The following is a 71,268-nucleotide window of genomic DNA, read 5'->3' on the forward strand; positions in this document are numbered from 1 at the left end:
AGGCAGAGTGCAACTTCTTCCAGACTGGGGAGGAGCTGGTATGCACTGAAGGAGGAAGGGACACACTGCTGTCCTTTCTGAGGGCACCTGCCACTTCTACATCCTCACCCCAGGCCTCCAGTCTCTCCCACCTCTGTTCCTTTCATCCTGGCCTGTCACCACCACATCTGGAGTGGTGCTCCACTCTGAGCTACTGTACCACATCTGGAGTGGTGTTCCACTCTGAGCTACTGTACCACATCTGGAGTGGTACTCCACTCTGAGCTACTGTACCACATCTGGAGTGGTGTTCCATCCTGAGCTACTGTACCACATCTGGAGTGGTGTTCCACCCTGAGCTACTGCACCACATCTGGAGTGGTGCTCCACCCTGAGCTACTGCACCACATCTGGAGTGGTGCTCCACTCTGAGCTACTGCATCACATCTGGAGTGGTGTTCCGCTCTGAGCTACTGAGACCTCAGCTCATACTGGCTGAGTTGCAAGATTTCTGTTGCCATGAAAATATCAGGGCACGCCAGGAAGGAAGAGGGGGCTGGGAGAGAAGTGCAGCTACCTCGACATTTGAAAGGTGGTTGCTCCATGTTCCTCTCCTGCCGTGTGATGGACTCCTGCATCTATGCCAAAGCCTCTCGCAAAGACTGGCTTGGCCTCCCAGACAAAACCAACCATTCCCTCAACAGACTATCTCCTCAAGGGATCATAAAGTGGTCACTGTTACCCCATCCCAACTGTACCCATTCGCCAATTATCTTCCTGGTTAGAGTGTAATTACTCTCAATCAAGCCCAGGGCGCCTCACTGGGTGCCAGGACTCAAAACCCATGCCTCCCTACTCTGCTACCCTCTTGCAGCTCAGCTATTGGCACCCCAGAAGCTCTTGCCTGTAGCCCCTAGCCTCTCTGGAGTCTTTAGAGCGCACCATCCAACTAAGAATGGCTTTAACTATTATATGAGGGGCCTAGATGGGTTCTGGAGCCAGGACTAGGAAGGAAGGGCTAGGAAGCAGGCTTCTAGACCTGGGTGCTGGGGCAGGTGGAAGGGAAGGGGTGAGGGAGCCAGTGGGATAAGAAAGAGCAAGTCTGACTTCCAGCCCGGCTAGCCAGTCCACCGCACAGAGGACTTTTAAGGAGCTTTCATGGAGACCTTTCACTCAGCAGGCGTTCATCTGAAAGAAGAGCCTGAGGGGTGGGCGTGCCTCCTTCCAAGGAGGGTGAATCCAGCCACCCTGAAGATGTCCCACGTGGAGAAAGTGTGGGGTGCAGTGTACAGAGAGGGGCCTCTTGGCTGCCAGTGTGCAGGGTTCTTTGGGGACAGGGGTGGAGGCCCGTGGAGGCCCCAGGAGGCAAATAGAGGTCAGAAGCCTGCGTGGGTTGACCCAGCTCTCCGTCAAGGATGGGTGCAGGCATCAGCCACTAGGTTCCGGTCCTATTGGATGCACGCGTCTTCACGCAGCCTTATTCTTATTCCCAGGTTGCTTTCCTTCTGAGCTCTTCTTGGTCAGCACTTCTCGGCTCTCCCAAGCTAGTCAGTCTGTGCGCTCTTCTTGCTGACCTCACCAATTACTTTTCAGTGTTAGGTCAATGAAGAGGCCCACTGGGGGTATGCTGGGGCCTCCATAGCTCATTCTGACTAGATGACTCTTTGTGGCTCGAAACATAGTCCCTAGAAAGTCAGGGCCAAAGCTAAGACTTTGGGAGTGGCCTGGAATCCTGGAAACCTTGGCAACCTGCCACCATTGAGAGCTGAAACTAGGTCCGAGGCCCTGCCTTCTTCGTACTCCTTCGAAGCACACATGAGTTTCTTGACATGCAATTAGCAAGTGTCTTGCCAAGTTATTTTTGTGAATGTGCCAGGCTACTAACAGATAGTATCAAGTACAAACGAATGGAACATCTCACAGCGTTATGAGAGATGACCCGGCAGTATCTCCCACCTCTTCACAAGAGGCCCCAGGGAGGAGAGGCAGCAGGTGTGAGGGCTGGCTGCCCAGCAGGTATTTAGAGGTAGGGCAACCAGAAAAAGAATTGTTTCAAGGGAACCAAGACAAGGCAGAGCAATGGGCTTCTGCCGCCCACTCTCAGGTTGTTTGGGCCTCAACATAGATGAAGAGCAAGGCAAAACAGGTCACCTATGTAGGTTCACTCAGTCCCGGGTCCCAGTCAAGGGGAGGGTACTCCAGGCCCCATGGGGGTCACAACCCCTGGGGACAGCCATGGAAGGGTCCCCTGGCGCTCTTCTCTAGGAGTCTGCTCTGCCCAGTTTGGTCCCCAGGGGTAGTCATTCCAAGACTCTCCAACATCAGCACCCTCCTCTCCTTGGCACCCTAGACCTGAGGCTGCCATCTTGGCTCCCTCTGCTCCTGGTCCACTGGGTTTAGAGAGCAGAGTGCAACCTTCACAGATGGGCTCCTCAGCCAGCAGAAATCAACATACCAGGAAACGTCAGCGCACTCACACCAGTGCATGCACATCAGCCAGCAGAAATCAACATACCAGGAAACGTCAGCGCACTCACACCAGTGCATGCACATCAGCCAGGAGATCAACGTGCCAGGAAACGTCAGCACACTTGCAGCAGTGCATGAATAAACCAAAGATCTTGATGGTCAAGAGGGGGCTGGGAGGAAAAGGAAGCAGACAGCTCTGTCTGGGATAGCTCTGCACTGCCACTGGCCTCGTCAACATGGGGAGAAAGACTCATGACCCGGGTCAGCTACTTTAAAACCCATGGACACATTTATCCTTGGCTGACTGGCCTTATTCTCTGGTGGTGAGAGGCCTTTACAGAGGCCCACTAAGCAGAGCCACTGAAGGCAGGCTTATTGTTCATCTGCCTTTGGCCTCCCTGGAGTGCAAGACTGCAGGCCACTCCCTTCATGAGGTGTCCAGTCTGTCATCCTGCCTTACCAGTTTGCAAACTCTGAGGACAGGAGCTGGAAGCGGGTGCCTGAGCCAAACACGGAGTGCCTCAGCGCTAAAGCACACAGCCAGGACCAGAGGAACTTGCTTCCTTGCTCAGCTCCCAGCAGTCCAGATCCACAGCAGTCAACCAGCAGCGAAACAGTAGAGGGGAATGAACAGCTTCAAGAGAGGCCGGTGGCCCAGTGTTCCCTCAACTCGAGTGACCATAACTCGGGCTTGAATAACCATGTGTCCACCTGGGGACCATCACCCACTTGACCCCCACTGCCGAAGGGAAGCACTTGGTGGTGTCTTGTTTGCAGAACTTGGCAAGGACATGGTAACTTGGTAGGATACCCAACAGCCAGGCTGACAGGGTCTCCAAACAGCTCGTTTCTGTACTTTGGCCACTAAAAGCTCCATCCTGGCCTTTGAAGAGCATGGGGGAACCCCAGCTAAGCCAGTGTTGTAACACAAATCTTAAAAGGTCTTATTAATAAAAAAAATGGAGCCAGATATTGGGGTGAAAGCTGAAAGATCAGAGAAACAGAACAAGCCCTCCTCGCGTTCTCACCTCTACTAAACCCTCAGCTTTAAGAGACTTCCTGTTGACTCACGCCTTATATACCTTCTGCGTCCAGCCATCTTCCTTCCTTCCTAGTGCTGGGATTAAAGGCGTGTACCACCACGCCTGGCTCTGTTCCCAGTGTGGCCTTGAAGTCACAGAGATCTGGATGGATCTCTGTCTCCTGAATGCTAGGATTAAAGGCGTGCGCCACCACTGCCTGACCTCTATGTTTAATTCAGTGGCTGGCTTTGTCCTCTGAGCCCCAGGCAAGCTTTATTGAGGTGCACAATGTATCACCACACAGTGCCGTGACGGTGAAGGTTTCTTAGGGCAGGGGCTCTCTGCGAGGTGTGGGTAACAGGACTGGGGCTTGGTCCCTCTGAAGTATCCCCAGCAGGGAGGGACAGGCTGGTGGCCATTCTCAAGGAGTACTGGACATGAGCAGGGCTTTTCCAAAGGGGCCAACTCACTTCGATTCCTATTGCTATGGGAAGTTCCCTGAATCCTTAAATTCTTGGGTAAATCACTTCAAAACTTGATTCCTTTAGAGCTGATACCCAGCTTAAGTCGGCCCATTCAAGAAGGGGAAGGGCATCACAGGATGAGAGGCAGGAAGAAGAAGCAATTGCTAGAAACTGGCCCAGTGGGCTGGGACAAGTTATATCCCGCAAAGTTACTTTGCAGATGTGGAAGCTAACACAGACTTCTAGCTTGGTGACCAGAGATCTTCAAAGCTCCAGGATAGTCCTGACAGCAGCCTTGGGAGACCACAGCTCTTTACTGCAGATCTGTGGCTATCCTTTCTCAGAATGAGTGGAGGACAGAGCAGTTTGGACTTGGGGCCCATGAGAAGGGAGCAGAATGGAGCTCTGAGCTGAGAGTTTCCTCCTCTGGGAGATTGCTGGGGGACAGAGGAGTTAAAACTAAGGATGCCTGTGGTGACTGGGGAACCTCTGTGACCCTACATGGTCTGCTGTAGTCCTCAACTCTCTAATCTGTGGAGTTGGCAGTTTTCTCCAAGTTTTAGGCTTGCTTTGCATATAGGCCCTTGACCTAGAGAGGTGGGTATCAGGAAGCCATAGACCTCAGGACTCATGGTAGCTGGGATTATTGGTTATATGGTTAGGGTTATTGGTGACGGCCCTGCTCAGAGTAGCGGTCATAGCTCTACAAGTCAAGGGCATGTGGAAATTTATTAAGTAGTGTCATGCCCACCATTCTTATTGGTGCTTGCCAAGGGTAAGCTTTGAGGTGGGCAAGAAACAGCAGCTGGGTCTCGGAGAGGTGACTTGTTCAAGGGCATATCATCACTGGAAGACCCAGCAATGGGGTCTGTGCTCAAAGCTCTCATCTCTCCCTGCACCAAGCTGCAAAGGGGTAGTCCCCAAGGAAATCCCTCAGATCAACAAAGAAAGAGTCACAGGACTGAGGATGCCTGGGAACATTCATTTCCAGGCACCTGCCTCTGTGTTCAAACACATTACAAAGAGCCTGGAAGGACATGACAGGCCCTCTCCACCTGCCACTTGCCTTCACCTTTGAACTTTGTAGATGGGAGACAGGGCACTGGATGTGCCTCAGGCTACTGGGAGCAATTCAAATCCATCACTAGTAAGGAAGGGGATGTGGTGGCCAGGCCCTCTGGCTCCCTTGGAGGCCTGTAGGACAGCTGTTTTTCAGGACTATGGATGGCGGCCTGCCTGATGAGCCAGGCAGAGTGGAAAGCTCCTGCAAACCCATAGATTCTGAAATCATGGGTCTACTAGCCTGCCTCTAGAATTTCATCTCTCCATGTCACAGCCTTGGGTCAGTTCAAGTAGGCACCTTTGGCCTGCAAGTCTTCACCCTTCTGGGATCTCCTGGGTGGGGAGGACCTTGGAAGTGTGGGTACCAACAGACTGAATTTCCAAGTTCTAAATCCTAGCAAGAATAATGAGATGGGTTTGAGAAAGACTTTGATCTTGAAACAGGTAGTCCTAGATCTAGGTCTTGGATTTGCCACTGACTAGCTGTGTGACCTTGAGCCAGTCCCCTAGCAACCCTCAGATCCCCTTACCCCAGAGTCTCTGTAAGGATCAAATGAGATAAAGGGTTGGCAGGCCCTTTGCCGCTGTAAGGCATTTGACAGTGGACTTGAACTTGATTCTAGGGCTTGAGGTCCCGAGGTATGAAGGGGCCAGGTGCTTTCCCAGAGAACAGATGCAAAGAAGGTAGGAAGACACGTTTCCCTTACTGTCCCACCTTGATATGGGGACAGGGAACTTTCCAAAATTCTAGAGTTGCCAGCCTTGTTGATTGCTGCTCAGTGTGGTGCGGCACCACTTTCCCATAAATTACTATCCTGTTTTATTTTCCTTTTATAGCCTCTTCCAGGCCATTTCTGGCAATTTACTCTGCTCTGGGCCAACGATGTTAGAAACGGTTTCCTGGTCTTTATCTTTCTCTGTCAACACTTGGATCTTGTCAACTGACCCAGCAGCTGGAGGGCAGCTTCCACAGCTACCTGTTGTTGGAGAAAGCATCAGAGCCAGGCATGCAGAGAGATACCAAGGAATTAGAACATCTGGTACCAATCCGATCCTCGAGTGGCTCTCAGACCCCATTTCTACAGCAGGGCCTCTTCTGGGGGGCTAGCCAGTGCTTCCGTGTAGCCAGCCCCCTCAGTGGGAGGGAGTGTCAGGAGAGAGACTGCTTAGGTGTGTCACTGTCGGCAACCTGTGGTACTACCTCAGTGACAAGAGGATGTGGGGGCCAGCCTGGGGTTCTGGACCGATGTTTCTATTTTAGTTCTGGTTTGGCCCAATGCAAATCCCTTCCTCCAGCTGGGTTCCAGTTTCCTCATTTGTAAAGAGAAGGGGACGGTCCTAGCTGTGCACGCCAACTACTACCTCAGCTTGTCTGCCATGGGCACCTGTGACCCCTGAATGTGGTGTCAACAGTCGAGTACAACCTTCTCATTTCAAACAAAGCTTTGCCTTTTCCTAGGGGCAATGGCTTAGGGAAGATCTGGGTGATGCTCCACGGCTGGGAGACAACATCTGATGGAGTTTCTGTGCCCTGATTAAGGCCAAAGCAAAGCAAGCTCTCCTGCCACTATTCGACTAGCAGAGGAGCTCTGGTCAGTATAAGTGGTCCTCCATGTAAGCCAGCCCACAGCTGTGCTTTCAGATCTACTTCGAGAAATGGTCTAAAAGAGAGAGCCCTACACATCAATCGGGTGATGCAAGAAGGGCCAGATGGGGGTGGGCCTGAGGAGTGGAGTGGAGCTAGAGGAGCAAGAAGAGGTCCACCTTTGCCACGCCAAACAGAAGGCAGGAGCTGGCTGCCTACACGAAACATCCCAAGAGCTACACAGGACAGGAGAAGCGGACGGTTGGGTCTTGGGTGAAAGCAGAGAGAACGATGTTGAAGCTGAAGGATCGGAGGAAGGCCGTTCCTCTCTGGGCTCCAGTCTCCTCATCTCTAGAATAAGGAGGTTGGGCTAGACACATTCTACCCCCCACCTGCCGTGCAGCTGTCTCAGAGTGCCCACGACAGTCAACTCTGTTAAAAGAGGGGACAGAGGACATGAGGGGAAGAGGGATTCCTGACGTCACAGTACCTCAGAGAACATCCCCAACTACAGAGGACAGAGTAGAACCTACACTCAGTCTTACCAACAAAACAGATTTTGTTGCTATTCTCTGGGTTTTGTTTATATTAAAAAAGAAAACTTTAAAAATTAAGAGAGACCATTCCCAGGGCGAGTCACTGGGTTAGTGATGGTCCTCTACTTGATACTCTGGAGCGTGTGAGAGCCATTTACTGCCTTGGCATGCTCAACTCAAGGGAACCACTGAGATGCAGCACACTTTTGATTTTCTTTTAAATTTTTCATTCTCTCCATGGCTTTTGTGCCAGAGGTTGCAAAGGACTGAGGGGCAGATATGGGCTTGGGAGATGATGGCCGAGGCATTTTACAATTTATCAAGATTCGAGTACAGGCCCATCTTTTTTTTCAGACAGGAATCCCTTCCCTTGAGTTTCTTAAATTTATTTAAGAAGTTTATTAATCTCTTAGTGGCCACCCTGGGGCAAGGCCATCTCTAGGACAGTAATTTGAACAGTCAATGTAAGACCAGCTCAGGGCTTCAGATATGACGGAGAGCTTCAGAAGACCCCAAATGTGCCTGTTACTGATCACTCCTTTGGGTGGAGCAGAGGCTTGGAGAGAGCTCGTGGACGTCTGTCTCCAGAGACATCAGGCCCTAAGGAATGAGTGAGTTTTCAATCAGTGAAGCTTGGGAGGTGGCTGGATTCTCCTCACCCCCCAAATATCCTTCCACCCCTAGCTGAAGCTTCTAACAAAACCCCCAATTCCTCTCTTTGGGCTTCTCCGATTTTAGCAACCAGCCTTGATTTAGCTGTTCCAGCTTCTTTTGCCTGAGAATAACCTGTTAAAAAACTAACAAAGGAGAAACTCACCCATCATTTGTATAGCACTCCACCCATGCCCAAACATCACACACACACACACACACACACACACACACACACACACACACACATCTTGTGAGGTGAAGTTAATCTGGAATATATTTCAATAGCTCACTGAGTCAGCCAAGTCCCATCTCCTGACAATTCTGGAAGGGGGTGGGGTGTGTTCAAGGGCATGAAGATCCTTAGCAGGTAGAGCTTCTGGGAGATTTCCTCTAATGTGACCTGAAAAAAGAGTGAACTGAGATCTGCAAGAATGAACTTATGTACTTTTCAGTGTAGTGTACATGACGTGAAGCTGGATGCTCTTGGGGGAAAGACAGAGGCGCAGCTCTTGAGTCCTATACAGTTTGGCTGGGGTGGTCAGGCTGCCCCCAAATTCACTGAAGGGCTCTGAGAGATGTGACCAGCCATGTTCCATTGCTCCATCTTGATCAAATCCTCCATTCCCTCCCTGACTTTACTACAGTGGCCACCAGGCCCCTCTGGTCCTGAGACATGCCTACAACCACAAGACAGTTCTGAATCCACTTTATAAGGGAACACATCCCTCCCTTCTTTAACCTACTCTCTAGCCCATTTCACTGGTTGTTCCCATGTATTGCAGAGGCCCAAGACCTCATTGGAGCTCTTTCTGCTTCCTACTTCCTTGTGGCCAAAATAGAAATATCACAAATAACAAGACACAGACCCTCCAGGGGTCTGGCCTCTCATGGTTTCTGACTTCCATCTGGAAAAATTATTGGAGTTCAGTCCTCTACTTTTAATGCCCAGAGGCAAGATGACCAAGATTGCCCTTGTCTTTTCTGTGCAGGAGGCTAGGTGGACCAGTAAGGTGCAAGGCCCCCCCTGCATTCCAGGGTTATCTGGACTGCACCCTGACAAGAACTGCTTAGCTATGCATACCTCTTGCCCTCTATTTAAACCCACACTTCATGTCAGGACCCCAAAGATGGACGTAAAGGTCATTGGACTTCTTTGTTCCTCTCCCCAGCATAGCCACACTAAATAAATATCTTCTGCTTTTTTTGTTATGCCTTTTTGGACCTCTTCAGGACAGGTCGATGAGCCTAAGCTTAGCTTGTGATGGACAGTCAGGGGCCCAAGTTCTGACCTGACGCAAACATGACCACAAACGTTCTGCATCTATGGCAGTGGAAAAATGATCATTTCAGAGTCTCTAAATCTGCTCATTTACCGTGTCTTCCTTAAAACATCTTATTTAATAGGAATACTTTGGGGATGGGGGAGGCAGGAGTGTGGCAGAGATGGGTGGCAGACTGAGTGACAACACTTCCAGCAAGTTCCATGAGAGCACACCTGTTTGCCTCTTCTCCCACCATCTCTCCCTCCTGGACTGCACTGGAACCTTGGTGGGTAAGAACGGCGGAGCAGGCAGGAGTGGAGCAGACCAGACCCTAGGACAGACAGATGACCCTGTGCAGGAGAGGGCTGACTGGACCAGGAACATTAAAAGTCAGGCAGCCCATCCATATCTTCCGTCCAGACGCTGCTGGTGGAGGAAGCAAAGTCCCGTGACTTCAAGGTGGATGGGAACAGGGCCCAAAAGTAGTCAAAACTTCTGGCCAGGGCTCTCAGGCTAATTGTTTGAAATGACAACAGCTCCTGGGACCACCCCATCCCTATCTCTCTCTTCTTCACTCAGTGCCGTAGAACAGGCAATTAATTGTCAATTCCAGTTCAACACTTTGGAAGGTAACCACTATAGCCCACTCCCTAAGAGGTTTTTGGGCCTCAGGGACAATCTGGTGTGTCAAGATATCCGATTTAGCTGAGACTTCCACTAGAGTTCTCGGTAACTTCCACCGCAGTTTAATTCATGCTCTCTCAAAGTGCATCAGGCCACGTTCTCCAAAGCTCAGGGGGAGTTGTTCAGTCTGACAAAACAGGACAGAATATTTGAAATCAGGCATGTCTCGGGAAACTCTCTAAACTGGTTCTTGTCCCTGGCCTGGTTGTCCAGGGTAGCGGAGGGCTGCATGCCGCGCACACACACTGCTTGGGACTTCAGAGCCCTGTGACATACAGGTTGGTGGAGCTGGATGGGAGAGGGCGGGGCTCTGAAGGCTTGGTCGGCCCCACCCCCAGGCTCTCCCAACTATGGCGGTTGGAGGCAGTTATGGGTGTGGCTAGAGGCTAATTGACATTCCCTAACCCCCACCTCCGCTTTCGCAACGGTGATTGGAGGCAGCGAGAGGCGTGGTGTGGGCGGCTTGACCTTACACCCCGAACTGGGAGGCAGTGAGGGGCGTGGCGCAGCAGGTTTGACCACACCCCCAGGCCCACGGCGATCAGCAGTTGGTGGCTGTGAGGGGCGGGGACAAAGGTGGCCACACCCACAACTGTTTTTTCTAGGGCGGTTGGTGCTAGGGAGCTTTCACTTCTCTCTGCAGCGGAGATCTGTCTCCGCGCTATTCCCTAACAACGGCCTGCATCCCTCCACACGGCCTTTTAGGGTTTCCTTCCTGAGAGTAGAAACTGTCTTTGATCCCCAGGAGAGTCCGTACAGGGGCTCAGGAGAAAGCAGGGATCCGAGAATCTTTGTCTGTAGGCCCAGCGTTTGCTGCTGCGCCTCCCTCTTAGTACCAGAGAGAGAGATTGAAATGCCTTTTGCTCAAACCTGCTGCTGTCCAGAGCCTCTTTTTGTTTAGTGGGTGCTGGTCGCAAAAATAAGATCCAGGATAGACGCCAGAAAGACAAGATTTGCAGACATGGAAACACTTAAGTGCAGGGCAGACATTGCAGGACCGTCACGATAGATGTAGTATGTTGGGGTGGAGGCCTTTCACCCAGGGATGGAGGATCTGGGTCCCGTCCCGGGCAAGCAGTCATTCCCCTTGCCCAAAGGTGTTAATACTGTGAGATACTCTGGGGATAGGGGTCTTACAGTTTCAAGGCTTGGCACCTCTGGGCATAGGGATCTTATAGTTTCAAGGCTTGGCACCTCTGGGCATATGTGTACTGGAGCTGCCTCTGAATTCCGGCGCACCTGTGAGCCTTTTGAAGAAATGCTAGCATGAGGGGTTGGGACAAGGTGCCTAAGGAAGAATACAGGGTACCCAGAATAGACTGAGGTCAGCTCTCAGTCAGCAGAAGTTAGTGACAGGTCCGGGAGGGGACATGGAGAGAGAGAGGGAAAAATCAAGGGACTTGGATCAGCCAACGAACAACGCACGTGCCACGGGAAGGGGCACATGCCAGTCAGGGCTCTAAAGTGGAACTGGGGTGTCTTAGGATAATAGAATGGAGGGGGCAGTGATCCACTATATTTAGGGACTATTTCCTGACCATGTGATCGGTGTGTCAGTGGAGTAGGGAGAAGATCTGGGGCTTTACCTGGTCGAGGCTAAGTAACTCAGAAATGTCTTTACAGATTAGAGGAAAATCTTTGGGACCCTGAGTTCCAAAAGTATGGGTCTAGAGCAGTCCCAGTTTTTTGGTGGAGAATATCTGGAAAGAGGTTCCTTCCATTCCAATATTCTCTGCTCAGAACCCAGAGGCAATAAGACACTGTGCCAGTCTCCCCTTCCAGAGAAGAAAGAGCCAGTGGGAGAGGCCCCCGAGCAGCCACTTGGTAGGGCCACCCCTTCTTCCTTGGGTGTGCTGAGAGGGCTTGCCAGGTGTCAGGCCAGTGGTGACCTTAGCTGCATTTTTAAGACTTTGCTCGGATGATATATGTGGATACGTGCAAGGTTGCCAAGGACTTTCTTTCTCCTTAACATTCACCCATTTCTTGACCTTGAGGGGGTAGACTCCCCAGGGAAGTTCACCTGTGTACCCCTCCCCCCATCTGGTTTTGAACTGACAAAATGGTTGGTGGTGGTGATTTACATACTGGATCTTGAAGGCCAAAACCATACGTATAAGATCCACAACAGCAGTGGGATGCTGAAGGGGGAGGTGGCATGCATCCGAGAAAGGTGGGATGATTTGAACTCTTAACTACTGGGGAAAGCAGCCTGGGCAGGTGCCGTTTGCTCTCCCTTTAGATAAATGCATATTTTCTAGAGAAAAAGAACCAAGGAGGTTCACTTCCTCACAAACCATGAAGGACTTCTGTATGGGCACTGTACCTTCCTGCTCCCCAAAATGTACCGTGTGGAGTCTGTTATTTTGCCTAATCAGCCTAAACCAAAGGACTAAGATTCTAAAGAAAAGGAACCATGGAAACCTGCCTGCTCAGCCCCAAGAGACTGAGTCAAAAGGGACTACCTTTAAGGTGGGATGACCAGTGTAAAGGCCCCCAGCAGCGCTTGGGGGCCTAGCTTTTGGAGGGAACAGATGATCCTGCCTCTTTGTTGAGACTTCCTGGGTTTTCATGCTCTGGACCTGTCCATGTGTCCCCCTACCCTGACTCTTCCATTGTCCCAAGATGATTATGGTAGTCTTCATTTGAGCTTGTTTCATTGGCTGTGGCAGAAACTTTGGTTCCAACAAAACCGCAGAATTAGAGCTTCCACAGACCAGCAAGGACCGTGAACAATGTGATGCCATAGGAACCACAGGGCCATCACGAGCACTCAGTTGTGAGGTCTCAAGGCTCCGATGTAGATTAGTCATAGCGGCCGGCCGATGTGAAGGTTGTATTCATGAGGAAAGCTTCTGACCCGCCTCTGTGGTGGACTCATCTTCCCTGAGGAGGCATTATGGAGACTGAGGCGGCCTCTCGGGCCCAAGCACACAGCAGCACCAGGTGCACTTGGCTTTGCTCACCCTAAGAAAAGAGCCCTCTCAACAGAGTATCAGACAAGACAGCAGAAGTAGGCCTCCAAAACTAAGAGACTCAAGGACTGCAGAGTTCTGGACAGTGGTCACTGTCAACATCTGTGTTGAGGATTGGGCGACTGGCAAAAGTTCAGGAGGCACTGGTATCCAGGGTGGCATACAGCCTCTGCTAGAACTGTTGCTAGAGGGACCAAACCACACTGGTTGGAGAGACAAAGTGGCTTGATGGGTCCCCATTTGTATGTTGGGGAAAACAGAACTTGAGATGTAGGACTCTTTGTGGACTTTGATGAACCCAGACCACCCATCCCTGCTAAGTTCACATCACCCCACACATACACAGCCTCTGTCACCAGCTAGTGAGTCCGGTGGTGGGCACAAAAACAGGACAGGAATTGGCCTAAGGAGGCTGAGGTACAAATGATATCACCAGTGGTCTAGGCAAGAGCAAACCTCCTCTTGGCTGCCTTCCCCCACATAAAGATGGACTCCAGAAGAGAATCTTGGCCCAGCACACCACAGGGCCTTAGCCACCAGAGAGAGTCATGGGTGGGCCATGGCTGTGGTAGGACTGAGGTCAGAGAGTTAGGGAATGGGACAAGCCGCCTTCCGGAGCAGTTTGGCTCCTCCTAACCCTGGTCTTTTCTGGCCCATCTGAGTCACTTGTGCTATAACATACTCTGAGGCACACAGTGACTTTGCGGCTATAAAATTGGCTATGGTGTCAGTAGGAATCTGTACTTGGAAACACCCTTAGCTTGTCCTTCCTCTGCCATGGACAACTCCAGAGACCAGGAGACCAGGGTCTAGAAGGGGTTAGGAAGAATAGAGCCTTGGAGGCAAAGCTTGCCTTTCTTTAGCCAGCTCTGGCTTTGCAAGTACGTGTCCAGAGTAAGGCCTCTGACTGTGTGAGTCCCTCACAGCTCTCTCCACCCAGCGTTTCCTAAGCTGCCTGGCACTCAGAACACTCTCAGGTGTGCTAAAGACTTGGGATCGTGCTGGCAAGTAGTCCCAAGTGTCCCCTTCCCAGCCCAGTTCCAGAAAAGCACTGGGGAGGATCAGAAATGAGATCCATTGGCCTGAATGAACCTTTTCTTCATTTAGGATGTCAGGAAGTCTTTTTGGTCCAGGAATATTTCAATAGCACCACCTGAGCAAAGGTAACCCACATCTCACTGTGGGCAGGGAGCAGAGCCTACTTGAGGGCTGGTCTTTTCTGTTTGGACAGGAAGTCTAATTCCAATTAGACTTTTCCAGATCCATTGGAATAACAGCAGCAGAGGGCATCTTGGCAGGACAGGGCAGAGCTAAAATGCAGGCTGCAGCAAGCTTGCGGGTGAGCCAGAAACGCCTACAATACAGGCTTGGGAGAAAGAGGATCCCCCTGGCAGGCAAATCAATAAGTAAACCTGATTGAATGAGCTGATGAGCAGAGGATCCCTGCCCAGCGATCCTTGAACTCTGTTGCCAGTAAATACATTGTATAGTAAATATTTGGAGGCTTGGGAGGAGACAGCCACTTAGAACATGCATACCCATGCCTAAGCACAGAGAGAGCCATATTGCTTCCCTTGTTCTGTCCCTTTGTCACAGCCTGTACCTCTCTACCCTACTCTTGTCCCCAGTAGGTAATCTAGAAGTCAAGGAGCCCTCCACCCCTGGCCATAGCAGAGTACACACACACCTAAAAAAGGTGGTGTCAGAAACTGGGCCATGTTAGACCACCTTTTAGGAGATGTCCATTTTCCTGCCTTTCAAACATGCTCTCCTGGCTTCATTCCCAGGAGCTTCCAAGCCTCTTGCCTCCTCGGCGTTTCCCATTGGCGTGTGGCTTCTTTTGCAGATCGTCCTTGCTTTCAACTTTAGAAGGACTAGGACTCCCACCAGCCGGTCTTTTATGTACATTCCTGGACAGAGAGAGTGGCTTGCTTCCCAGAGAGCCTTCCACAGCCTCTACTCCCCTGGAGAGTGGCTTTCTATCTTCTCTAGATCAATACCTTGCATCTCAGTCTGACTAACTGGGCCTGGAGAAGATGTCATGGGCCAGTTCTGTACCCTATCAGCTCACCGGAAGAGGAATAGGGGAGGTCCTGGGCAAGGCCGGCTCCCTCGGCCCACCCTCAGCAGGTACTGCCATTGAGGCTGTACCTTCAGACTAAGAGAAAACACAGATGTTGGAGCAGATTCAGCTGGCACATTAGCTGGGGACTTCAGCCAGAAAAAGATCAAGCTGAGCTGAGATAAAATTTCCTGGCCAGGTGGCTGGAGGTGGGGGCAGGGGATCAGGTGTGCTCAGCCTGCTCTGGCCAGATGCAAGGAGACTGGCACTCATTCGCATCATCCCTTCCATGAATTAACTGGAAGCATTTAATTCCTCAAAGCTGTGATCTCCCAAGGGCCTTCCTCGGAGAATCTCTCACTGTTATTGCAGCGAGCAGTCTTTTTGCCTCTGAACCAGAGGGCTTTGAAATGGAGCAGAACCACATGGAAGCCCACCTCGCTTAACGCCCAAATTGAGAGGTGATAACTGCTGGGTTCTTCACACATTCAGAGCCCCAAATCCCCAAAGAAGGAGTTGTACCCAGACAGGAACTACCTTCTAGGGGATCCCTCCCTTTTTTCCAAGGTTAATGCCAGGGACCTGGTCCTGGCCCCAATGAGTTGGGGGTCCATGGCTTAGTGGTTGGTAATCAGTGTGGATGGATGGATACCAGGAGGCCCCGAGTGCCAGCCACAGGAAGCTTGCTAAAGGCCTGCAGAGCTTCCATGGCCTGTGGGTGGAAGCTTCGGAGAACTCTCAGATCTCCATAGCACAGGCCCCTTGGGGCTGGAAACAAGGGGTGAGATGCTTAGGGGAAGAGTTCTGGGTCTTGGAACTTCCTATGGGAGTCTGTAGAAAGGGTCAGGCTGGAGGGGTCTTGTAGATGTAATTCAGTGTAGATGTAGCCAACGGTTTTATCAGACAGAAAACACAGCTCTGACCCCAGGCAACTTTATTAACATAAAATACCACCACAGGGTCTAAATGGGGCTGCTGGGTTCTTTGACAAGAGCCAGCAAATGACTTGTCTCAACCATGATGAGGCTACGGTGTTGCATCTCTTCAGCCACCTTCCCAGCGGATAAGAGTGTCCTCAGGATGGCTTCTCTGGGCTTCAGTGGTAGTAGCTGGAAGCCAAGGGTGACTGGCATGTGGGGCTCCAGAGCTGGTATCACTTCCCTGCCCCAGCATGTTGGTAATGCCCATGGAAGCTTTTGGGTAGCCAGATGGGGCAGCCAGCAGATGAACCACCACCCTCTGGAGAAACTTAAGTTACACAGATGAAGAGGCCGGAGGCCACGGTCATGTTTGGGGGTGGTTTCTGAGGAGTTTTGGCAGCACCTCTGATAAACAGGGATTAGTGTTTGGGGGGCTCTACTGAGAGACGCCTAGACTCCAAGAGCAGAAATGACCAGTGGGTAGCAAAATACACACCGGGCAAGCCCAGTCCGGAGGTGGGACCTGGTTCTCGTGCCTCAGGAATCAAGGGAAGATTTGGCAAAGCCAGGAAGGAGTCAAACTTCCAAGTCAACCGTGTCTTCCTGAGCATCTGCCTTTGCGGAACCCAGAGGCTTCCTCGCCAATGGCTTGTGTAGGGAAAAGGGGCTGGCTAAATAAACCCACCCTGACCCTGGAGCCCAGAACCAGGGAAAGAAACACAGCCTGGATCTGGGACCTGAGCCAGAGAAAGGAACACTTTATCCCTAAACCCAGAACCAAGGAAACATGCCCTGACTCTGAAACCAGTACCAAAGAAACACTCTTGGTCCCTAGAAGCAGAACCCCTGAAAGAAATGTGCCCTGGCCTTAGAATTAGAGTCAAACAGCTAAGAAAGCCCAGTGAGAGAAACACAGTTTAGCTCAGATCAGAGCCATCTCTGCCCCTGGGCAACTGACCAGTGAAACCAACCAATCACAGAGTGGGAAAGTAGCACTCTGGCCCTGGAGCCCAGAACAGAGGGAAAGAAACACAGCCTGGATCTGAGACCTGAGCCAGAGAAAGGAACACTTTATCCTCAAACCCAGAACCAAGGAAACATGCCCTGACTCTGAAACCAATACCAAAGAAACATTCTTGGTCCCCAGAGAGTCAGTGAAAGAAACATGCCCTGGCCTTAGAATTAGTGTCAAAAATCCAAGAAAGGCCATTGAAAGAAACACAATTTGGCTGTGAAATCAGGGCCATCTCTGGCCCTAACCCACAAAACTAACCAATCCCTGGTTGACTCTGCCCCTAAGACATCCTATATAAACTGCCCTGCCTAGTCAGTTGTGGGCTGTTCTCTCCACCCTGGCAGATGCAGCCACTTTCCTGGACTCCTCCTTCCAAAATAAATCTCTTTCTCAAAAGAGTTCTGAGTGTGAAGATCTTCATTCACCGGCACAGAGAAGAACCTTGCTGAGATGTCCCTCAGGGAACTGAGCAAGGGGGAGCTGAAAAAGTAACACTTTTCTCTGGAGCGGGAGGAGATTGCTACATTTCTGCAGAGGTTTTCCCTTTGCAGAGTGAAGCAAAAGAAGCAACATCTTAGGCCAGAGAAGAGGTAGAGCTCTGCTAGGAAGTCCTCTAAAGTGGGGGCTGAGCAAAGCTGTGCGGCTCTCCGGGAGAGGAGCAGGATTGCTATATCCTGCAGGGAGATGGCCATCCCTCACCACACCAGGTACAGCCTGACTCCCGAGCGGTCAGGATACCCTTCCCTGCTGAGCTGTTCTTGCAGCTCCAGGCCTGACTCTCCAGAGCAGTCAGAATACCTTCCCTTCCAAGGCTGAGCTGTCTCATTGCAGCTCCAGCCTTCAGAGCTGTCCTAGCAGCTCAAGATGTCGCCTGACTCCCCAGGTAGTCAAGATACCTTTCCCCAGAGTTGCAAAATTCATTTTGGTGCCAAAACCCAGGACCAGACCCACAGAGTGGCAACAGTTACTTACAACTTGTAGGAAGATTTTTGAGGTCTGGCCAAGAGAGACCCCACCTCACACCTGCAAAGGGTATGTAGAGACTTAACTGAGGTGCCAGAAGGAGGCAGGGGGAGGGGAACACTTGCGTTCCACTTCTTCCTGTCAGTGTATGACAAGCCCAAGGACCTGGGAGATGGAGCAAGTGTTTTTACTTTTATTATTTCCCACGGCTAGGCATGCAGACAAAGTCAAGAGCGGGAATTACATAAGACACACATCTATTCCACTTGCTTGGCTATCCAAAGGCCTCATCCAAGGCCTCAGCTGAGCAGCAAACTTTATTCTCAATTTTGGATGTCCCTCACTCCCTCCTGGCTCAGTCTTCTGTTCCACTGTGGAGTGCAATCCCCACCTGCTTCATCACAACCTGGCCATCATTCAGACCACTGTTCCAATGACATTCCCTGGGGGTAGGTATTCTCTGACCCTCCAGGTCAGGCAGCTGGGGTCAAGGGACATGCAAGGGACACTGGGGTTTTTTGTTTGTTTTTAATATGTTAACATGCGTTCTCAATGTGTCTGAGTTTGAAGAAGGCTTGCCCTGGGGGATGGTGCCTCTGGAACAGCTTGAAGGTCCTGGATCAGTGGCGGCAAATACTTCCTTGATTCCAACAGCATCTAGCCCTGACAGATCTTTCTTCTTTATCCACAGTTGCCAAGGCACATCCTCAGCGTCCCTACCTATAATTCATAACGTCTCGTCAGTTCTTCACTTCCTCATATTTGCAACTTTGTGAAGATTAGGAAAGTTTCCGGGTGCAATCCCATGGTGGCCCCTCAAGCCTGAGTGCTTTGAGATCAGGAAAGTCTGACCCATGCTTCTCCCTTAACTCCAAGGTCACAAGCTGGAAGGCAGCAGCCTTGCACCACTGTTGGAGGTCATTGTAGCTCACATAGCTGCAGAGAAGAGTTGACTGATGCACGTTTTTCCTGTTGGTCTGACATTGCTGTCACCACCTGAGTTCTAAAGCACTGACAGCATTCTGATGTCCAAACTGTGGAGGGCGAGCTGCCGAGCTGCATGACAAAACCCTTCTGTTAAAACTGAGCCCAGGTCAGTTGGAGGTGGTTGATTTCCTGGTTTAGCAGTTGAGTATAACACATTAAATCTTCCTTTTGTGGTCTTCCAACCACATAGTCCATAACTGCAAGAGCCACCTTTATAACAAGATTTGTGTGTCAAGAGCTGAGTTGAGCATCGGCAGGTGGCTGTGGTGCTGGCTTTCCTGTGGCTAGAACTACAGCCCCACAGTTAGCAGTATGAAAGGGTCCAATACGGCTTTGAGCTTCATGTAGAGTTGAGAAAAGTCCACAAAAAGGATATTGTTCATGTTGATACAACACCTCCCTTAGTCATGGGAATGACTCTTGCAAGTTGTTCAAGGATGGTCAAGCAAGGAGCCAGCAGCCTTAGCTAGAGAAGGGATGTGATGACGCTGTCTTCAAGATTATCAGTATCTAGTGTTAATGACTGTGTTAGAAGGCACTGGGTTATGAAGACCAGCGTAGCCTGAAGCCAGGCATCTCCCTGAAGCCAGGGAGACCTCATCAGTGCTGGCCTCTCCCTTCCAAGGCTGACTCAACCTGGTTGGGAGCAGCAGCCTTGATGGCACTCACTAGGTACTCAATAAATATTTGTAGAATGCATGAATGAAAAGGCTCTTTCTTGTCTTCCGCACCCTTGGCCTGGGCAGCCTCTGTCACTGGGTAGCTTTAAGTTGTGTGGCTGTTTTCTCTTGCCAGGCTGAGCTGCAGAGGTCAGAGACCCAGAAGGGACCTTGAGCTCTTGGGGAAACTGGAGTCAGAGCAGGCAGGTTTTAGGAAACAGCCTTCAGAGTGGGACAGAAGGAGACAGATCAGCGGGGCTACAGAGGCGGGGTGGGGGGTGGGCTTGAGAAAGAGATGAGACATCTGTGTGCAGTGGTAGTGTGGAAGCAGAGTTTGAAGGTCACCATAAAGGACCCATTATCAGGTCCCCATATGCAGAGGCACATTTACGCCCCCCAGTGTTGGGGTGCATAGGACCCAGAGCGCTTTTGTTGTGTTTGGGTGGGATATTTAAACAGAATCAAAAATTTTGAAGAGCCATTCCACTTCAGAGACTTTATTCCACAGAAATGCTGCTCTTAACTGCGCAGCTCCAGGGGCAAGGAAGCCATAGCAGCCTTAAGGAACTGAGCTGCAGTGGTGGGAATGGCTGGGCATGGGTGTATCTATACGGTGGAGTGCAATGCAGTCTTGATGGAGTGATAAGGCGGGTATCAACCTACACGGAACTTTTCGGACAAAGAGATTGAAACAAACAGACCACAGAACAAGACACACAGCAGCGCCCATCTCCTCACCCCGGTGTCTGTCCATAGGGACAATGACACCCCTGCCTGGGTGCTTCTCCCTCCCAGAGAATGGAATTTAGGGTAGCAGAAGAGGGACTCACACTCTGGACTCCCCTTAAACACTGGGATGAGCACATGCCGCCTTGGTGATAAAAAGGAAAAGGGAAAGTTGTAGGATGGAGCACTGGAGAGGAGAACTGAGCTCAGAGGCTGGGGCTCAGACTCACCAGATGAGCCCACTGCCCGCTGCGAAGACAGGACCAGTGAGCAGGCCTTCTCCCGACTGCAAAGCCCTTTCAGAAGTTTCCCAGTAGAAGGTGTTTTGAAAGAAGTGTTAGCTGAAGGAAGAGGTCTGGTGGAGAGGTTTGAATCTAATGGAAGACAGGCTAGGCCCAGGAAGGCTTGGACACAGACAACATGGAAGCGTACAGAGTAGAGGCTGCTTGGCTGGAGGGTCATGGGACCCAAGAGCCGAGGGCAGAGGAATTATCCATGAAAAAGAATGAGTAGAGCGTGTGGTGGGGAGGGGTGCGGGCAGATGAGGGGGAGCATTCACAGGGACGGCCTGGATATTTGGGACCGAGTAGCTGTGGCCAATTGGAAGGGAAAGGAGTTCAAGGAAGGAGTGAATGAAGGGTTTTCAGTGATTGATACCTGAGACGGGGAAAAGAGGCGTCAAGCGGTCAACTGACCGCTACAGGAGCACTCGGTGTGGCCTACAGAGGAGTCCACGGTGGAATAGTCCAGAAGTGCCGCATCTTTTAGCAGGACTGGAAACAGTTGAGGTCAGTCTGCTCCCAGGCCGTAGATGGGACAGGCAAGGCCGGCAGGCAGGTTGATCATGGTTGAAACCTGATATACAGCTCTCGGGAAATTTTCTTATGCAGATGCTGGAGTCCAGATTTGTCTGTTGGGATGGGGCTGCAAAAGTAAGGGAAAGGTCAAATGTCTGGGTTGTGCCTAGGTAGGGTGCGATGGGTATTAAACAGTGGGTCTAAAGCCAGGGCTCTCCGTCCATTCATTCCACAAATATTTATTGAGTACCTACGATGTGCCAGGCTTCCTGTGCCTTTGCGTGGTGGCGCCTACGGAAGTCCACCGGCTTGCTGATGGACGGAGATGGGGGAAGAGGGTTCTGCAGCAAGTGGGGAGGGGTTCTGAAGGGAGGGGCCTAGAATGGTTGGGGAGATAAAGGCTGTCCAGCCTAGAGCATGCTTTCTGGCCTCAGGGCCTTGCCTGAGGTCTGGGGAGTCTGGGATGACAGGACAAAGAAGAGCTCTCTCTGGGAAGAAGAACCAACATGGAGGCAAGGCAGGGTTTGAACAAGATGGGAAGCCCAGGGCCACTTCCTTCTTCAATCCAACCTGCCCTCTCAAACACCGTGGTTCTCACAGAGGGCCACAGGGGTGCCTGCTGCCTGGCAGGAGGGTGAGGAGAAGGACAAGCATACCACCTTCAGACACCACGTGGCTCAGCCCTCACCTACTCTATGAAAGTGGAGAGATGGAAGAGCATCCAGAGCAAAAGTAAGAAGCTGGCTGGGCAAGGGGAGGGGGGTAACCCTGGGAAGAGGGCTGGAGGCGGGCAGACACCCGGGAGAAACGGGACCCCAAAGAAGACAGGCTCTGCTTTAGCCACCCAGTCAAGGTCCTGGTGGCTTTCTGGGAGCTTGAGGGGAGGCCTCTGGTAGCAGTGGTGGCACCAGGGGCCTGGAGTGAGGACCCTAGTGACAACTCAGTGACCCCAGGTGACCCGTGGTCCTCTAGGAATGATGCTTCCCTTCCACATGAGCACCCCGGCTCTCTTCTGCATTCCCCTTTCCAGATTGAATTCCACTTTTAACAGTGGCCATCTTTCCTTACTCTGTTCCACCACAAGACAGCCTTGTGCACACATGACCTGCCCATTGTCGTGACAGCAACAACCAAATTATACTCTTGATTTCTAGCCTTTTGTGAGGTCTGCCTCGTTGAACCTGAGAAGGTTCCTGCACGTACAGGAGGGAGGGAGGCTCTGAATCTGGAATGGTCTTTCTGGAATGGCTGCTGGGGGAGGGGAGTGTTTGCAGAGTGGTGTGAGCAAGAATCCCTACTGGATGTCTTTTTCCTCCTTTTGCCCTCAAAGGTCTTTGGGAGGCTCACGGAGGGACTGATCAGTGACCTCAGCAGCTCACCAGCAGGTGGCCAAGGGTTGCTCTCTCTTCAGCCCCTGACCCCTCTTCCAGAAAACACACACACACACACACACACACACACACACACACACACACACACACTCACACACACAGCCAGTTGAAGAGTGAGAGGACTGGGCAGTCTGGGAAGGAGATCTGTCTTGCTCTTCACTCTGAACAGTAGCGAGGTTGGGAAGATATGCTGCTGAGAGGAAGGCCCCAGGGGCCAGTGTGGGAAACAAAAATCCTGGCATGATCTGCTTCCGGGGTTAGTGGTTGGGACACCTGCCTTTAACCTCCATGGTGGCTCCCTGAAGAAGGGGAGGAAGAGCCCCCCCTCCTCCCTCTTTCTGCATTCCTGGGGGCATGCTGTGCCAGTGTTCTGAGGCCCTGGAGCCAACCACTTCCTGCCTGAACCCTTGCCGCACCTCAGGCTTGGCCTTGGTCAAGGCCCTTCCTGAGCCTCAGCTCTTCAGTGCACTGGCTTTCTGCTGAGCCCATCGGGTGCAGGTTGCTTGGAAACGGCCATGGCTCTGGTTTCTTCTGGACCCTCCTTTATTTGCCGCATGAAGATCTCCTTACACAACAGTGTGTTGTCCACAGCGGTCTGAAATGCAAGTGCTTTTCGGCCCCTGGGCCTCACACGGAGGGCGGAAGCTGTGACAAGGCGCAAGACTTGGTGCAGGGCCAGGCTACCCGGCGGGGGAGGGGGAGATCTGTCATCCCTTCAGCACTTATCACCTGGGGCCTGAGACCCCAGACTCAAGAGAGACAGAACTTCCTGATTTCTTGCGGGGCGGTGGGGGGATAGAAATATTGCAGCCCCTGGAGCACAGGTCCTGGCCCCGGGGCGGGGGTGGTGGTGGGCAGCCAGATGCCACACAGGCCAGCTCAGCCCTCTTCTTTCTAAAGACACCCCACCCCGCCCCACCATGGCCTCAGCTGCCAAGTTTCTTGGGGTTAGAGAAACCGACAGGGGACCTTGCTGGGGACAGAACAGGCAGAGCAAGCATGTTCACAACAGCAACATCCTGCTGATTCTCCTGGTGACCTTTCACTTCTCCCTGCCCCATGTGCTCAGGGTCTACACAGGCCCCTCTGTCTCTACCATAGACCACACTGGGAGTCAGGCTCTGCCACTTGCCCATTGTGATGTATCTCTCTGGTCTACCAATTCCTCATTTAAATAAGTGGTGTGAAATATGACAGCTCCATCATAGCGCCTCAGGTCACCATCTAGTGACAGTTCTCCACTGTGTGGCCTCTACAATCAGCCCTGCTTTCGAGTGTCCTTTCGGTGACCCATTTCTCTGTCCATTTGTGACTTTGACACATATTTCTGTCTCAGATTTCTTCCTCCTTAAAACCTGGTCCTGCAGGACCTGCCCATTTCTTCTTTACTCCATCCCTGCCTGGCTGGGGGCAGGGGTAGGGAGGGTCTCAAGAGGTGGGAGGAAGGAAGGATGACTTCATCCTGCCCCTCTCCCCTGCCACAAACGTTCCCTGCACTGGGACAGGCATGATGGCTTTCTGTACTGAGGCCTGGAGTAGCAGGTCCCAGCGGACAGTACAGGAGGAATTCGGGGAGGGACTCCAGAGAGGCTTCCTCTTCCCCCTTGAAGTGTCACCCACAAAACTCAGCCTCTTAGGTCCCAGGCGGAGCTGGCCCTTCTCTTCATTTCTGCTCCTTCTCACATTCTTCTCCAGGGTGTGTCTCCAGAGGGGCGGGCCCCCTGCCTGGGTTTTCCCACCTCCTCTGACCTGCTTGGTTGGGTGCTAGCTAGCATGCAGGCCTGGGTTGCCCCTGTGGGGGCCTGGCTGTCCTCTTCGGGTCCAGGAACAGGCCACTACCCTGCTCTCAGGTCTTCTGTTTCTTACTGAAGCACGAGCAGCCTTTGGTGGTGGAGAGCATGGTAGTTCAGCTACTTCAGACTGCCCAGGATGGGGCTCCCATCCCTTGCCAGGCTCTTGTACCGACACAGCTCTTGTCTCCAGTGTGGTTTCTGGACTTTGTAAATGCATATTTCCTTCTTCTGAAAGACCTTGGGTCTGTGGGAATTTTGCCTCATCTCTTGGGGAACAGGGGACACTCCACTCCAGTGCCCATGGTGGTGGCCATGTCCCTCTGCATCCCCTTTTAAGAGTCTGCTGAGTTCTTCAGCGTGATCGAGTTAGGAAGAGCAAACACTTTTGGTTTATTTTCATGTTCTAAACATGAAATATAAAGATGGCCTTACTCAAAAGACATCTGAGATTTCAAAGTTGGTCCGGGATGTCCGGAGGGAGTGGCCACATAGGAGCCTGAAATCGAAGGGCAAGTGCAATGGGCTTGGGAAAGATGGTGTCCCCAACATTGTCACACCCAGAAGAGGCCCCAAAGGAGATGAACCCAGGACTTCAGGAGAGCTGTCATTTCAGGGGTGGACTTGAAGAACCAGCCTGCCTCCCCAAAAGCTATGTTATGGTCAGGACAAACTAGGTTCACTCCTGTCTATGATCAAACCTCTGTTTCCCAAGGGCCCGCCTGTAACCTTGACTACACATGGTTCTGCACTTCTGTTCCAAGGATGGCAATCGTGTCTTTGTTTCAAAAAGTTGTTTATAATCATACTGCAACCCTGCCTTTGTGTCAAAAGGTTACATAGCCACCTATGACTACTTTGTTACACCCATTTTGCAACCATGTCTGTTTCAGGAGGGACTAACTTGTTAGGTTTATGGTCTGCTCCTGTAACCCACCCACTTTGCCCACCAAATCCCCCATTTGCAAACCCCCTACCCCTGAGCTATAAAAGCCTTGTCTTCCTCACATCCAATGCTGACCTCTCGAACGCTGCCTTAGGGGGAGGCAACCCATGCACGTGAATAAAAAAGCCATGGTGATTTGGGCAGGTAGTCTTTCTCCTCTCATCTTTGGGGTTAACAGGCTCTGGGCTCTGAGAGTCAATAAAGGGGATGGAGAAAACGGTAGGGTGGAGGTAGAAAGTGGTTAGGGAAAGTTTCCCAAACCCAGAGGAGGGGCCTGAGCGGTTCCTATCACCCCTAAAGGCTGAGCTGCCACTGTAGTGAGGGGTCATCCCTAGGGGAGTGCTCTGGAGAGGGAGAGCCTGAGGACTCTGGATGGGGGAGAAGCCTTAGGGGACAAGCCTTGAAGCAGTGAGGACCCATCTGTGGCCTGTGGGAGAGGAGGGAGCAGACCAAAGCCATAGAACTTTCGGCCTCACATTTCCTCCGAGGAACTGGCACAGGGGGCATTTTCTAAGTCTTCTCTTGTGGCTGCAAGAAATCTGGAGAAGGTGAACGGAGGGCCGAGAGCTTGGGTGTTGCCTCTGTGTGGGGAACTGTGGCAAATAGGGTGAGTGTGGCGAGAGGGCCAAGGCGTTCAAGGTCAGTGAAGCTGAGGTGTCACGTCTGCAGACTGAAGCACTCTTTTAACAACAACTTTTTGTAATAATAAGGGAGGAAAGAACAGCTAAGGCCGAATGCCCATTAACAAAACAATGGATTGATAATTGTAGCTTGAGTTTTCTTGCCTGGCCCACGGTCAGGGCAAATCTCTCTCACCTGCCAGTCCCACAGCCTCAGACTCAACCAAGTAAACACAGAGACTTATATTGGTTACAATTGTATGGCCGTGGCAGGCTTCTTGCTAACTTAAATTCATCCATTTCTATAAATCTGTACCTTGCCACGTGGCTTGTGGCTTACCGGCATCTTCATATGCTGTTTGTCATCGTGGCGGCTGGCAGTGTCTCTCTGACTCAGCCTTCCACTTCCCAGTTTTATTCTCCTCCTTGTCCTGCCTATACTTCCTGCCTAGCCAATGGCCAATCAGTGTTTTATTTATCGACTAATTAGCAACACATTTGCCATACAGAACTTCCCACAGCAGATAATCTGAGGAATGTTTCTAAAACGGAAATGCAAGGGGACAGTTCAAATGTATATATAACCACTGAGCAAGAGAGATTAGAGGTAAAAAGGCTACAGAGTATTGGCCATCATTGTCAAGTCCAAAATGGAGGCACAGCCAACTGGTGGGGATGAGTTCAGGAGAGTGACCACCCTTGGGCTGGTGGGAGATCCCTGGGAAGGATCCCAGGGGCCCCCGAGGTGGGACAGGTAGTGTTCTGTTTGCTGGTCTAGGTGCCAGTCCCATGGTTGTAACGCTCTGGCCTAGACACGTGTGACTCGGGCAATTTTGTTTGTTTACTTCCATCAAAGGTTAACTTTAAAAACATGTGAACACGGAGCAATGCCATTGGGCTTCAAAGCCAGTTACTTCTGATGTCACCTCCAACAAATATTGTCACATGCTCTGGCCAGCCAGACACAGCAAACACCAGAGGGCCAGCAATGTTTCCTGCCCATTGCTTGTCCTTGGCCACACTGCCCTCACATGCAAGTGACCAACCCCAAGGGAACTACTGAAGGCCCTCCTGGAGCTGACTCTTTTTCAGGCTCTCCGCCTCGGCCCTGTACACAGAGGGCCGCCCTGGGGCAGGCTGTGTCTCATCTGCTGGGATCCACCCAAAGGGGGTGCCTTTTCCCAGTAATCCCCAAGGTGCCCAGTGGGTTTGCAGTTGTCCTGCTGGGAGTATTAAGCAAACCTTCTAGCAATCTAACAAGCAGGATCAGAAACAGACATTTGAAGGTTTGACAGACTCAATGGAGCTTGCTTGGCATGGCTCAGGAGCCATCCATTGTGACTAGGGCAGAGTCAGTTCTGGCACAAAGGGCAGATGCAGCTTGTCTGGTCTGAGTTTGTCTCCTCAGATCTAAAGTGGGTTTGCCTTTTGGGGTTTAGGCCAGCATGATCTGCCCTCACCTGTGTCAGCAGCATACTGGACGGTCAGTTTTCGGCCATTTAGGTATAAAATACATGTGCCTGGAATCTGAACGTCCTGAGCCCAGTGGAGTCCTGGGACCCTTCTGGAGCCTGTACACAGACAGCATCTACTTGGTGCTCTTAATGCTTGCAGAGAGCAGGTCACTTTCCCAGCAGCCTCTGCACTAATGCATGGTGGCCAGCATGGCTTTTCACTCAGCTGCCTATCAAGCCTCGTCATGGGCCTGGCCTTTTTGTTCCATGGGATCTGTTTCCCCCTCGCCTGTCTTAGTCAGAGTTTCTATTGTTGCAACGAAACACCATGACCAAAAAGCAAGTTGGGGAGGAAAATATTCAGCTCATACTTCCTCCACACTGCTGTTCATCACCAAAGGAAGTCAGGAAAAAGATCTCAAACAGGAGGCAGAAGCTATTACAGAAGCCATGGAGGGGTGCTGCTTACTGGCTTGCTCCCCATGGTTTTTTCAACCTGCTTTCTTACAGAACCTAGGACTACCAGCCCAGGATGGCACCACCCACAGTGGGCTGGGCCCTCCCACATCGATCACTACTTGAGAAAATGCCTTACAGCTGGATCTCATGGAGGCGTTTCCTCAACTGAGACTCCTTCCTCTCTAATGACTCTAGCTTGTGTCGAGTTGACACAAAACCAGCCAGTAGACCCACTTTCAAATATTCTCTGGGGCTTTCTGTTGGTTCTTTAGCTCTTTAAACAGTCTTTTGATAGTTCCTGGCACTGGGGACCCCATTTCATCATGGGTCCCCTTGCCTGAGATCAGGAACCTGGGAAGGGTTGTGTTTGGGGTCTTTTCTCTCCCACCAGATTTATTACCATTAATCAACAATCGTTTAGCCTGCTGGAGTTAACATTCCAAGTGCCACCTAAGGCCCCACCTACCCTAGATGACTCTCTGGAGAAAGTGCCCAGTTGACTTTCTCTGTGTAGACTTGAGGAAGTAGTCATTTACCTAAAAGCTGCACCTCAACTTCCCTTGTTGAGGAAAGGGTAAGGGAGTGAGTGGACTGTCTCTCATCCCTCCCAGGGGTGAAAAATGTCAACAGTTTGGACGACATATTGAGTTCATTATCCGGAAAAGTGCAACTGGAGAAGATAAAGTTCTAAAAAGCCCTGGGGACATTTGAGGACAATGAGTAAAAATAAGACATTGCTACTGAAAAAGGAGTGACTTGTGGTCCCATTACAGAAGTGTTCGCTGTGGGTGACAGCATTGGTTGTTGCCTGCGGGGTGGGGGGCTGGGGGGCTGGGAGGATGGGGTGAGGAGGGGGCTGGGGGACGGGGCTGTAGAAGTTCTCAGTCCTGCCATCGATCAGTCACCATCTACAGATTCTTTTCTACCACTTCCACTGAAATGATGGTGCATGCCACAGCTCTTGTGCGCACGGAAGACCCTGCGTGCTTTCGGGTCGGCTTTCTGCCACTTCTAAGCCTGTCTGTTGTCAGATTCAGTGGCCGACAGCCGCTGTTAGCCCCGGTTTTCCCAGTTCCTTTTCTTACTGACCGCTGGCTGGCTGGTGCCAGTCCGACCTATAGTTTGATGCTGAGTGGCCTTTTTTCCAGTATTGGTGGGAAAACTGCCCTGCCTCCACCAGTGTCCCCTCCCAGCGGCTGAGAGCCATTCACTCTGCTTGCCCATTCGCTCTTAGAGGCCCTGGAGCTCACGTACCTTGATGGGCACTGGGATTTTGGATGTGCAGGACAGCAGTAAGATGAAAATACTGATGCTGGGAAAACACTCGCTGGCATAGAGGGGAGGCCCCGCCTGAAAGCAGCCTGCGCCAGGCTGAGGAGCGGGCAGCCAGTGGGGCGGGCCTTTGCCCTGTGTGGATGGATCTGGAGGCTGGAGCAGCTACAGTGGGACTGAGAGCTGGAGAGAATGGACAGAGTAGGCGGGGCATGGGAGACCTGGGATGGGCCAGGCAACTCAGGGTGGCATGGAGGAGGCAGGTATTGAGTCTTGGTAGCAGGGAGATGAGGCTGGGGGATGAGAGTCATCCTTTGGACCACTGTAGCTCACCCCAGGCAATCTGATGGAAAATGTGCCTCCGCTTTTCCTTCCAGCTCTTGTGTAGGATGGGACCTGCTGGGGCCGTGTCTCCTGCTGTGCCTCAGCTCCTGCCTTCAGTACGCCTATCAGCTTCCAATCACCTACCTGGGCCAGCCAAAGCCTCTGCCCCGTCAGCCTCTGGACATGCACTGCCCCCCACTCCTTCCAGATTACCCAGGCCCTTCCCTATCAGGGAATTTCCCTACTTGCCTCTTCACCCTGGTAGACTGTCTCCAGATGTGCGCAGTCCTCAAGTGGTGTGGCGTCACAAGCCAGAGGGAGCTTGGGGCTGCCCAAGCCTCTGTGTAGCATCTTTCGATACACTTTCTGGAAAACTGCAGGAGAGGTGGAGTACATAAAGTCTTCATTTGCCCTGAGTCCCGGGAAGCCCTATGGTATCCTTAATGGGTGCTGTGGCACTTTGGAACTGGTTCTTTCAGGATCTGCCGCTTCCCACTTGCCCCTCTTCAGCATTCTCCCACTCACCAAGTCCTTCCGTCGCAAGAAGTCCTCTTGGTTTGGTCCCTACCTCATCTCCCAAGCCTAAGGCTGCACCTGGAACTCTGTAGTCCATATTTTAGGTACCACTTTTTTTGTACTCTTTAGGGCACCAACTGCTCTGATCTCTTAAGAGCTCCTCAGGCAGTCTTTTCTCTTTCTAGCAAGACGATACACCTTTTGAGAAGAAGGCTTGACCCTCCCCTCACCCCGCTTCCTGGGAAATATACAGAGAAATTCAATGATCATCAGGGACCCTAGCCTAAACACCACTGCTGGAAGTGGGGGGCTGATGGTTCAGGACTAACTGGCCGGCACAGTGTGGTATCTGCTAGGGACAGCAGTGGTACCCACTCGACAGCGGTAACAGGCAAGCATCTCACGGGGCTGAAAGATATGAGTTCTCCAAGGAAAAGGAAAGTGAAACACAGTGCGTAGGACCCTCAAGGCACCAGTGGGATGTGAGAAGGCTCGAGACACCCCGAGGTGGGGTCAGAGATGGGGTGAGACCAAGCATGGAAGGGTGTGGACACGAGAAGTGAGCCAAGAAGACACCCCAAAGGTCCCTGGGTCAGGACCTGCTATCCAAAGTAGGCAGGCTGGGCTGCTAACTTTGTGTTAGGGGACTGTAGAGACCCAGAAGCCACCCCTGTTCCCCAGCTTAGCCCAGACATATGGAGGCTGTGGAGTGGTTAAGTTTGAGCTAGTGACAGAAAAAGAAAGAGGCCTCCCCAGGCTCTTCCCAGGGGTGCACAATCCAGGGGCTGACCAGTGCAAGCTGAACTGGACTGCAGCTGGGGGTGCTAATCATGTCTTCATCTTTCCTGTGTCTTAGGGAGGAGTGGAGAGGACTCTGCTGAGACCCCATTCATGTGCATTTCCATTTAGCAGAGCTTTGCTTAATCCAGGCCTTGGCCTAAAGGCAATGGGGAAGTGGGGGGTGTCCCATCAGAGACCAAGGCACATAAGACAGCCTCCCTGCAGAAGCCACCAGAGTCGTCTGCAAAGTCAACCATTGTTCCTTAGGAAGCCACCTCAACTCATCATCTGCTCTTGCTCCCTTGGGGCTTTTGTGACCTCCCTGTCTTCTCCCGAGGTCTTCTGTTCCACTGACCCTGAGAGCTAGAGGTCAGTTCCCAGACTAGAAACTGCCCCTTATGCCTGCAGTGTGGCTCTGCCAGCCTCTGGGGAAAGCCTGTGGGGCTCCCACAGTAACAGACTACCCGTCCTCACGCTGCCTTGCCATCTGGTAGTCTTGTTTTCTTCATAGCACTTATCATTATCTGGACTCATCCATCTCTTGCTAGTTGTCTTTTTCAGAGCCCTGTAGAAAGCTCCAGGCAGGCAGACGTCACCCGGGAGGGACCACCCAGGAGGGTCCCACCCAGACAGGACTCAATGAGTATTTGTTGAATGGATGAATGGGTGGATGACAACAGATGGAAAAGTGCCGGGCTCTGGAGGAACCAGGGCCATATCAAACCTCCTTGATTCGCATCCCAGGACTCTTCTGGCAGAGTTGCTGGCTTGGAAGAGGGCCTGCTGAGTCCTGGTAGAGAATGTTCTAGGCCAAGGCTGGCCCTGCCTGCTCCCTGACAAATGGCTAGCTGCAAGATTTATGAGTTGGGATTGCTACTCCTGTTTCATTTGGGCCTGAACCCTGAAGGCAGAGGAAGTACCATGAAATGTGGTCATTCTCCGTTTCCCTGGGCCAAGGCCTCCTCTCAGGTACCAACAGTGGAGAATGGAGTCCACAGGCAGAGGAGAAAGCATGGTCTCCAGGCTACCTGAGGGAGCAGGAGGAGCAGTGCTGTGTATAGTGAGCCCACAGGGTCCTTTGGGATGGTGGCTGGTCCAGAAATGGGCAGCAGGGTACCCAAAGACAGAGCTTTGTGTCCGGTGCAGGAGTAACCCTGCTATCCCACTCTGCCCCTGCCCTAGATTTGGGGTGTTTGGGATGGACTTTGGCCCCTGATCTCTTTCCAGCATGCAGTGACCAGTTCTAGCTCAAACTAACCATACCATCACTACCGTCTCAGAAGCCCCACCCAGCCAGCATGATGGGAGGTCAGAGACACAGAGGGCACCACGAGATCCTCCCCCAGGATCAGGGGATACAGGACAACAGAGGCGGGTGATGGCGGCTGGCGAGGGGGTGACACAGAAGGGGGAATAGGCAATGGGGGTGTTAAACACATAGTAGCTTTTTCCCAAAGGTGGGTTTCTACAGATTCGTAGGTGATACATTTACCTATCCTCCCTGTATACTTGTTAGACAGTTTGGAACTTTTTAAAGGGAAAAATAAATACCTTGAGTTTGGGAAAGAGCTCACAGAGGTCTGCTCAGGAACATTTAGGCCACAATGTATCTGCTGGGCACAAGGAGAGAAAGAACTGCCGGTCATTCACCTGGTATGTTGTGGCCTGGATCTGCTCCGTCCTGAATGGAAAGACCCGCCACACCCCATCACTTATCCAAATAGCAGCCAAGCTGGAGGCCCAGGAGCCTCTGTGCCTTGACGTGTTCTCAGGACGGGACCACAGCTTTGGACACGGTGTGCCACTCTAGCCTGTAAGTTGTGGACTTGTGTCTGCAGCCACTGTCCTGCTGTCCCCTCAGAGCACCTGGTCCAGGGAGCACTGCTTTTGCACAGGCCGCTCCATTCCCCTCACACCCCTGTCCCCTGCTGTGGAACAGGGATCTAATTAGGTCTCCTGCTTCCAGGTCTTGGGTCGTCCATCTTCCACACACTCTTGGGTGCTTGGGCCTAGAATTCTCAGGCCAGTGTCCTCTTCCCTTCACAGCTGCAACCATCCGCCTTGTCTTCTGACATCTGCTCTCTGTCCCTCAGCCGGGCTGCTGACAGTTCTGGCTCATTTTTTTCCTGTCACCTCCTAGACAAATGCGAGGTCTCTGTCAATCTTAAATGTTTCTGTGCTGAGAACAGAGAAGAGGACCATAAAGGACACGAGGATCTGAGGACCTACGAGACTTTGATATATCTCAAAAGGGTCTTGAACATGTGTCCTTGACCAGAGAGGCCCATGGGTGGGGAGGCATCCCTGGCTGAGTTCTTTACAGAGCTGCTGGCTCACCACTTCTCTGGATTTTCTTGACCTCAGGATACCTGGGATCTAATTTGTCCTGAATATTGTATGTGGGCTCACAAGCTGCAGGAAACTGTGGGGCTGGGTGGGGTGGGGAGCAGGAGGCAGAGAAACTAGCTGTCCAAGATGGCAGAAGCTGAGGCCGAGAGCTGGAGAGGCGCGTGTGTCAGCTACTGTGAGGCCTGGGACTTCCGTAAGTTAGAGAAGACTTAGCGAGGGGCTTACGTAAGCCTTGACTAGAGGAGAGGGGCTTTCTAAGTAGGACAGATGACCTCGAAGTATTTTCAAGGAGAGACACCTACCCCGGAGGCTGACTCCACCTGAGGCTCTGTCCATAGTGGTGGGACCTGAGCAAGGAATGCCAATTTTGTACGGAATTGGGAAGTGGGTTTTCTAATGGGCAACATCACTACTGTTCTAGTTTCTTGGGATCCATATGCTTTGGAAGCTTGGTAAGTGAAAGTCAGGGGGGTGTGGGACTGAAGGATGGCTAAAATAGTCACCAAGGCTAACCTCCCCTGCAGTGTTGGGACCCTGGCAGTGTAGAAAGACTCCGTTAGCGTAGAGGGGCCAGCAAAGAGGGCTGCTTTGAGCTGTTGCTGGCTGAGGAAGTTGGAAGCCTGGAGCGGGAGGCTGGTTGACAGGTTCCTGGTGATTACAGTCTAGCTTTGAACTCAGCTTGGATGGCCAGACTTGCAGTCTACTCACCTCACCTCTTTGTGAAGAGAAATTGTACAAGATTGGGAATGACAGGCTGGTGGGGCCAGGCAGGCTGGAATTTCATGTGCTAGGGTTGGTACCACAGCGGGTCAGCAACTAGCCCGTTTCCACATCCAATGCCCCTGAGAGCAAGTCCGGGAATTAAACCCAGATGGAGACGTGAGAGGCGAAAGTGAAAACCCGGAAGCCTCTCCAGTTGTTCTGGAAACAGTGAATGTGGCCAGGGAGAAGAGCAGAGACGTCAGCTGTGTTAACTACATTCCAAGAGGTGGTAAATCTGGCTTTGGTCCTGAAGGGAGGCTGGCTGCTTCCCTCCCCATCAGAAGTGTGTTGAGAATCAAGCCCTGCCGAGGCCCTGGTGGGGAAGAGAAAGAGAAAAGAAAACCTGCTCTCAAGTGCAGCTTTGGGACAGGGAGACGCACGCCATCGGGGCCAGGTCAACGTGAAGCCTGCAGCTCCCCACGGCCTCTTCGCCATGGCCACCTGCACAGGCAGGGTGAGGAGGGCTTGGTTTCCCTAACTGTCATGGTTTGGATCTTAAATGTCCCTCAATGTCACATGTCTTGGAGACTCTATCCCAAGGACCCAAGTTTTCAGAGATGAGGCAACTGGTTCCCAGAACTCTGCCCTCACCCATGGATTAATCCACTGATGGACTCATAGTTTGGTGGGTTTTGGGGGGAGGGGTTGCCATATAAAGCAAGCCCTCTTTGCTCCTTGGCTTCCACAAAACTTGGTGCCACCTCTCACTCCCTTGCCATGATGATTTGGATCACCACAGGTCTGTGGGGACAGGGCCAAGGCACCATGGGCTGAAACCTTTGAAACTTGAGCCAAAATAAATCTTTGCTCCTTTCTCTGTTCCTCCCACATTCGCTCACGGTGTTTGCAAAGCTGGAACCACCCTTGTTTCCACATGCTAGAGACAGGACACAGCAGAGGCGCTTGGCCTTTGGAGGGGTTTGATATGCAGTATCACTCCAGTGTGGAGGCCAGGTTAGACCAGAGGAGGTGCAACCTGGTCAAGAGTGCTAGCAGGCAAGCAGCTCAGGGCAAAACGTTCCCAAACCAAAGACAGTAATGAGCCCTGGTGGGAGAGACTCTTGTTACTATGTGGGGTTAAATTTTGATCCAAATCAGGCTTAGGGCCATATTTTTAAGCTGTAGATCAAATAAAGATATGCCATTTTCTCTGCCCACTGTGCTGGTTAAATGTTGGGACTCTGCCTGCCCTAGGGGCTGCCCTGGGGTATCTGGAGACACCGCCTCTTCAGTTTTAAGAGGCGTCCTGGGCCCGTAGTTCCTGGTCTTTAGTTTGCCGGAGATATTCGTTCTGAGTGAAGGGAACAAATTAGTGATGCCAGCGTGTGGCCAGGCCCTGGCATGCCCTGCCCTGAAAAGTTTCTGTCCTGCAAAATGGTATAAGATTGGCCAGACAGGTCTCTGCCTTCAAGGGGTGAGGTGGGCCTGGCTGCCCCTCCCAGGTGCTCCCCCAACCCTAAGGTCCTAGATGACCCTTGGAGGTGGGGTCAAGGGAGCCCCTCATCGGAAGTAGGGAGTCTCTGGAGCCATCGTAGGTGAGCAGGGAACCAGGCAGCACACGGGCCCCTTCTTCGAGGATGGAGAGGCTTGAGAGTATTCCAAATGACCCAAAAGGGCAAAGTCTAGGAAGATTCTATGGGGTTCTCAGGCCAGAGTGTATTTCTGTCCCCAGTGGGCAGCCAGGACGTCCTAGGAGGGTGGGCGGAGATCTTCTCCAGGGCCTTAAGTGGTGAGTCAGGCTTAGCAACCTGTCTCCTGCTATGTGGAGAGAGTCAGTTGAGGCTCGGTGCAAGCCTTGAGGACCTTACATCTCTTTCTGCCATTCTGAGCATGTCACCTCGTGCTCACAGTGTCCTAGTGTGTCTCTAGGCATCTTGCAGAGGGAAGGGACAGAGGCCTGGTGGAAAGGCAGAGCTCTTGCAGACCTAGAACCTTCTGCTTCTATCTCATCAGTCAGAGTCGACCCCACACCAGTTCCGTGGGCAGCCACTGGAGGTGGCCAGGGAGGAGGAAGGGCATGCATGACGTGCAGCTAGAACCCATCTTTCACAGTCTTATTTTCTGGGCCAGCTGTTCCCTCCTCCAGAGGCCATATTGGGGCCTGGGTCTGGACTCTACCTGCCTTTCTAAGGTATAGCAAGGGTAATGCCTAGGTGTTCAGGAACACCTAGGGGCTGATAGTCAGCAGGGTGGCTGGTGTCTACCATCACCGAGTGGCCATGTTTACTAAGAAATTTTAAGCAGGGCAGCACAGGTGTCGGGACAGACACAGAGGAGGAAATGGCAGTGAGAAAGGGTGGCAGGCGGAGAGCTTCTGGGGGCTGAGCAGTCTGAGTCCAGACCTAAAGGGCCCACTAGATCAAGCCAGAGAAGTCAGGGTGGCAGAGCTGAGTGAGGCATGAGCTGGAAGCTGTGACTGGAGAGGAGGAAGAAGGCCAAGCCACGGCTCACAGCAGCCTCTTGAGTGGGCTGCACGAGGCTGGGACCATGGATGGTTGGAGAGCAAAGGACAAGGGAAGAGGCTGTAGTCACGTCAAAGGCAGGAGGGGGGCCGCACCAGTTAAGGTTCTCTAGAGGGACAGAGCCAACAGAATATATGTCCACCCTCCTGAAAGCTGGGGAGTCCAGCAACGGCCTTCTGCATGATGGGGGGACAGAGAACCCAGAGGCTTCTCAGTCCAAGTGTTGTCTCCAACACTGAGGCCTGGAGCTCCTTGAACCAGAAGAAACTAGAGTCTGAGCCCTGGCCAGGTGATTGGTGGCAGTCGTGATGGTCATCGTACTTCAGAAAAACAGTGCTCAGGTAGGCTTCCTTTTCTTCCAACTTTTTTTCCATCCGGGCTGCGTCCCTTGGACAGTGCCGCTCACATTCAGGGCATCTTTCCACTCAGTCCTGCCCCACTCATCAATCCTCTCTGAAAATGCCTCCACAGACACACTCAAGGCTTGATTGTTGTACCAGTCCCAGGAGTCTGCCATTCCAGGCAAGTTGACAAAACCAAGACCAGCCAGCATGGAGGACTAGGCCTGAGCTCAGAAAAGGGGGAGGAGCCTGGGGGAGCCTAGGGGAGGCCTAAAGATAGGCTGTAAAAGCTGAGGGAGAGGCAGGAGAGGTCACACCTACTGCAGAGGCCTGTGGCCTGAGGAGAGGGCAGACAGGAAGCTAGGCTGAGTCTGGCATGAAGATCCAGACACCTCTCTGGGATGCCACATGTGCAGAGACCATGACCAGAGACAAAAGTATCCTGGCAGCCAGGACAGTAGGTGACAGACAAGGAAAAGAAGTCTTTGCTTTCCTCTGGGCTGACGTCCAGCCCCAGAAGGGAGCTCCCACTCTGTCTTGCCTCCTTCGCTGTTCCTATGGATCCCCATGCCCTGTCTTCCTGCCTCCTGCCCTGGCAAGGTCCAGTGGGCAGTTTCCAGATATGAGGTTCCAAGAGTTGCTGGGGGAAGGTGGGTAAATTTTCCTCAGCTAACTCACAGGTCAAGGCAGCCTCCGTTTGTAGCAGCTCTGCTGACTGCTCTTCTACCCTAGCGTGCAGCCCACCCCAGCAGAGGCTGACAGTTTCCACATGAGCTAGAGAAACTCAGGGCAAATCCAGCAGACTCTGTCCAGAACCAGGGTTTCTTTAAGATGCCCCTGTGGCCTTTGTGTCCCAAACAGGGGGTCTCCCCGTCAGTGTTGGGGGCAGGGAGCAGGTAGAGCTTAGAAATTTAGCCTAGCTTCTGTCCCAGACACCAAAAGGGGAGGGGGTACCTCTGAGCTCCCCGTTCAGGATGAGATTGCTACGCGTGGCCTGCCCACAGGAGCGCTTGCCCAGCCAGATTCCTCTCAAGAAATCCCCTCCCTTGTAAACTAATCCACGTGCTTTCATTCTGGCCTGTGTGGTTCAGAGGGGCTGTGGACAGAGGCTTGCCACTGGCCCCATGGATGGATGACCCAGCAGGCTGTAGTCTAGAGCAGGCAATGCCTCCTGGAACCCGGGCACAGACAGGAGCCCCAGGCAGAGCCCCGTGGTGAACCAGACAGGAACTGAAGGCCTGAGGGGCCAGGCAGGGCCTGTTTTAGTTTCCTCGTCTGTAAAATCGGGGTAACCTGATTCACATGTTCACTCAACGGAGCAAGTATCTCGTGAAGCGGGACGGCACGCCTATGGCCTTAGGAACCCACAGCAAGAGCAAAGAAGAATTCTCGTGCCTGTCGGATGTCCGGCTGAGAGGGCAGGGGACAAAACTAATGCACAATGAATGCGTATGACAGCCAAGAGCTTGGGCATGGCAGAGGAGAGGGGGCGAAGGGCTGACGTGACGGGGCGGTGGGGAGTGGGGGGGCGTGCGGGCGGCAGCTGCTGTCTTGGGGCTTTGGCAGCTTTCCTTCAAGCTGAACTGGACCAGGAGGAAGAGGTGCAGCCCTGTGAGTGTGAGAGAAGCAGCCCGGCAGAGGAGACAGCAAGCCTCGGCCAAGCTGCCTGGTTACCGCAGGGTGTGTTAGAGGCAGGGGAATGATGAAATTAGACCTCCAGCGAGCCTCTGGCTCAGCAGCCTTGAGAGGGCTCAGTCTCCCAAGCAGAAGGCAGAGACTCAGGGGGTACATGCTGCTGCTGAGGCGAAAATGATGGAGAGCAGGGGCAGAGACAAGTCTGGCAGCTGGTCTCTGTGGAATAAAGGGGTTCTGAGGACTGGAGGGGACACAGTGGCCTCCCCAGGAACTAACTATGGTCTGCTGGAACTCATGGTCTGCTGCGGTTCCCTTTGGGATTTCACAGTATTAGCTAGCAGCCCAGAGACAGGGGCCATCAAAGCAGCTCGGTGGGGAGCTGAGAGCTGGCCCTGGACTATTGATTAGATGGAAGTGGGGATGTGGCCAGGAGGCTGGAAGAGGAGGCTAGGCCCAGTAGCCCAAGGCCCAGAAGATGAAGAAAAGCTAGGAGTCTGATCCAGAGAGAAAAGGGGAGCCCAGGGTTGGCTGACTATGGTGACATTTGGTAGAGCAAAATCAGCTAGAGGTGGTGTCAGCTGGGTACTGTCATGTGGGTGGCCAGGAGAAATTAGCCATGTACCTCACTACCCTCCAGTTACCTAAACCCCAGATGCTTGGCTTGTGCCATTGTGGGCACTGAGACCTTCTCTTTAATGTCCATTAGTATCCCGAAAGGAAACTGGGAGGGGAAGCGAAATATTTGTGTTTGCTTGAACAGACATGAAATAAGATATAGTCACTTGGAGCTTCTAATCAACAACCAGGAATTTTCATGAGGCACTTTGTGTTGCAGGGGCAGAGAAAAACGGGAAGAACGAGAAGCACTTATTTAGTGCCTACTGTGTGCACCCTCTTTGCAGTGGTGACCACCAACAGTCTGTGCCCTGACATCACTCCTAGGCCACTAAGTGGCCAGCTTGCCCTGTTCAAGGGGGATAAGCCCCAATGGAAAATACAGTTTGTTCAGAGACAGCCTTGACACTAGCTGGGTACAGAAGCAGATGGGTGTGTGACTCTGGTGTCCCCTGCTTCTCCTGCTGACTCAAAGCAGGGAGATAGCTCGGTATCGCATCTATAGGGAGAAGGGATAGCAGGACCGTGGGTGCTTGAGGACACAGTCACCCCCAGTCCTAGTGCCCTCCCTGGGCTCACTATCCCTGTGCACTGAGGCCCGGGGGATCCTAGTCTTGAAGATAGAGTGGGCTTGGCTTCTAGAAGGAGGAGAAGGCACCTGGGGAGTCTGGGACAATCCCAGAAGGGTGGATGGCTCTTCCTGGCTCTAAGAGCTGGAATGCCCCCCTCAGAGCTATTCAGCTCCCCCACTTTCCAGGCCCCCCCTTTGCCTTCGGTGGCACTTCCTACATGGGCTCTATCAGGGTTTCTGACTCCTGAGCAGGCCACGTGAACAGGTGACATCCGTGGGTGACTGGCATCCCCACAGCTGGCGGTTGAGGCCTGGGACAGACTCCCAATGCCTCCAGCCTCACAGCTCCACCGTGAAATGGATGGCATCTGCATTGGAGCCGTGTTGTTGACACCTAATGCCCGGCACAGTCGACTTGGGAAGCAAAGAGGTTTATTTTGGCTCATGAATCTGGAAGTTGAAGTTCAAGATTGGGCAGTCTCATTGGTTTGGGCCTCTCTGAAGGGCAGCACAATGTAGGGGAGCCACATGGTAGGGTGAGCCAGGTAACAGCTGTAGCCAGAAAGCGGAGAGACCTATCAGCCTGACCCCTCCTGTGAGGTGCACCCCCAGTCACATGTGGCCACTCCCACAGGTCCAATTCTTGAAGGTAGTACCCTCTTCTAATGCTGACAGCCTGAGCTCCCTGCCTTTAACACTTGGACAGATCCTGAACCTGATGCCTGCTACGTAGTAAGTGCTCAATAAAAAGTGAGCAATGCCTTTAGGGTTCAGTGTCACGGGACATAGATGACCATTACTTTATCATTCTGCCCTGGGCTGCTCGCTCAGCTCCAAGCTCCTGGTGCAACCCTGATTCCACCTTTCTGCAAACCCCCGGCCTCGGTGGTCACCTGTGCTCCTCTTTGCCTCATTCTGTGGATCTGACATGCCTGACTGCTCAGTCCCTCCTCTTCTCCACTGAGGCTCCACGACTCCCTGTGGCTGTTCCAACCCACAGAACAAGCCTCTGGATAAGGCCATCGCTCCTCCTTGGTGTCCTCAGTCATGTATTCCTGTGTGGGTGACCAAAGATCCCAGCTTCCAAGATGGTCAGGTGGTGCCTGCCCTGCTGGTAGGGAACAGACTCTGTGGACCGCCCCCATTTCTCGGCTCCTAAGACTATAATGAATCCCCTCACCCCCTGGTTTCAGTACCTCCTGAAGGAAATTAAAAGCACAGAAGCAGAAAGGCTGGACCAGCACAGTCTCTCTGAGTGCTCAGAACCGAACCCAAGTCCTACCTGTAGGATAATGCATACCCTATCCTGCCCCCACCCCTGACTCCTGGGCCAAAGTGAGGAACCCTTGTGTTAATCACTGTGGCTCCCACAAAGACTAGGCTTCACTGGTGTTGTTGGAGTTTTTCGTACTTCTCTGGACAGTGCCCTTCCCTCGGTGGTAGCAACAAGGCAAGCCCTCTGTAGTGCCCCCTGGCTGCCCTGGCCAAGGCCTGCCAGGGTGCCCTGCTAACTCATGCTGCCTTCTTGGGACCACTGCTGGCCCTGGAAGCAAAGGAAGCCACCCTGAGCCTGGGGCAGTGCCTGTCAGGTAAAAGGAGACTCGAGCTGAGCCTACCAGGCAGTTGGCACTTCTGGCTGGGCTGCCAGGAGTAGGGAGCCTACCTAGGCCGTGGCAAGTGGTTGGCCCTCAGGTTCCTCCACCCTGTCCTCCCCAGCTGGAGGCAAACAGAGTGATGGCTGCCATCTTGGAGCAGGAGGTGGAAGTCATATAGTGAACATGGTAAAGGATCATGTGTCCATGACACCCCGAGACTAGCCCTGGATTTTCCTATGCTACAAGGGAAGAAGACACTTGTCTTGTACCACTTTTGTCCTATTGGATATTTTTTTGAGGTGGGGGGTGTTTGCAGGCATATCTATCCTGACACAGAGATACGTCTCTGCCTCCTGCTTGCTGCGCTGACGTCCTGTAGGAGGCCTATGGAAAGCAAAGCCGCTAGAGGCCATTTAGGGAGGGCAAGGATGTCAAGGGCCCAGATAATGGAGGTGAGAGTGGGACTGCCTGTCGGTGCAGGGATGGCGGGGAGAATAGCAGGAAACAGGCGGGACGTGGCGAGGACGCCGAAGGCCACAGTGCAGACCGCTTCTGAGTCGCAATGGCTTCCCTCTTGTCTTAACCCTGCTTTCTCCGAGTCTCGGCTGCAAAGCAGCCTGCCTGCTCAGTGAGTTCACTGAACAAATTTGCGAAGAACAAGAGGAACTTTGTCCTAGGACAAAACGAAACAAGATGAAAAGGAGGGGAGGCCTAGGGGACTTCTTCAGAACTGCGAACTCTGATCAACTTGGAAGATAGTTCTACGCCTGTCACACAAATGACTTGTCATGTGACTGCTGGCCTTGCCCAGTGTCTGGACATCCTTTCCCCTGCTCGACTCGGCTCCGGTGTAGCCCCTAACAGAGAATGAGACCGAAGCAGGAACAATACACCTTACCGATTGTTTGTTTGTAGTTGAGTATGTTCTTCTTCGTCCTGTGTTTTAAGTCCTTGCAAGTTAAGGTTTCTATTTGTAATTAAGAATAAGTTCTTGTTTCTTAGATTGATGTAAAGCACAAAACACGTTTTTCCGCCTACACTAAACTTCAGCCCCATCCACGTGATATACATCCTTACCCTGTTCCTCCCTTTCATTGTCTTTTTCTAACAATGTACAACTGCCAGCTCTCTCACCCCTGTGAACACCTTAGCTCTCCTATAAAAAAGACCCTCCAGAAGTCAGCAAAGGCTGGTCTCTCAAATCCCAACTTAGGCGGAGGCAGCCTGTTGGCCAGTCCCGGATGCCCACCAAACTACAGCTTGCTTTAACTGGACAGTCATGGATTTGGTCTTTTCTCCTCAGGACTTCTGGGTTTATTGAGATCTCTGGTACTTAGTGTCTCCACCCATTTGTCTGCGAGCAGTGAGCCAGCCTTTGGCTTGTACTGGACTGGTGTGAATATCTGCCTCCCACAACTTTGGCCTCAGTTTCTACCTAACACATGTCCACATGCCCCATAGCCACCCAGTCGTCCCCTAGAACTCTGAGGCCTTCCCGGCAACTTTCTAGCTCTTCAGTGCTCCTTGAGGTGCACCCCTGAGCTGCTGAAGGGAGTGGGCTGGTGCCCTGTGAGGAGCTCTGTGGAACTGAGACCAGGAGCAGAGGGTGTCCCCCAGCCCGCCCTCCACCCACCCTCCAGGCTCAGGATCAAGGCCCTCTGCCTTGTGCTCTGCTGTCTTGTGCACCCCACAGCCATGCCGTCTCAGATTCTCTTTGCAAAGTCCGCACGCACTATGACGTCAGGCCTGTCCCGGAGGAGGCCGCAACCTGCTGCTGCTGCCCGAGGGAGGCCGGGGGCCTGTCAGCTCCCTTGTCTTTGCCACAACAGCTGTTTTGAAGGAAGGACCACCCCTTCAGCCCCCTCAGCTGCCTCAGCCTCCTTGCCTGGATCTGCCTCAGCCTGCCACTGAGCACCCCAACTTCATCTGCTCCTCTGCTAGCAGCTTGGGTCAGGCTCACCATCTGTGGGCAGCCTGCAGCTCTGAGTCCTTATGGCCTCCAGGTAGGACATAGATCCCAGCCCCCAAGCCCCAGGCACCATGGGCCAGCCCTGCAGGGGAGCAGCTTAATGACCTTGTGAGCAGTAATTACACCCTCGGGCCCACTCTTAATAACCAGTATTCCCCCGTCAGTGTGCCTTCATTGAAAATGAGTAGGCGATACAAGTTGCCGTGAAGCTGGCTGGCAAGCCCTTAACGTGATATTAATTGTAGTAATTAGTAGTCGCTTTGTGTTGGAGTCATCTATAAATAGGGGGTCCATTAGTTTAGCAAAAGAGCATGATTTAAAATGCAAATAAAAGCCCAATTAGTCAGCTAAATCACTCATCTTTCGGAGCAAATTCCCATGTTCTGTAGACCAGCAGCCATTTGAAGGTACTGGTCAGTTCCAGGCCTTGGAACACTCCACTGCAGCGGCCCAAGTACAACACTGTCCCTTTAAGTAGGCTTGCCTGGGCAGGCTCTGGTTCTTGGAAGGTGCTTACTTTATTGGAACAGCTAGTGGTCACACTCCCGAGCAGTTCCTCCCTCTGCTTTCTGATTGGTTTCCTCTGGTAGCAAAGGAGTGCTTCTTAAAGGAACAGCAGCTCCGTGCTTGCCAAGGCTCGGGAGAATGGGTGGTGGAATGAAGCAGGGTGGGCTTTCTCTGCTTAAATGCAGCTCTTGGCAGTCCAGACAGACTGAGCCACCAATGCCAAGTGTCCTGTGACCCAAACAGACTTTGTGAGAACAGTTATTTCTCAGACTTGAGGGCACACATTTAAGATGGACCCAGTATTTTTCACAGCCTGGGGAGGGAACACATTTGAGATGGACATAGTGTTTCTCACAACCTTGGGGAACACATTTGATTTAGAACCAGTATTCTTCACAGCCTTGAGAGAGAACACATCTGAGGAGGGCCCAGTGTTTCTCACAGTCTTGGGGCTCACATATAAGGTGGAAATGACAGCAGCTGGAAGGCATGAGAGGACTCAGCTGCAAGGCTGGCGTGGGGGTGGGGGAAGACTAGATCCCCCCACTTCTGTTTGGAGGAACACAGAGGTGGGGAGGCTGCTGAGATGCTACCACCTGGGGCACAGTTCCTGCCAGGTGAGGCAAGCTGAGACCTGGCTCTGAGACCAGACAAGGCCTTCCCTGTGCTGGGCCTGCCAGCTCCCCACCCCTCAAAAGGCCCCCACTCCTGTGAGGCCCACCGAAGTTGCTTTTGATGGAATTTGCATTTTATAGAACTAAAGAGGCAGGAGCCGGTTCTGAGCACAGTAAGCTGTCCACTCTCCCTCGGTGTAGGGGAGCTGTCCTTCATTGTCCTTTCTCCTGTGACTCAGCCCTTGTAACAGGTGGTCGGACTTGCTATTCTGAATGTCCTATTTGACAAAATAAAACATTGGCAACCCTATGTTGGTCCCCAAAATATCTTCTGGAGATTTTTGCCAGGGAATGAAGTCCAAGTGTCTGGGGCTGCTGAGCTAAATGGCTGAATCAGGAACTTGAGGCTGAATGAGTCATAGCTGTGTGCATGAAGGATGAATGTGTGAGCATTTGTGTGTATGTGTGTGCACGTGTGTGTGTGTGTGTGTGTGTGTGTGTGTGTGTGTGTGTGTATGTGGGGGGGAGCTGGTGAAATAAGGACATTTATTGTCCAAGATTTTCCAAGAAGATAGCTCACTGTGGCTGGGGAACTATGTGGAGGCCCAGGGGCCGTCCGTCCAATTTGCTGTCTTACCCGTGAGGAAACAGGCCCAGCCTAAGAAAAAGCAGTCCCAAGCCACACAGTGAGTGAACAGTCCAGGCTCTAGCTGCCACACACTGGCGACCTAACTTCCCAGCTGGAGAGCAGCTCCTGCCGGAGGAGGATCGGAAGACACAGACGGACGGGAAGAAGAGTGAAGGTGTTGGTCTCACTTCCTGAAAATGGAAACGAGATGGGGCTGACAACCAGTAACATCACACAGCAAAGTGTAACAAGTCAGCAGCAGAGCGCTTGCAAACCCGAGGGAGGCCCTGAGTTCAGTCCTCAGGACTGATTAACGGAGGGGAGAGAGAGGCAGGCGATGGAGCAAAGACAGACGTAAGAGCTGAGACTAGAAAATGAAGGGAAGTCTGTGTGTTGTCTGCTATTCGGGTCTGGAAGGTTCCTCAAAGGTCCATGTGTTAAAAGCTTGGTCCCCAGCTTGCCGCTAGTCCTGGAGATGTTGAGATATGGACCTAGAAGTGGTCCTTTGAGCTGCTGGGGGGTCCCCTCCAGGGCAGTGTGCAAATCAAGTCTTTCTTTTTCACTTCTGGACCACAAGGGGAATGGTTTCTCACTACCACATGCTCCCACCACAGTGAGCCGTCCATCCCAACAGAGTCTAAAAGCAATGCACCCACCTAGTCAGAGGGCCCAGCCTCCTTATACAGTCAGGCCAGCCTTGAACTCCTTACCCTCCTCCTGAGTGTAGGGATTACAGGATTGTACCATCGTATTCAACTGTCTATAACTTGGTTGTACCAGGTATTTGTTGCTGCGGCAGGAGGCTGACTGACAGCCTCGGTTCCCACGATGGAATCTCAGCCGGGATGGCTCAATGCTAGAGCAACAAAGAAAAGACACCAAGCGAACTGTGGGCTTCAAAGACTCATGAGCGTGAAGACAATGCGCAGGAGAGGTAGAGGTGTTGCCAGCTGCAAATTACACGTCTACCAGCGGACTCCATCTGATAAAGGACTCATGACTCAGAAAAGACAAGAGACAAATGATATGAGTAGAAATTCCTCCCACATCCGAATGGCCAGCCAGTAAGAATATAAACAGGTGTGAAGCATCCTTAGCCTCCGGGGGAGTGAAGTCGGAGCCAGAGAAGATGCCCCTTTACACGGGGAAGGTGCAATTCCAAAAGTTCTAGAAGGGTTGGTGAGGAAGTAGAAGAGTCTAAAGCCCGCTCCTCGGGTGAGAATGAGACATGGCCTCTGGGAAAGAGGTCTCCTTGGTATCCGAACAGCTGCAGGCCCCAGCAATCCCACCCCTTGGCGGATGCCCACAAGAACTGAGAGCATGGGTCTAGGCAGCAGCTTCCTTGTGACATTGGGTATAACAGCACAAGAGGTAAGTACCCAATGTCTGATGGACAGTTAGAGCATGACCTGGTGTCCAATGAGCACTCAGGGTGGGGACGTGCATCCTCACCTCTCTGGGATCAATGCCCAGAAATGAAATGCTTTAACAGTTTTAAAGGTCAGCCTGGGCTACTACATAAGACCCTCCTTCAAAACAAAACAAAAACAACCAAAAAACAAAGCAAAAACAGTAATACCAAAAACAAACAAAAAACCCCCAAATGCCAAAACAAATAACAAAACCCAACCACACAGTTTTCCAAAGCCCTCCCACATTTTACATTCTCAGGGGAAGTTGGCATTTAAGCTGGGAACTTCACAGATGGAAGAGGTCAGTCCTGGGTCAACAGGAAGAAGCCTGGCAGGCACCGGAAGCAACTGGAGTGAGTGCTTGAGATCCCACAAAGGGGAAAGAATGGCTACTGGATCTGAGGGACGACAGATCTGCACTGTGCGGTGTGTTGGCTGCTGGATCTGAGGGACGACAGATCTGCACTGTGCGGTGTGTGGGGGTGAACGTGAGGGATGAGGACCTCGTGGGTCATAAATGTGAGCCCACCCGTTCAAGGCATCAGCTCAGGTGGGGCTAACTTGCATCTGAACACTGCCTGGAGGATGCTGGGTAAGTGTCTCAACCTCTGTGACTATGAAAAGCGAGCCTGGTTCCCTGCGACAAGGGGTTCTGAGGAGCGCGCTGGTGAGGGGAAAGGGCCAGGCAGCTCATCAGACTGGAGTCAAGGCTGCCTCGTGACTCTGCAGCAGCAAAAGCCACTACTGGACTCTAGAGCCAGTCAGGACTCTGACCAGGGCTGTGCATAGACTGTCCAGGAGTACTTGTCCTGCCGTGACTGGCTGCAGCCCAGGCACAGCCACACAGGACCAGGTGTAGGGAGGAACATAGGCTCCCTTGCCCTCTCAGGGGTCCCCACGCCAGCACCTCCACCTCAGCAACCCCAAACTCCAAGGCTCCATCATTTGAGAATATTTTTGGATCTTCTTTATGTAGCCATCACCACTGGTGACAGAGTTCATCTTCCAGCCCTCTCCATCACCACGCAGTGTGAGGCAGGAAGCCCCACTCCTCTAGTCCTACCTAGGTCTTTCTGGTGACCAGGCCCTATCCTAGAACTACTCCCAAGGGCCCCCAGGCTCCTGATGACCTCATCCACACGCAGAAGTTCCAAATATAAGCCAGAGGCCCAGCCGCAGAGCTGAAGTGACCGGCGCACACACTCCAAGACAAGGTGAGTCCTGGGCACCCTGGTGGGCACTGGAGAATGCTGGTGTGCGGCGTGTATGGGAGTCTATGTTGTATGAACACATGTGAGGAGCAGATGCTCAGTTGGACCCTAGGGTCTACTGAGGCTTTAAATGAGACCTTGTGGCTCCACTAGCCCCCCTGTTGCCAATGCTTTTCTTCCTCAGGACCCTGCCACCTTCCCTGGCCACTCAGGCAAAGAGAGACTGCCTGGGGAGAACCAGGCAGGGGCCAAGGCTCCTGCTGGCAGCCCCTGGAGGCTCCCAGGGCGCAGGCTCCTGACCTTGCCTCCTCCTCTCTGCCTGTGCCAGGAGACCTCTTGGTGATGGCAGGTGGGTCACTTGTGTTCTGTGCACCAGATAAAAGGACAGACAGAACCAGACTCTAGGATTCTAAAGGACCTGCCAGGGGAGAAAAAGAAAGCCAGCTTCCTCCCACCCTGTTTAATCTTCCCTCATCCCTTCTCCCTCCTCCTTCCTCTCTCCTCCCCTCCATTCTTCTTTCCTCCCCGGCCCCATACACTCTGTGGTGGAGTCTGAAGGACCCTCTAACATCCAGGAGTCCCCTCAGCAGCCTGCCCCCATTCCAGCACCTTGGTTCGATCAGATCTGTCAGGAAGTGCCAGAGGTTGCAGGGCAGGAGCAGAATGGGACTTAATCTTCCCTGGAATATTAATGGTCCCGTCAGGAGTGCCAGGGACGAGCTGAGCAGCAATCTGCCTTTATTAACAAGGCGGTACCAGCTGGGGCACTATCCCTTCCCCCACTCGTGGCTGGGTCGCTGTCACTGTCAGCAGTAGCAACGGGGAGGAGCCAGTCCCAGGGCAGGGTAGGCGTGACAGAAGGAGGGGCTTGGAGGAAGTCAGGAGCCCCAAGACACCCAGCCCCACCTAGTCAGCCCTGACCTGACCCCTCCACCGTCTGCTCCTGAGGCTACAGCCTGTCCCTCTGGGCTGTGCCTGTCACGGGCACCTGCCCTCTCTGTAATTGTCTGGCCTGATGCTTCACTGCCCTGGCAACACTATAGAGTCCCCTAGAGAATGCCAACCTTCTCGATGTCCTGCCCACCCCGGACCCCTCACCTCACGTGCTCCTCCAGGTGTGGTTTCACATGTGTCATATCCTCGAGCTATGAGTCAACTGCTTTGACCAGGTTTATAGTGGAAGAAACCCAGGCAGAGGTGGAGTGAGCTGCTCAGACATGCTGCGGAGAGCAGAGCTTTCTTAGACCTGAGAAAGGGACAGTTCTGGGAGAAGACAGGCGCCTATGGCCAGGAACAAACATTTCAGGAGCCATGAAGGAAGCAAGTAACATGGAGGCTGTTGCTCATAGAGCACTCTGTCCTTGCCTGGGGGCTTTCAGGGGCTTTGATGCCCAGGTTATTCGTGGGGAAACTGAGTCTGGGCATACTGAGGTGTTCCAGGCAACTTCTCAAGCCACCATAGTTATGAGCTGGAGGGTGAGACCAGATGTTGAAGATGTGTTGGGGGGAGGAGTGTCTCCTCACCTCCAAGTCTGGATGTGATGTGCGCGTGCATGCATGTGTGTGCCAGAGGATGTCAGTCACAAGTGTGCAGAATATATGTAAAAGTACATGTGTTTGTGCAAGGGGTTTGGGCATGTTTGCTTTGAGCCCATCTGGGCGCCAACCTGAACCAGCTCCCAGACCTCTGAGGACAACTGCTTGGGAAGCCAAGGGGACTAATGATATGGCCATGGACTCTCTATGAGTAACCTCGGGGAGGGCACATAATTTAGTCACCTTTACTCCACTGAATTATTTAAGCCACCATGGGAATGGAGTTATGAAGCTGAGATTAACCACTGGTGCTGTGGCTGTGAGCAATACATTTTTCCTTTTTGTTCACCAAATTGAATTAAAGTTGCTCACAATCAATTGGTTCTGATTCCCCTACAGTGAAATGAGGCATTTGCTTCGGGCCACATTTCACTCACTGCAATGAGCCCTCCAGGCCAGAAGAGGCGCAGCAGACCTTTCTCCCCTGCCACACGCTGCACCCTGACCCCTAAGGAAGAAGGTCAATCTGACCTAAGCCTTGTAGATTGAAATGAGTGGCCTGTCCCTGCCACCGTGACGACACCATCACTGACAGAACAGTAGTGTCCATTGGTGAGGACACCCTCTGCCTCAGGCCTAGACTCACTAAAGCCATTGTTGCACCCCAGGTGTGTCCTTGACTCTGGCTAGAGCCCTGCCACCCACCCTGCTGTAAGTAGTGCTCTCAGACAATAAACGCAATGCCATCCCTGCCTTCTCCGTTCTTTCCCCTTCTCATCGGCCTTTGTATAGAGAAACCGTCTGATAACCAGAGTCACAGCTACCGCCTGTGACCATGAGGACATCAAGAAATACGCAGGAGCAGGAAACAGATCACAGTCCCTGGTGACATCTTTGAGCTACTATATCGGTTCAGAAATGCTGTGTCCTGGACTTCTGATTGCACAAGCCAAGGAGAACTCACCCATGTCAAAGCCTCAGCTGGCATTTCCCATTATTCTCTGGGCTTTCCTAGCTGATAAGATTCAAACCCAGTTTGACTCCACAGTCCCTTCAAAGTCTGTTCCTATCAGTCTGTGAAGGTTCTTAAGGATAGTTCACCCCACCTTTTTTTTTAAACTGGCAGCGGATGGCATACATCTGTGATCCCACACTAAAAATTGCCAAGAGTTCAAAACAAGCCTGGACTATATAGCCAGATCCCATCTCTAAAAAGACAATAGTTTTAGTAGTTTTAGGGGCTAAACTTGGCAAAGTGCTTGCCACACAAACATGAGGACCTTTTGGGTCTCTAGCACATTAAAAAGCCAGGCTTGAGGAGGGCTCAGTGGTTGGGCTTCCAGAGGACCAGAGTGTGGCTCCCAATGCTCATGTCAGTTGGCCACAACTGTAACTCCAGCTCCAGGATATAACACCCTCTGTTAGCATCCTTGAGCATCTATGCACTTGGGCTGTAGATTCACATTTTTTAAATTATAAACTTTTTTAAAAGGGTCAAGTATGGTGGCATATGCTGGGGTGTGAGGGGGTTGGGGGAGGGGCAGGTGGATTACTGGAGCTTGTTAGCTAGTCAGTCTAGCTGAAATTTATGGGTTTCAGGTTCAGTGTTGAGAAGCAATTGAGAAAGACTCATTTCTCTGACCTCCATGTGCACACACACATACTCAGACATGCACATGTGCACACACACATACTCAGACATGCACATGTGCACACACACACACTCAGACATGCACATGTGCGCACACACATACTCAGACATGCACATGTGCACACACACAAGAACACCCCATAAGACAGCACCAGAGGAAGACACAAAAGTTCTCTGGCCTCCACAGGTACCCACATGTCTGTGTACATGTGAACATGTGCTCACCTCACACACATATGCACCAAAAAAGAATAGGTTTGTAGATTAGGTTTGTATCATGTGGTGGTTTGAATGAGAATGGCCCCATAAACTCATATGCTGGAATGCTTGGTGCCCAGTTAGTGGGACTGTTTGGGAAGGATTGGGAGGTTTGGCTTGTTGGTGTGCCACTGGAGGTGGGCTTTGGGGTTCAAAAGCCCATTCCATCCCAGCTAGCTTTCTCTGCTTCCAACTTGCAGATGAGGATATAAGCTCTCAGCTACTCCTCCAGCACCATGCCTGCTGCCATGCTCCCTGTCATTGTCGCTGGGTCCTAACAGCTCCCTCGGAGGAGGAGGTGAGAAGGCACAGAGTCAACTGGCACAGACACTGGGAGTCAGGTAAAAGGCAAAGAGCAGACTCATTTATTCGGCAATGGGGAGAGCCTTATATACCCTCCCCCCAGCACCCAGGCTGCATCCTGATCTGGTGATGTTGCATGATCAACCCTCACTGGCTGTGCACAATCAGGACCTCTGACAGTGCCTGTTGCTAGGCCCTCAGGCAGACTCCAGGTTGGCTCATCTCTCAGCCTCATAGGCCTTATCTTCCTATATATCTATATATCCACCCTTCATTTATTATGTGGGCGCTCAGCAGGAACCAGAGTTCTTTTCTCAGGCCTTGTTGACCCTGCCTCAGGACAGCTCAGCAACTGGACTGTGCCTGTCTTAGGTTGGCTTGCCAAACAAGCTCTTACCCATCATTGACTACCAGCCCTCAAAGAGCATCCCTTCCTGGAGAGCTGCCAGGGTTGGGGGACTAGGCAGTAGCCTTTTGAATTTCAGATAACCAGGCATGCATAACCTCCTGTGCAGGACTGTGAGAAGGATGCCTAAGAGCCATTAATACTTGAAGAGTCACCTTAGTTGCTGCACACTGCTGTTGAATATGCTGCAGGAGACATTTAAAGAGAATAAGGATTAACAATACCACCCCACCAATTAAGGCATATGTGAGCATCCAAGAGGGATCAAATAGCCTTTTTATGTCAAACCTTTTCAAAAAATGAAGAGTCAAAGACCATAACCTCTCCCCTTGTGTGACTTAATTTTCATGTGTTAGCTGTAATGAATAATATAGAAACTTAGTTGACCATGGGCCCCTTAATATATTTAGCCAGCTCCTGGCATGCTAAACTAACATTCCTCACCTCAAAAGGTGTCATACAAAATGAGGAAAAGTGAGGGTCACAATTGAGTCTCACCAATGTATTTAAAGTGCCAGTTTCTTCTAATAAATCAAATTGTTTAGAGGGGCAATGAGAGCAAGAAAGGGGAGTACACACATTACCCATCCTGGGATATTTCCTCCTTGGTGGAAGAAGGCTGATCTTTGGCCAGGTGCACATGTATAACCAGGACCCATATTGACTTCATGGCAGTCTGAGGAAAACCACAAACATACTTTTGCCGACGGTCAGCAGGGGGCTGGTGGCTGCCATTGGAGGGAGATAGGATTTTTCCATCTCACCAGGGACAGGGGTATGTTCCTTGGCAGAGACACCCAGTGCTTGTAGGCCAAGCTGAGCCCCTTGTCATCAAAACTGCAAACATTTATATGGAAAAGGACCTCTGTTAAGGCCAGATGAGGATCTCTCCTAGCCTCTGTTGAGATAGTCCTAGCCAATAGCTCAAGAACTCTGTTTGTCCTTTCCACAATGGCTTGTCCCTGCAGATTATAGGGGATGCCAGTGGTATGGGAAATCTTCCAGGTCCCCAGAAAGTCACTGAATTATTGAGAGGTATAGGCAGAGCCATTGTCAGTCTTAAGAGCCCAAGGTACCCCCATAACTACCATGGTCAACTTAAGGGCCTTGATAGCATTGACGGCCTTGTCCCTAGAAAGGTTGGGGACATAAACAGGAGGAACAGGTATCTATTATCACATGAACATATTTAAGATTATCAAAGTGGGGCATGAAGCATGACATCCATCTGCCAGATAGCATTAGGCAACAAGCCTCAGGGATTAACCCTTGCACCTTGAAGCGGTCCTAAGGGGGCAAGAGGAGCACAAGTGGCACATGCCTGGAGCAAATGTTTACATTGGAAAACAGGTAATTCTGGAAGAAGTCTATGCAAATTCTGTGGAGACAGATGGAACTGCTGGTAAAGAGCCCTGGCTTGCTCTAGGAGATTCATACTGGCTGTTAATATGAAGGTGTCTGTGACCTCATTCCTTGAGCCAATTTACCACTCCAGGTAATTTGGAGTGAGAGCTAATATGTGACAGGTACCAAAGCTCAGTCCTCTGATTTAGGATATCTTGTATGAGCAGCATGCTGCTGGCAATGGAGGTCAGTGAGTCTTTGACTTGAGAAAACGCCAGCACACGAACTGCCTCTACACCGTACTGCCTGTCAGAAAAAGTTAACGGGCTCAGTATGGCACTCCACTAGAACCTTGAGGAGGGCCAATAGCTCACCCAATTGAACAGAACCAGGATGAGGGATAACATATGTAACATTTTTGGAGCCAAGATGCTGGATAAAAACACCATATCTGTTTTTATTGGAATCTGAAAAGACCAGGGTGGCATGCAGAATGTATTATGATCAATCCACATGAATCTATTAAATGGGTAACAGAATTTATTAAGATATAAATTGAGGAAATATACTCACAATTACAGAATGGAGTAGACAGTAGAAGTTGTCCTCTGATCTGACTGGGAGTGAATCCGCCTCAGAGCCAGGAGCCAGGAGAAGGGGCTTGTGTCCCTTCTCCAGATCCTTATTAGAGGTCACATACCAGCATATGGCCCAAGGTCATGGGTGGAGCAAATACCACTACAGTTCCCCCTTTTGTCTAAATAAGAAGATTCTAATCTTAATGCAAATAAGACATATATATATATATAATGCAAATATACAATAAGAATAATTATCAAGTATTGTCCAGAAAAAATAAAAGGTAATAACATGAACAAAAATGGAACTACAACCAACAAGAATAACATCAAACAAGAGACACATACTAAAATCCAGAGAAGTCTGGAGCATAGGTAAATGGCACACTACAGAAATGATTCCAAAAAGTGTTCTATCCTGAAGAACCTGAATCTGGTACTTAATATGTTCTAGCTAAGATACAGGAAGATTGTAACTATAACTATAGTCTTCAACTCCATCAAAGACCTGAGAAGGAACACTATACCTGAGAAAACAGGAGATGGACGCAAGCAACTTTTGGGAATCTTGTGAGAGTAGACAGAGACAGCTGGCAGCCTGGACAGTCACCTGGAGTTTCTCAGTATTGTTGGTGCATTCAAATTGGCTACAGGCCTAGAGTATCAACCTGTCAGACCATTTTCAGAAGCAGGTATTTTGGAAGACTATCTTACCTTGTCTTGGCAGAGTTCAAAAGTCACTTTTTCTTATGTCCCACTCATCCAGAAATGACAGAATTCATACTGTCAACAGATGAGGTAAGGGCAATTCTTTGCCCAGTAGGCCATTTTGTGCCAAGAAGACAACAAACTTCCAAATGGAAATGTCTCAGAAGCCCAACATTCTCTCAGGATCAGATCGGTGCTGCCAGGAGAAATTGTGTCTCACATCAATGGAATTCTAAGTTGTTAAAACATTTAATGCCATATCCTCTAGGTCTATGAAGTGTATGAAGATTACCTCTCCATCTGACATGTTTCTGTAATTTCCAGCTATAGGAATGGGAGTGGAGGAGGGAACTGCATGGAGCTGTATCTTTATTGGAAGCTAAGATATTGTTTTTTTGGCAAATGATTGTCAATAGTTCTTGTGAATCTTGCAACCATTTTCTGGAACAAGATAAGATTCACCCAGAGGGACTAGGCATTATTTAAAGAAAAGGGGGAAGACAAGCTTATCTGGCTCTTGTCCATATATTCTCTGTGCCAGCATTCATGTCTTAAGGCCAAGTTGGAAGGATTGATCAAACTGAGAGGTAACTTTGCACAGATCAGAATATGACTTTGTGCAGATCAGAATGTGCTTGATGCATCCATGATAGGGGCCCAGATTGCCATAACACTCCCCCAAACCCCCTGGGTGTCCAGAGGGTGATTGCCAACAAGGGCTTCTGAGGGTTGTGGCATTGCAGGCTAGAATGGCCAAAACCTTTTGTAGTAGATCACTAGCCTCATGAGTAAGCCTAACCTTGATGGATGGGCAGGTAGAGCCCTCCAACAATGAAAAGAGGTATCTCCTCTCTTGATCAGGGGTGGGAAGACAGGGTTTAAGCCAATTAACTGTGCCACAGAATTGTTGTAATTTTGAGAGTGAGTACAAGTCCTTCACTTCCAATTTAAAGGAAAGGGGCCAGACCTGCTTAGCAATGGAAAAGCCTAAAAAGGTAAAAGGGGGGGTATAATTTGGACCTCATCTGGAGTCACCATCAGATGTAATGATGAGAGATCTTTTAACACTCTTTCAGCAGTCCTTTGCAGATAGACTGTATCTGGATGTGCCAGAAGGAGATCATCCATGTAATGGATTAAGAGGACGTCCGTGGGAATATTTACCAAGGCCCGAGAAACATAATTGGCATATTATGGAGCTATCTTCATTCCTAGGGGTAAAACAGTCCATCTCTTGGTGGCTTGTGCATATTAGGTTCCCATACTACAAAGGCCAAGTGGTCTCAATCCTGTGGCACCAGGGGAGTTTTTAAAAGCAATCCTTAATATCTAAAACTAAAATAAGATGGAGGAATAGCACTAGGGTAGGGAAGGCCTAGTTGTGTGGAGCCCATTTTTTCCATTTGATCATTAACTGCACAAAGATCCTGCAGGAGGTGGTAGTGTCCCAATCTCTTGGGAATAACAAATATGGGGGTATTATGTTTCCTTGTGGTCAGTTCTATGTGCCCTATCTTTAGCTGTTTTGCAACTAATTCCTTTAGGATTGACAGCTTGGGTTCAATTATAGGCCACTGTTCCACCCATACTTCTTGATCCAAGAGCCATGTCAATGGAATGGGGCTGGGGGGCTCAATCATGGTGGATTTCTGAGGCACAGTGGCCTTAGAATTGGAGGTGAGACTCATGTGTAGGATCAGTTTGCCAAACCTGTCTTTTCATAGACCTGAAGGTCATCAAAGAAAGCTCTATCATCAGTAGTTATAACAGCACCCATATCCCTCAGGATGTCTCTGCCTCAGAGGTATCTCAGTACTGTAGAAACTATAGGGTGAATGGCTCCCTTGTTGCCATCAAGGTCTTTCCAGTGGACTGGCAGGGTGGTAATTTTTGAATCTTGTTGGCCTCCTACTCCACTGATGTGAGGGCCAGGTCTAAATTTCCAGTGGGGAAAGTGGAGCACCTCCATTTCTGTTAATATGGTGACATCTGCACCCATATCCACCAAGCCTTTATTTAACAGCTTGTCCATCAAGATGGTCAGCATTGAGGAGTGTGGAAAAATGGGCAGTGTCCAATAGATTTTTGGATTACCAGAGCCTCCTCTTACTGGCAGGGCTGAAGAGCACACTGCCTGGAGTTTAAAGGGGCTGGTGCTTCAGCAGGCTGTGATCTGCAATGAAGTCCCTTATTGCATCTGTGACATTGGGTCCTAGGTTTTGCCTGGGGACAGTCACAGGTGGCCTGATTTGCCACATCCCCAGCAAGATCTGTCTACTTGGGGGACCTTGGGTGTGTCATTGGTGTGTTGCCAGTCTCCAAGGAGGGCATCCAGGGAAGCGGTGAGGGCAGCAATGGGACTGTTACTGGGGTCAAGATCTCTTGTGGCCAGTACCCACTTGTGAATGTCCTCATTGTGGACTGCTGCAACTGCATTGTGGGTGGAGACATTAAGCCCTTCCCAAACCAGCTGTTTGATTAATATTTCCCTAGTGGGGCCTGGGTTTATCTCTGCTCTACTGTCTCATTGACACATGCGAGAAAATCAGTAAAAAGTTCCCCTGGCTGTTGAATAAGATTGCGGAAGTAAGCTGAAGGGTCCCATGGGGTGCATGCCTTAAGAGCCCTGAAGGCCAGGTCAGGAACCTGTTGGTAGTAGGCTTGATGGCCAATCTGTACCTGATGGATGGGATGGACAAAGTTACCTCATCCAGTGAGCATGTCAAGGATCACTGGAACGTTAATTAATCACTCACATTCCTGCTTGAGCTTCTGCTTGATCGTCTTAAGCCGATTTTCAGCTAAGAAAGGCGGCCGGCTCCAGCACAGCTTTGAGCAGACTATACCAATCAAAGTAAGTCTGTGGTTGCATTGTCCATTGAGTGAGGAATTGTTTGAAGTAAGGTGAATCCAGGCTTGACTCATTAGCCACCTTCCGGATAAGGGAGAATTTAGCTATGGGAATCCAGGGCTGGTTAGTGGTTTGTCCCAGGTTGACCGGAAAGGCTTCTGCTGGCCTTTGAGGCCCAAGCCAGGGGCTGGGAGGATGGCAGCTGGGGACATACCACAGTGTGAGGGAATTTTTGCCTTCAGTGGGCATTGAGGCACTTCACTCCTGGGGTACCGCAGCAGAGGTGCAGCCTCTGCAGCGGGAATGGGGCTGACGGGGAAGCGGCACCCGAGGTCTTCACTGTGGCCACACTCTCCTCAGCAGGTTTTGAAGTGTTGAACTATCTGCTTCCTCATCATTGGATGTCTTAGTTCAGACATGGAAGGGGTGGAGGTGATAGAGAGGTCACCCATTTGTAGAGGGAGACAGCAGGCGAGCAGCAGTGGGAGAAGACGGCCGTCAACAGGTGGAAAACTGTGTCGGGCCTTCATGTTTTATGCTTAGTGGGGACTGCCATTTTTTTTTTTTTTTTAGGACATGACTGTATGCCCACATGATGTCTCTGGATGAGGGATGGTGTTTAGGAGCCGAGCCTTGGTTCCACCTCCTGGGGGGTCAATCCTTATGTGGAGGCGTTGAGTGAACCAAAACAAAAAATGTGCCTTCCTAAGCGGATGGGCAGACAAACATAACAGACAACACAAAAGAAGGAAAGGAAGGGGGGGGGCTCCAATGCTTACCTGCCAAGGGGGCCGAAAACATACGACATTGAGGGGCCTTCTCACTGAAACGCACTATCTTGGGGGCGCTGTCCAGCACCGCAAGTGAGGTCAGGGAGACAACTAGAACCTGCTCCGGGAAAACAAAAGTAACTACTCACACCGTAAACAGCAACAGCAAAAACAGACAAAAATCAAAACCCAAAAATTACAATTGCCATGAAAAAAAAAAGATCCTGAGCCAGGTAAGCTCAATTCCCATGCCTGAAGTCCCTGTTCGAGCTCCAGATGTCGCTGGGTCCTAATGGCGTCCTCGGTGGAGGGGGTGAGAAGGCCCAGAGTCAAGGGCACAAAAGGCAAACAGCAGACTTGTTTACTCAGCAATGGGGAAAGCCTTATATACCCTTCTGCCAGCACCCAGGCTGTGTCCTGATCAAAAGGCATTGTGTGGTCACCCCTCATTGGTCAGGAATGATCAGGACCTCTGACAGCACCTGTTGCTAGGCTCTCAGGCAGACTCCAGGCTAGCTCATCTCTTGGCCTCATAGGCCTTATCTTCCTACACACCATGATGGTCATAGACTCATCCTCTGAAACTGTAAGCAAGTCACCAATTACGTGTTTTTGTTAAAAGTTGCCTTGGTCATGTGTCTCTATTCACAGTAACAGAACAGTGACTAAGACATCAAAATTGAGGTGTGGTCTGTTTCCCACATACTTACTGCCCCTCCCCTACTCTCAAAGCCCTGGCCAGATAATAGGATACTACACACATCCATCATCACCACCCAAAGTGCTTGCTTGCTTCAGGTTTAACTTTGGTGGGATCCCTTCCAGGGATATGAGCCAGATGTGCCATTGTGGCATTTGGTGTGTGGCTGCTCTGGAATCCCCCACACTCTGCTTACTCACCCCCTTCATCCCAACCCCTGACAGTCTCCAATCTTTTTACTGTCTCCATACTTTTGACTTTTCAAGAATGCCACAGGGATGGAGTCACACATCACCGAGCTCTTTGAGACCCCAGGGTCCTGTCTCACCCTGTGTGTCAGTCACTCTTGTCGCTATGATAAAATACCTGAGAGGAGCAAAGGAGAGGACGAGTTTGTCTCACCATCTCTAGGAATGCGGTCCCTCATGGTGAAGAAGTCATGCTAGCACCTGCTCGTTCACATCTGGGTAGATCAGGAAGCTGATAGTGGATAGGAAGTGGGGCTGGCCTAGGAGCTTCACAGCCTGCCTCCCCAGCGACCTGCTTCCTTCAGGTTCTACAAAACCATTCTAAACAGGTTCAAACACACTAGCTCACGGGGGACATCTCATATGTAAACTGTAACCTCTCGACAGCTTCTTTTTTTTAGCACAGAGCAATGTCCCATTGTCTGGACATACCAGAGCTATTTTATCCACCTCTTCCCAGGACAGTCTGGCTTCCAGGTACAGTGGCCCTGAGTAGTGCTGCTGGGAACATGGTGTGCGAGTCTTGCTGTGGGAGCATCTCTAGCTACTTTGGCTGAATGTGGCTGCTGCATCATTGACAAGTTTCCCAAAGTGGCTGTGCCATCTTGCCCCCCCCCCCGAGAAGCAGAGGGTGAGTCTCCTCAGCACTAGGGCCCTCACACTCTTCCATTCCCCCCATCTCTCACTGAAACGCCGCTTGTCCCCACTAACACAGCAGCTGCCTGAGCCCAGCATGGGGACCCTTGAATGGACCCCTGACCAAGATCCAGGCCAATTAAATCCTTCTAGGATGAGAACCAAGCCTACGATTTGATCTCATGCACAGGACTTCGGGATATGCTGCTCAGATCCATGGGAAGAATGAAGGGCATGTACCCAGCTGCTCTGACTCTGTTCCCGCTGCCAGCCCTTTGGAGGGCTTGCCTCAGCCGAGGTCAACCCCTTCACTCACAGCCTCTTTTCAGGGAATCCCACAGCCAGTAACTAGTCGGAGGGCTCATGAAGGCCTGGTCCCTGCCAACACCCCGGGTACTGAGGTGGAAGCTGGGCATATGGGAATGACATCACACACGGCACCCTCTGTACACTCCTCTGTCCTTGGTGCTTGCACAGGTTGAGCATGAAACAGCCTCCCAGGGGACTCCAACCGAGCCTGCCATCTAAGGGCCCAGCTCAGACACCAGGTTCTGGGCTGCAGAGTGACAGAGTCCTATGGTGTAGGGAGATGAAGGTGCTGGGGGCCAGTTGGCTCCAGGGAGGGTGAGCGGTGGGCCCAGCATCCATGCAGAGTCCAAGGTATTCCCTGGTGACTAGCCCACTTCTCCCAGCCCTTGGGTTCTGATGATGCTGATAATACCATTTTGGTGGAGCTATTTCTCCCACCATAATGATCTTTGAACACAGCTATCCTTTGCTCAATGAGTAAGACTGAGTCTGGAGGGAAGGACCAGGCCCAGTACTACAGCAGGTCAGTGATAGGGCCAGGTCTCCCTCCTTGGTTCATGCAACCAGAGCTACTGGGGACAACTGTGTCCTACCAAGTGTTTCACTTTGAGGTTACAACTGTGAACAAGGAAACAGAATCTCCTTTGTCATTGAGCTCACAACCCAATGACAAAGAGATGGGCAAGAGAAAATTAGCACTCATTCCAAGCTAGAGACGACTACTCAGAGGAAGAGACAGTCAAGATCTGTAGGAAGGCAAAGCCCTCCAGGAAAAGAGCCAGAGTATTTGGGGGGCTCGTGACAGAAAGGGAACAAATGGTCCATGGAACTTATACTAGAGATTGTCTGCTTAGCATTTTTCTTGTGGTCCTCAGCTTCTCTGGTCCTGGGGGGTGACCAACCATGGGGACACCACTTTTTCCTTTACCATGAGGTCAGGACCCAGTGTGGCTCAATCAGAGCTTCTCCTGAGAACCAGGATCTCTAGTGGAGACACTGAGTTTGAAGGTGGTGAGGGCTGAGGTATCTTATGGCCCTATCCTAGAAGAGACAGTCCACACTGCCGCCTCCATGTGGCTCTTGCTCCTATCCATCCTGAGACTCATGGCTTAATTTTTCCTTCTATGTAGGGGCCTGCTTCTCCAGCTCATTAATGCACCCCTGTTCTTGGTTGACTTTCTCAGAGCCAATTTTTGGTGTTTGTAATCAAATAATCTTGATGTGGAAACTGGTACCAGGAGTGGGGTTCATGAAAAACCCTAAGGGACACAGGAGTCACTTGGAACAAAAATAATGAATGGGCTTAGGTTCATATTACTGGGTAGGAAGGTGGTTGCCAATGATACACAGTTGTGAGATAATCATATTATACCCTCCAGTCACTTGGGACTAGGTAAGAGTCAAAGTGAGAGTTAGTAGCAGTTGCCATGAGCCAATTTATAAAGGATGAGGACTCTGTTTCCATTGGACACTGTATAATTTAAAGTAAAAAAAAAAATGATAGGCTTAAATCAAAATGTTCACCTCAAGGCACAGAATGAAATTCAGGGCCATTACATGGCCATACTGAGCAAATCTTTTATTGCACATAGCCATGGAGTTGAAATTGCTCATGACTGAACTTAGAGATAGGCTTTGAAGCTACTGAATTACAGTGTTGGTTGGATCTGCAGCCTCGCCAGGTCCCTTTTGTGAAAGGGAGGGAACAGGCCAGGAAATACTAATATCCTGTCACAATAATGCTGTCTGGGAAGGTTGAGGCCCCAGAGGACCCTGAGCCCTCAGGTTCACCCCTGCTCCTCCTTCAGTTCCCTCATGACTCACTAACCTCTCATGATTTCTTCCAGAATATTCAGAATCTGGACTCAGTCCGGTGTGGTCTACATGTGAAAATGCTGACTTGCAGTGGGAAAATAAGAATTACACTCAGAGTGGCAAGGTTGGGCATGTGGTGCACACCTTTAATCACAGTACTCAGAAATAGAGGCAGGCAAATCTTTGTGAGTTTAAAGCCAGCCTGATTGACACAGCCAGTTCCAGGACAGCGAGAGCTACACAGTGAGAGCCTGCCTCAAAAAAATTCACTAAGACTTGCTGATGAACAGAGGAACAAGGGATGGGCATAGCTATCTTGGTCAAGGTGGGAAGACAACTGTGAGCTTGGATGTTTACCAATAACGGTATAGTAACAAGAAATTTCATGTTCAGGGCATTCTCTTGGCAGCTGGCAGGAGCTCTGACCCTTTGCAGAAGTCACTAATGTGAACCAGAACCAAATAATTATTCTGTGATAATTGGCAAAAAGGGACCAGAAAATTCTCAATACTGTGACATAAATAAAGTCAAAACAGCCAGAGCCAGGACTGCTGAAGTGTCTGCCAGACTTTGTCAATCGAGAGGCCATCCCCTCCTCCTTCCTTAGAGGATGCCCAAGCAGTGATTACCTTTGCCTTTTAAAAGTTAGATATTTGAGACAGAGAAATGCAGCACACAGGTGAGGTGCTGACCCCACTGGAGATGCGGAATAGCCAGATTTACCCCTGGAGAGTAAAAAGCCTCTGTGAAGGAAAACACAGATGAGGTGGAGGCTGGGAACGGGCGCTTGTGTTACCACCAGGCCTAGGGCTGTGAAGGGCAGTAGGGAGATGGGAGAAGGAAAGAGAATAATGGAAGGCAGGCAAGTTTAAGACCTCTGGAGGCTTTGCAAAAGTTTCAGCGAGGCCTCGGGGAAGCCTGAGGGAAGGAGTCTGAACCCCATGTAGGACTAGGTTGTCACCAGGCACACAAGGCTCGTGTGGCCTGTGATGGTGTGACCCTGATTGAGGCAATAACACAGCAACTCTGCCTTGATGCACCCTGGGTAGCCTGCACACCTGCTACATGGGTACTCACGCTCCACGCATTGGCAGACCCAGGCTTCTCGAAAGTGGGACAGACTGACACCCAGGACATGACCTGGGGTCTTCCAGCTGATATGCCGGTGGCCCTTCACCTGGGTTACTGTACATATGGGAGGTGGGCAGCTGGATGGTCATCTATGCTATCTCTGTCCCTCCAGGCACAAGACTGCTACTGTACCCTGCAGGGCAGCCTGGCACCCAATTGCTCAGACAGCCCCCATATGACCTCAACTCCTTCCAGTAGCTAATTTTGAGGAGAGGGGAAATAGATGCTCTTACTGGGGATAGGAAACCCACAGGCTTCCCAACCACAGCACCATGGCCTAGTAGGAAGAGTCAGGAAGCCAGGTGTGACCGTAAAGCTACACACACTATACACCAAAAGTGACCTCCTACTCCTAGGGACCAGTAAACTGAGTGTCACCACCAAACCACAGAAATGTCTTCATACAATTCTGACCCATGGGTGGCCAGTCTGGAGCAGGAGCAGCAAATTCGTCATGGTGGTACATCACCACTCCCCCAGGGCCTCCAGCAGTGGCTTATCCCTCAATCGCTTTGGTCCTGCAAGCTTCCGCCACTGGGTTCCATGTCTGTTTGCTGATTTGGAAAATGGAAAGTGTGACAGAAAGTGTCAGCAGTGGTTCTGCTTGCATGTGGGCTGGAGGTAGGGCAGGCTCCAGGCCTGTGGGCTCCTGCAGCCCGAGCCAACTCCCATACCCTTGGCTTTAATTCAGTAAAGGCTTCTTCTCAGGGCAGAGGCTCCTTGACTAACCCTGGGGTCATCCTGACGAGCCCATCACAAGTCGAAACCTATGTCTACCACATACACCTCACCTGGGCATCTTGTTTCCCCTCCAGATCACAGGGCCGTCTGGGTGCTACGGTATGTTGCTGCTGCCCAGCGCTGCGGGAGAGCATATGACTGCCACTGCTAGCCTGGGAAAATGTCCACATTCAAAACTCAGTGCTGTCTATTGAACCCATGCGCCTTTCACAGCATCAGGAAGCCAAAAGGTCATAAGCCAAGCCCTGGAAATCAAGGGCCATGTATTAACAGCAGCACACTAAGAGTTTGGGTGAGTCACTTGTCTCTTTGCTGTGCCAAAATATGAACAGAGGAGACTTAGAATGGAGGGGTTCATTCTGGCTCACAGCTCCATGGGATACAGTCCATCCTGGCAGAGAAGTCATGAAGGCAGGAGTGTGAGGCTGCTGGTCACATGGCACCCACAGCCAGCTGGTCACATGACACCATAGCCAGCAGACAGGGATGAGCATTGGTGCTCAGCTCAGCTCATTTTCTTCTTTTTGTTTAGTCTAGGACCCCATGGGCTAAGGCCACCCATATTCAGGGTGGGTCTTCCTTCCTCCTCAGTTACAACTTGTTGGAAACAGAATCACCATGGAAATGTACCTCTAGGGGTGTCTTTGAGGCTAATTTCAGGCAAGCTGATAAGATTTACCATAACAGAATCTGACAAAATGGTTGTCACAGGTGGGCTATGGGGAGAATGGATCTGCGAGAGAAACCCAACATCTCAGAGAGGATCCTGGGGGACAGTGGAGTATTCCTGTTGGAATGTTCTCTTCATGGTCAGGTATGAGCAGGCATGTGTGAGGAGGAAAAGGACTTGCTTGGATTTTGAAAGTAGTCTTGGATCCAGTTGCATAAGACAGAATCCCAGCGGGTTTTCAGCTTTTGATAAATAACTTTTCCCTTGAGGAAGCAGATCCTTGAGGATCCTGGGGATGATAGCCAGATTCATCCCTGAGACTGAGGGCCAATGCTATCCAAACTACACAGAGTAGAAGAGGTCTGGCCCTCCAGTGGAAGTGAAGTGTGGATACTGGGCCCAACAAGCAGCAGGCTACAGAGAGGGATAGGAAGTGAGGGGACTCAGGCTTGCCCAGTATGGTGGCCCCCATGGGTTGTGGCATTTGAACACTTGGTCCCCAGTTGGTGGCACTGTTTGGGGAGGTTTAGGAGGTGTGGCCTGGCTGGAGGGCGTGCTTTGAGTTTTCAAAGCCATAGCACTGTTTCCTGTTCACTATCTCAGCTTCCTGCTTGAGATTCAAGACGTGAGCTCTCAGCTTACTGCTCCAGCCCTCTGCCCTCTCCATCCAGCCATTATGGACTCTAACCCTCTGGAACCGTAAGCCCCAATCAACTCTTTCTTTTCTGAGTTGAATTGGTCATGGTACTTTACCACAACAAAAACATAACTGTACACCCTCCCACATGGCCAGAGTCACAGCCCCTTGTCCTGTGTTTTACTGAATATATGTTTAAACATCTATTTCTATTTATTTGTGTGCATCTGGGTCTGGGTGTGAGTGTATGTCAGGTGTATGGGGTGTCTGCAGCAGCTAAAAGAGGGTGTTGGATCCCCTGAAACTGAAGTTCAGTTCAGGTGCCTGTGAGTCTCCCAGTGTGGGTGCTGAGCACCAAACTCAGGTCCTTTGTAAGAGCAGTATGTTCTCTTAATTACTGAGCCATCCTGCCAGCCCCTTGGCTGAATTTTTGAAGACTCAGACTCCAGTCATGTTTCCGTTTTTTTTTTCCCTAGGTGTTCTTGCTGGGATGAAGAATGGTGTGTGTGTGTGTGTGTGTGTGTGTGTGTGTGTGTGTGTGTGTAAGTGTGGCTACCAGGGAAGGGGTCCCAGAGCAAATGTTCTGCACGACCTAATCCAGTTTTTCCCTAAACCTCTAGTCCTCTGGACATTGGGGGCATAGAGTTCTCCTGGTAACAAACCAGGAAGCAAGTTCTCAGGCCCTTCCTCCGGGGATTCAGTGGTGACTTTCTACCCAGTGTAGTATTTTATTTTATCATTTTCCTTTTCTTTTGTTTTATTTTAAGGCAGGGTATAATGTGCCCTGGGCTAGCCTTGTACTCTCTATATAGCTGAGGATGGCCTTGAACTTCTGATCCTCCTGCTCCTACTTCCTGAGTCTGCTCAGGTCTGCTCCTCCACACCTATTTCATGCAGCGCTGGGGATGGAACAGGGCTCATCTACCCCAGACAAGCCACATCCCACTTCAGTCAACTCTGTTATCCTCATCTTTTTTTCCCCATAAAACCCAATAATTAAAGATTCTCAAAGGTGTTCCTGATTTCAGAGGGAAACTCATGGGCTGAGGATGGCCTTGGGAGGTCATAGACCTGTGGCTCCATCTAAATCATGCCAGATTTGAATAGACCGGCCCCCCCGAGCCAGGCCACCAGGTGCAGAGCAGCTGAGCCCCACCTGGTGACAAGGCTCTTCTTTTTAAAATATTTATTTTAATCTTGTATATGAATGCTTTGTCTACTTGTATGTATGTACACCATGTGCATGCCATGCCCATGGAGGCCAGAAGAGGGCATCAGATCCACCAGAACTGGAGTTACAGATGGTTGTGAGGCACCATGTGGGTGCTGGGACCTGAACCTGGGTCCTCTGCAAGAGCAGTAAGTTCAGCTAGGTAACAGGTCTGTGAGATCCTCTCCCTGCTCACGGCTCTCCCTCCCCCCTCACTTTGCCCCAAAGATCTTGTTCTCTTCTATAACTCCATTGCCCCTGTGAGGCCCCAGAGGCCCAGGTCTCAGGGCTGGTGGCTCTGCCCTCCCTCTGTGGAAACAGAAACCCCAGTTCCATGTCAATCCCAAAGCTAGGGCCTTTGGCTTCAGGCAGCTGTTGATTACTTACATAGACGTGTTTTCCATGTTCAGTGGCGGTGTTTTCCCTGTGTCTGAGAAATTGGCTGTCATGGTCTGGGATTGAATTCTCGGTAATTTTTTCATTAAAATTAATGAAAATATTTCTTCACTTAATGGCTTTTCATTTAGGGGCAGGACTTTCAGGGATTAATGGGCTTGCTGAGTGAGAAATGGGTGCGCACTCAGGCTTTATTGAGCACGCCCTCCCTGTGGCTCCTTGGAGGCATCTCTGTCTCTAGCAGGGTCCCTCAGGCCCTCACCTGACCGACCCCTGATGTCAGGAGGGGATCCCTGTTCCTCTGTCACCCTCCCCATGGGACCCTTCAGGAAAGAGGGGTGAGTGAGGAGGTCTGGTCCAATCAACCTGCAATGAGCAGGATGGGATATTCTCTTTGGGATGTTCCACCCCCAGGGGCCTCCGAGGTAGAATGCATTTCTCTGCCCCCCTGGGACACTAGGCCCTCAGCCTCCCTCACAGACAACACACACACACACACACACACACACACACACACACACACACACACACACACCAGCAATCCCTCCAGGCCTTGCCCCAGCCCATACCTTCTTATTTTTGACCCCAGGCATAGGCTTTGCCAAATCTGCAGGACCAAGGAGTCCTGGCAGCTGGGCTCAGAGGGCAGCAGAGGGACGGGTAGAGGCTGGGGACCAAGGCAAGCACAGTAACAGCAGGTCACGTGGGTCACGTGGGTCATGGTAGAACAGGGTCAGGAAGGAAGGCAGGACTCAGGGTAGGGCTGGAGGAGGAGCCTGTGCTGGGGAGGGCATTGCCCGGGTGAGAAAGGGCTTCTGGTTATGTTGAGGTTGGTGCCCACGAGCCAGTGGGAAGTCGGATAGCAAGTAGCTCAGGTTAGAAAGGGGATCTGAATACAGGGAGAGCAGACCTGGAGACCAAGGTGGGACTAAGCTGGGGGGATGGAGATCTCTAGGTCCTCCTGTGTGTCAATCCACTGTGGTTTAAATGTAAATCTGACACTGACTGGTGGCACTGTAAACCCTGTATTAATCAAATTTTCTGTCAAAATATCAAGGGGTGCATTCATTGGCTCAAGTTGATGAAAAGCTTCAAGTCTGGCTGGATCCAGGTGTCTAGCCCAATGCCTCCTTGGCTAGCTTCATTTCCAGCCTCCCCCCACACCCTCAATCCCCCACCCCCAGGTAGCTCCAGGTGTTCCTTCCATGAGCTGGAAAGCAGCTGCAGAAAGACACACTTCTCCTACACACGATGAAGATGAACTGGGGGTCTGAGGCCTGGGGTCTATATGGAGCCAGAAGTAAGGCCAACCCTGCTGGACTCAGTATGCCCAGAAAAAGCTGGGGAGCCGTTTCCCACAGGAGGCCAGAAGGTAGGGCCTACCCCAATACAAGAACATATTTGATGAATGGAGGAAGGAAGGAAGGAAGGAAGGAAGGAAGGAAGGAAGGAAGGAAGGAAGGAAGGAAAGAAGGAAGGAAGAGAGCTAAGCTCTTTGAGAAGGCTGAGTGCAGCATCCCACCCAGGGTCTCAGGGAGGATCTGTGAACTGTTGGGAGCAGCTGTGGGCTGCAGAGCTTGGATGTGGAGGGAACCAGACCAGAGTGAGCAGGGGCCCTGTGCTGATGCAGCCTCATCTCTTCAGGAGTGCTCTGGAGGAGCGAAGGGAAGCACAGAACCTCTGTCCTCAGAGGGAGCAACACTCACTCACTCACTCACTCACTCACTCACTCACACACTCACTCACTCTCAGGCCCTTGTCCCCAGTACCTGGTCTGAGCAAATATTTACCTCTGGGACTTGGTAAGTGGTGACAAGAAAGGTAGGTGGGGCCACCCTTTCAAGGAGCCTCCCTCTGGAGCCGACTGCTGCATCCACAGAACAGGAGCATGGGGAGTATTGGTGAAATTATTAAGGCCACTCCACGTAGTTAAAAGGAGATTTATTTAATGGCATAACTTGCAAATTAAGGGATAGGTAGGTCACGGGGTCTGGGGAAGGTGTATCGCAGTCCAGCGGTGTTCTCTGGAGCTCTGCTTGGCCCACCTCCACCGTCCAGGGTCCGGGAACAGAAAGAGAGAGCGCAGGCCCATCCAGATCTCAGGTCTCCAGGCGCCTCCCGTGGCCCCGCCTTGTAGGCGTGACAGTTGCCGAAGTCTCAATGGGGGTTGGAACTTCCAGATCAAAGCTGGAATGGCTACCCACTACAGGGGAGAGGCAGCCAGCTGCCAGAACCAACTCTGGTCCCAGCATCCTCAACTCTTCCTGGGCTAACTGTCTCCACGGCCACCTTAGGTGGCCTCTGTTGTGGTCCTGGTGTCACTGTGCAACCCTATCAAGTCTGTCTCTTCTGGGCCTGCGGTTCTTCCAGAGCAAACAGATCACAGTGTGTGTGTCCAAATGTGTGTACACATGGGCAGCGTGTGTTCACAGACCTGACCGTGTGTATACCTGTGGGGGTTCCTGTGTAACTGCGTGCATCTGTGTCCTGTACAGACAGGTGTGCATCTGTGCCTGTATAGACGGGTGTGCATCTGTGCCCTGTATAGACGGGTGTGCATCTGTGCCCTGTACAGACGGGTGTGCATCTGTCCATGTATACACGGGTGTGTATCTGTGTCTGTCTGTATACACGGGTGTGCATCCCTGCCCTGTACAGACCGGTGTGCATTGGCTTCCTCTTTGTTCCCCAGGGTAAGCTGCCGGAGTCCTGATCACAGAGACTCCTGGTCAGCGAGAGTGGCGGGGAGCCTGGGCAGGGCCGCCTCCTTCCCTGCTGTGCTGACAGGTGTTGGCAGTTTATATAACTGTGATAATGAAGAGGAGGGGGGCCACTAATTCCTTCTCACGTTATTGAATCCACCAATCCCTCACAGCCTCAGGGGCTGAGAGGGGGTGATTAAAAGACACTTCAGCACACTGCTTATTGCCAATTAACAGACTGCAATATAAACAATTAATAAAGCCATGGTGGGAGGCAGAGGGAGGGGTACCATCTCCCACAGGGCACATTGGCTGGCTCCTAGGATAGCCTGCAGGGTGGTGGTCAGAAGTAGGGGGTGCCAGAGACATAAAGGGTAAAAGCTGGGGGCCCCCGTCTGCAGACCTGCAGGTGGAGGGCTGTACCTGTTCTGCTGATGTCACTGAGGATGCACCAGGGACACCTGACAAGCTCTCTTTGCCATGTAATCTGTGCCCTTCTCCCACCTGCCCTTGGGCAGATAGCAGCCGCCCAGCCTCATGACTGTCCGCTACTCTGAGGCTCAGAGGCCTTCACCAGCCGCCATGCCTCTTAGGACAGACACTGAGACAGTTTCCTTGCCAGGCTTCCCTCCCCACCCACTGTGGTCCTTATTTTCCCCAGCAAACAGTACCTGTTGAGGGCAACTTCCGGGGACTGAAAAGCACCACCATGTCCCTCCACGTGTTGTCATATGTCGCCAAGACCACTCTCCTGAAACCCTCAGGTGACCTTAGCAGGGGCATGATGTGGAGACACTCATGTTAGGAAGGCTGAAGAAGATGTCTCCACAGCCAGCAAGCAGATGGTGGACCTGCCCTTGACTCTAGAACCCTGACTCCAGAGGCCACAGTGCTGCAGGCCAGGAGTCCTCAGTCTCAGTCTGGGGAGGACAGAGAATGTCTGAGCCTCGCCCGCCTCAGCCTGCACACCCTTCCACCACACACTGCTGAGCAAGTATGAGAGCAACTACAGCTGCCTGGCGTGAAATGAGCATGGCCATATGCCAATAAAACTTTATTTATGGCTCTGAGATCCAAATTTCATACAATTTCACATGTCACAAATACTCTCAGTGGAATTCTCTATCCCCTGTCTAAAAATATAAAAGCCACTGTCAGCTCAAGAACTGCACAAAACTGAGTAAGGGTGGGCTGTGGCCACAGGCATGGTTCAGATGTGGGGTCTGGGCCTGAGGAACTGTGGGACTTGGGAAGGGAACACTCCTGGGATGTGGCTTCCCGTGAAAGGGGAGTTAAAAGTCCCCCATGGAGTTCTGTGCTGGAAAGAGCCCAGTGGCCAGGCAGCAAAGCCCATAGTGGATGGAGAGACAGCTGAGAGGCCAGGGTCGGGGCCGGAGGCACCCAGGACAGCTCCTGACACTTACCTGCGACATGGCTATGTCTGCTGCCTGGGACTTTTCCCTTACATTTAAAATTTTGTATTTTATGTGCCTATGTGTATAGGGTGTGTGTGTGTGTGTGTGTGTGTGTGTGTGTGTGTGTGTGTAGGGATGCTGTTCCTCAGCAGCTGTTCAGCTTAGTGTTTGTTTGAGACAGGATTTCACTATGAAGCCCAGGCTAGCCTGGAACTCACTATGTAGAGTAGGCTGACCTTGAATTCATAGAGATCTGCCTGGCTCTGCCTCTCACAAAGGTGGGCGCCATCATGCCCAACCTCATCCTGTGTTTCAGGTCGAGTCTCTCACTGGCCGGGACTTGATTGAATAGAAGCCCAGGTACACCAGTCTCTGCCTCCTGTTCTGCGCATGGGTAGGTGTTGGGGATGAATAAAGGTTCTTGTGCTATTATGGCAAACATTTCAACAACTGAGCCGGCTCCCCACCCCTTCCTGGCATGTCTAAGCAAACACAGAGGAGTAGATGCAGGGAAGCTCCCGAGGGTCTCATTCAGTCCACAAGCTTGTCCCTCCATGTGGCTTGTGTTTGAGACCAAGGCTCCTGGTCTTACAGCTGTCTGTGGAACTGTCCCTGGAGGAGGGAAGTGTTGTCGTGGGTTGCCAAAGATGTTTCTGAGCCTCCTGGGAAGTGAGTACAGAGGATGCCCATGACAGTGGAGCGGAGAGAGAGAGAGCTGTGTGAGGAACTCCCCGGGTGTTTTCACAGTGAGTCAGTGGATGAAAGCAACAGCTTTGAAAACCCCAGTGACCTTAAATCTGTCCTGGTAGGTGCTCCACAGTGGGCCCTGCCTACCCCTTCCCAAGTCTCAGGAAGGTGTGGCATGGTGGGAACCTGAGACTGATGCCCTGCCCTGCTCTGCTAGACACCTCTGACTACTAGGGAAAAACATACCTGTTGTCCTAGATCAGATGTCCATCCATCCAGGGTGGGCCCTCTGGATACTGCCCACGCACAGTTTCCCAAGCACCCAGCTGATGTTGGCACACTCGTTTTACAGCTAGAGTCCCAGGCTCCAGGGGATTAGATGGCTCAGCCCTAGGTCCTCTCGCTCTGCACAGGCCTCAGCTTCCTTTGCAGTTCCCACGCTAGCCTCTGCCTCGTGCTGCAGTGTCCACTGGCACAGGCTCACATGGGTTCCAAAGTCCTGCCGCTGTGGATTTAGGGGTTCTG

At 51.5% G+C, this 71,268-nt stretch overlaps 1 long non-coding RNA gene across 1 annotated transcript; it reads left to right on the forward strand.

Annotated features, from left to right (window-relative positions):
• Positions 1-46,268: 46,268 nt before the first annotated feature.
• On the forward strand, positions 46,269-51,782 carry LOC131926206 (uncharacterized). Its single transcript, XR_009383452.1, has 3 exons — positions 46,269-47,044; positions 49,370-49,462; positions 50,687-51,782. It is a non-coding gene; the product is annotated as an uncharacterized LOC131926206 (long non-coding RNA).
• Positions 51,783-71,268: the final 19,486 nt, after the last annotated feature.

The sequence above is a fragment of the Peromyscus eremicus genome, chromosome 16_21 (genome assembly GCF_949786415.1).
Source record: "Peromyscus eremicus chromosome 16_21, PerEre_H2_v1, whole genome shotgun sequence".
In the NCBI taxonomy this organism is placed as follows: Eukaryota; Metazoa; Chordata; class Mammalia; order Rodentia; family Cricetidae; genus Peromyscus; species Peromyscus eremicus.